This window comes from Malania oleifera, chromosome 11 (genome assembly GCF_029873635.1).
Source record: "Malania oleifera isolate guangnan ecotype guangnan chromosome 11, ASM2987363v1, whole genome shotgun sequence".
In the NCBI taxonomy this organism is placed as follows: Eukaryota; Viridiplantae; Streptophyta; class Magnoliopsida; order Santalales; family Ximeniaceae; genus Malania; species Malania oleifera.
Genome location: NC_080427.1, coordinates 42,020,203 through 42,087,846, shown reverse-complemented (window position 1 = coordinate 42,087,846; position 67,644 = coordinate 42,020,203). Strand labels below are relative to the sequence as shown.

At 36.6% G+C, this 67,644-nt stretch overlaps 3 protein-coding genes and 1 long non-coding RNA gene across 11 annotated transcripts; 3 read left to right on the top strand and 1 right to left on the bottom strand.

The window, feature by feature from the left end:
• Nucleotides 1-12,717: 12,717 nt before the first annotated feature.
• Nucleotides 12,718-13,208, top strand: LOC131168401 (uncharacterized). The gene is made up of 3 exons (XR_009140292.1): nucleotides 12,718-12,907; nucleotides 13,000-13,045; nucleotides 13,145-13,208. It is a non-coding gene; the product is annotated as an uncharacterized LOC131168401 (long non-coding RNA).
• Nucleotides 13,209-17,191: 3,983 nt separating this feature from the next.
• Nucleotides 17,192-26,447, top strand: LOC131167979 (DEAD-box ATP-dependent RNA helicase 37-like). The gene is made up of 7 exons (XM_058127093.1): nucleotides 17,192-17,674; nucleotides 18,069-18,964; nucleotides 19,059-19,142; nucleotides 21,013-21,255; nucleotides 24,504-24,671; nucleotides 24,777-24,890; nucleotides 25,700-26,447. The coding sequence occupies exons 2-7, from the start codon at nucleotides 18,221-18,223 to the stop codon at nucleotides 26,216-26,218; spliced, it is 1,872 nt and encodes a 623-aa protein (XP_057983076.1). The 5' UTR covers nucleotides 17,192-17,674; nucleotides 18,069-18,220; the 3' UTR covers nucleotides 26,219-26,447.
• Nucleotides 26,448-27,953: 1,506 nt separating this feature from the next.
• LOC131167977 (protein WHAT'S THIS FACTOR 9, mitochondrial) lies at nucleotides 27,954-32,023 on the bottom strand. 4 transcript variants are annotated; one of them, XM_058127089.1, is made up of 3 exons: nucleotides 30,532-31,985; nucleotides 28,378-28,533; nucleotides 27,954-28,215 (listed from the first exon to the last, which is right to left on the bottom strand). In XM_058127089.1, the coding sequence occupies exon 1, from the start codon at nucleotides 31,893-31,895 to the stop codon at nucleotides 30,603-30,605; it is 1,293 nt and encodes a 430-aa protein (XP_057983072.1). In that variant the 5' UTR covers nucleotides 31,896-31,985; the 3' UTR covers nucleotides 27,954-28,215; nucleotides 28,378-28,533; nucleotides 30,532-30,602. The 4 variants fall into 4 exon arrangements, with proteins under 4 accessions (XP_057983072.1, XP_057983073.1, XP_057983074.1 ...); XM_058127090.1 differs by having other exon boundaries at nucleotides 27,954-28,533; nucleotides 30,532-32,023; XM_058127091.1 differs by lacking the exon at nucleotides 28,378-28,533.
• A 19,840-nt stretch (nucleotides 32,024-51,863) lies between these two features.
• On the top strand, nucleotides 51,864-61,052 carry LOC131168342 (F-box protein At3g58530). 5 transcript variants are annotated; one of them, XM_058127685.1, is made up of 15 exons: nucleotides 51,920-52,715; nucleotides 52,823-52,876; nucleotides 53,967-54,035; nucleotides 55,762-56,076; nucleotides 56,208-56,267; nucleotides 56,413-56,496; nucleotides 57,877-58,007; nucleotides 58,118-58,193; nucleotides 58,650-58,720; nucleotides 59,027-59,113; nucleotides 59,204-59,276; nucleotides 59,365-59,432; nucleotides 59,516-59,584; nucleotides 60,175-60,280; nucleotides 60,695-61,052. In XM_058127685.1, the coding sequence occupies exons 4-15, from the start codon at nucleotides 55,822-55,824 to the stop codon at nucleotides 60,758-60,760; spliced, it is 1,146 nt and encodes a 381-aa protein (XP_057983668.1). In that variant the 5' UTR covers nucleotides 51,920-52,715; nucleotides 52,823-52,876; nucleotides 53,967-54,035; nucleotides 55,762-55,821; the 3' UTR covers nucleotides 60,761-61,052. The 5 variants fall into 5 exon arrangements, with proteins under 5 accessions (XP_057983670.1, XP_057983669.1, XP_057983667.1 ...); XM_058127687.1 differs by lacking the exon at nucleotides 52,823-52,876 and having other exon boundaries at nucleotides 51,864-52,488; nucleotides 55,863-56,076; XM_058127686.1 differs by lacking the exon at nucleotides 52,823-52,876 and having other exon boundaries at nucleotides 51,864-52,488.
• The last annotated feature ends 6,592 nt before the right edge of the window (nucleotides 61,053-67,644 follow it).

Here is a 67,644-nt window from a genome sequence, read left to right as displayed (position 1 = left end):
AGTAGCACAGAGTTGACAGAAGAGTTATGTGGATACTCCTGACCAGGGGCTAAGCGTTCGAGATCGAGGATATGGTATTCCTAAGATTCCCTGAGAACGGGGTGATGGGGGTTGATGGGGTGAAAGATAAGTTTGGGGAGGAGGGGGAAAATTGAGCCCTCGGTACATCGGGTCATTTGAGATTGTAAAGAGCTAGAGTTCGAGGACGAGGATATGGTATTCAAGATTGCCGATGAATGAAAGGGGTGATAGGTTAGGGAGGAGGGGAGGAAATTGAGCCCTCGACATGGGTCATTTGAGATCGTTAAAGAGAACGATAGGGTCACAGTTGCTTATAGAGTGGCGTTACCCCCAGACACTTATCATGAGTCATGAAGTTGTTTAACGTTATCCCGGTGCGAGGAAAGTATGTGCAAGACCCTTCGCCGTTGCTAATTTATAAACTCTGGAGAGCAGGGGAGAACAGACACATTAGCATATGAGGAGGTACCAGTTCAGATTATGGACCAGAAGGTACAGAAGTTGCGTACTAAGGAGATACCATTAGTGAAAGTGTTGTGGCAGAGTCACGCGGTAAAGGAGGCTTTTTGGAAGTTAAAGTCTGAGATACGCCATAAATATCCGCAGCTTTTTAGAAAGGTGTAGCTCTAGACAGGCGAGGTAAGTTGTATAATTATTAGTTATTTTTAGGTATCTGGTAGAGAGTGTGGTATGAGATTGTAATCTCCGAGACCTTATGTGTAACCACGATATTCCTTTACCATAAGTGAGGGTATGTAATAAACTTGGGTCAGAGCCGCTATGTGGGTGGCTGCTGACTCTTCTATAAAGCTGAGTTGTGAGTTTAGAGTATGTTCAGTAACAGTTAACAAATTTTGAGGACGAAATTCTTATAAGGAGGGGAGATTGTAGGAACTCGAATATGAAAAATAAAGGAAAATGAATATAAAAGGGAGAAATAAAAGAAAATAAAATAAAAATAAGGAATTGGGAAAGTCAAGGCCAAAACCAGCGACGGTTTTCCAGGCTGTAGGAAAATCAACCACAGTTTTGGGTTAACAAGGCTAGTCAACCACAAAACTGGCGACGGTTTTGTGGGAATAGGGGAAACTAGCGACAGTTTCCTCCTAGGCTGCCCACCTATAAATAGAAGTGAGCTCATTTTTCTTGCAAATCTTAAAAACCCCTCTTTTGAGCTCTGCTAGGGTTTCGAGATTTCTTCATCAAAAGGTTCCTACGGGCTACCACATGCTCTTGAATCACTCTTTCATTGTTTAGCACATAGGATCTTATAGTTTCATCGGTTTGAAAAGCTAGGGTTTTCAATTTACGGTCCGTTTCAGTTTCTATTTCGAATTTAGGTAAGGGGATTATGTTTATGCAGTGTTTTAATGATTTTGAATTGATGGAAATGTTTATAGAGTAAGTATATTTATTTTTTTAGTTATTCTATTTAAAATTAACCGTTCAAAAGGCTCGTTTTTAAACTTAGGATATACGATATGATATTTGAGAAGAAATGAACGGTGAAAATCTCGATATGATCCTAGAAAACTAAAGAAGTACGAGTTCTGGTTGGAACAAATTGCATTTCTGGGGCACGTAGTGTCTAAAGAAGGTATATTCGTGGACCCGTGTAAGATTGAATTAGTAGTGGATTGGGCGAGACCGAAGAATGTTCAGGAGGTCGAAAGTTTTCTAGGTCTTGCAGGTTACTACCGTCAGTTCATGGAAGGGTTCTTTAGTTTAGCAAGTCCTTTGACGAGACTCACGTGGAAGAACGTGAGGTATGATTGGACGGATGAGTGTGAGCTGAGTTTCTAGGAGCTGAAACAGCGACTGGTCACTGCTCTAGTTCTGACTCTTCCATCCAATGATGGTGGCTTCGTTATTTATAGTGATGCTTCAAAAAAGGGTCTAGGTTGTGTTCTAATGCAGCAGGGCAAGGTAGTTGCTTACGTTTCTCGTCAACTCAAATAATACGAGAAGAACTACCCGACGCATGATATGGAGTTAATAGCGATAGTGTTTGCACTAAAAATTTGGAGGCACTACTTGTACGGTGAAAGGCGTGAGATTTTACCGACCATAAAAGTCTTAAATACTTTTTCACCCAAAAGGAGCTCAACATGAGACAACGAAGGTGGCTTGAGTTGATTAAAGACTATAATTGTACTATTAGCTATCACTCAGGAAAAGCTAATGTGGTAGTTGATGCTCTGAATCGGAAGTCTGTTGATGCGTCAATCTCAGCAGTGGAGGTTCAACATCAAATCTGTATGGACCTTGAGAGGTTGAGTTTGGAGGTAGTGGAAGGAAACCATCAGACTGTTCTTGCTAGCTTGGTGGTATAGCCAACTTTGCAGGAGAGGATCTGTGTGGTGCAGAAGGAGGATCTCGAGTTGGTTGAAGTTATGGAAAGAATTCAGAAGGGGTTGAGGCCAGATTTTAGTGTCTCCGGTGATGGGATATTAAGATTTCACGGCACGATTTGTGTACCGAATGATGCCGTGATTAAATGGGTCATTCTAAAGAAGGCACATCGTTCACTTTACCCTGTACATTCTAGTAGTACGAAAATGTATCGGGATTTGAGGGAATCTTTTTGGTGGTCCAACATGAAAAGAGTGATCACCCATTTTGTAGAGCAGAGTGTTGAAATGTTACGCATATCAAAGTTAGAACATCAGAAACCGACAGGACCACTTTAAGCCATCGACTCCTAAGGAAGTGGGAACATGTCTCGATGGCTTTTTGTGACGGGGTTAACTATGGCGTGTGCAGGGCCGAATGCCATATGGGTTATAAGGATGGCTGACGAAGCAACTGCACATTTCCTTCTATTTAGAGTCAAGCTACTCTCTGAATTCGAGACTGCAGAACTTAGGGTAGGAGTGGTATGACCATGGTGTCCCTATTTCTATGTTCAGTTGGGATCCACATTTTACATCTTGTTTCCGGAAGAGTGAAAAGAGTTTTACAAAGTGCCTTGGAGCACGACTGGACTTTCAGTATGTCTTTTCACGCAGAGGATGGACAGTCGGAGAGGACTATTCAAATGTTTAGAGGATATGACGGTTGCGGGCTTGTGTACTAGATTTCGATGATAGTTGGATAAGATATCTACCGCTTGTTGAATTTGCAATATAAAACAGTTACCCAGGCAAAAAGCATAGAGATGGCCACCTTTGAGGCTGTATGGTCTTAAGTGCGTCTTCGTTGTACTGAAATCAGGTAGGTGAGCGGGAGCGGCAGATACTGGGTCCAAAATGAATTCGGCAACTCTTGAAAGGGTTGGAATTGATCAAGGAAAGAATCAAACCAGCCTCAAGTTGAAGAAGAAGAATTATGCTGAATACCATGACGAGAGTGGAATTCTAAGGTAGGAGAATGGTATTCACTGGGAATCGCTCCGATAAAGGGGGGATGAAGGTTCGGAAGAAGGGGAAAGGGAAGGGAAAAGTACTTCCTTGGTATAGCGGCTTTTGAGATCATGAAAAAGTAGGTTCGGCTGCTTATCGAGTGGTTTTAACCTACAGTTTTATCCAGATTCCATGATGTATTAACATGCGTACTGAGGAAGAATGTACCAGATACCATCTCAGTACTGAGTACGAACTCTAGAGATCAGGCGATGCCGATTATATGAGGACGAAAGTCCCAGTGCAAAGATTGGATCGGACAGGACAGCAGTTAAGACTAAAAAAAAATACCTCTCGTAAGGTTTACTAGCGTAACCATGCAGTGGACGAAGATTCATGCGGAAAGTAGAATCTGAAATATGCCAAAAAGTACCCACATTATTGATGGTATATAAGTATGTATAGTATTGTAGATGGTATAGATTAAAGGTATGATCTTTGGGAGAGTTTTCTTTATGTATGTAATCTTCCAAAGTATCTTTTTTGTAACCACAGTATTCCTCCGCCATATGTGAGGGTATGTAATGAATTTGGGCCAAAGTCACTTTGTAGGACAGTCGACTCTTTTGTAAAGCAGGATTATAAGAAAAGATTATGTTAGCAATTGTTAGTAAATTTCGAGGACGAAATTCTTATAAGGAGGAGAGATTATAGAGACCCAAACCGTAATAAGTTGGGTTCTTCGACGAAAGAGTCACGTTTGACGAAGTCCTTAAAAGCCTCGTCGACGAATTTCAGAGTCTTGTCGATGAGGAAATACCGAGCGGGTCAGTAAAAATATTCGGACTGGGCTCGGTGACGAAGGTATGGCCTTGTCGATGAGCTGTGTGGTGGATTCATCGACGAAGGCACCAACTCGTCGACGAATTTGACTCAGTCAAAAGCCCTATAAATATCCATTTTGGTTACTTAAGGGCTAAGTTTGCTCCCAAAAGCTCTCTCTCTCTATCTATCGCTATATCATCTATCTATCTCTATATCTATCTATCTCTCTCTCCTGTCTTCTATAAACTACGATTTTCCTTTCTCTACTAGGTCTTCGCCGTTCGACGTCTCTCGTTTCTAAAAATGGGATGGTCTCTTCGGGATCAGAGGAGGAAGTTCTACAACTTTAGCGGATCGGATCATTATTTTGAAGATTTTTGGATTTTTTCAAAAATCGAGGTAAGGATCTGATTTCAATTTTGATTGGATATTTGGATAGTAGTTGAAATTATAGTAAGTTATGTATGTGATTTTAGGTTTCCAGGAATCGCGGTTGTCGCGTTTTTTGATCGGTTTTCGGGTTTGTACGAAGTGTCGTTTCAAGTTAAGGTAAGGGGAATTTGATTACAAATGTTATTTTTGAAAAACTAAACCGCTAAAAAGTTAGGTTATGGCTTATAGTATGATTTTTAATGCTTATTTCTAATTTTCACCAAGTAGATAGAAATGCCGGGTTTTTTTGCGATTTTTCAATTTTTATTAAAAGTATGGATTTTGGCGTAGGACTTCAAATGTTTTAAAACTCTTTATTGGATTATTATGTATGTAGGAGATGCCATGAATCCTTTATTTTTAATACAATGCGTGTTATTATATCATATATTATATAGAGGATTTTTTACAAAAAAAATTTAGTGTGACATGTGAATGAAATTGAACTTGTGAAAACATTTGATATTATTGAATAGGGATTATTGGGACGGGATAAGTGAGTTCCAACTTGTTATAATGAAAATGTGGCGGGAAACTAGAGTCTGGTTATACACCGAGCGGTAGTATATGTTTTGGAAAAGGGAAAACCGAGAGGTATGTTGCCAATGTAAACTGATATGGATATATGAGTTTTGTGCAAATACTTGAATTGCAGGTAATCATGTTTTGTTCTAAATTGTATATATGATAAATGGAAACCACAGCTTGTTACCAAAGGAGTTGAAAGCTACCCAGCAAAAAAAAGTGTTGAAAGATATTTGAAAGATACTCCAATGTGAGAAGTTGATGAAAAAAGCTCATTAACTAGAGGTTGAAAGATACTCCCAATGGCAGGGAATTCTCAGCTGGAAGGGTAAGGGCAACCACACATGTAAATCGATGTGGGTACTAGATAGTTGGTTGCAAGAGTAATGAAACCACTTGTGGAAATATAGAGTAGATGGCGGGGCAATCGGACTATATATTGATGCTTGACAAAGGCCGACACGAACGGGCATTGTTAGAGACATCAGTGCACAACCCGTGCCACGGGGTTTAAAACAGGCGTATATGTGATACAAGTGTTGGTGTTCTATATTCATATACATGATTTAAAAGCTGATATGGAAAAACGGTATTGTTTATATTGATATATGTGTAGTGCTTTGGTATTGAAAACCTTTGTCTCATAAGTATGGATACACATTTTAAATTGAAATACTCACATATGGTCACGCACTAATTGTAATACTTTCTTCCTTACTGAGAAGTGTCTCACCCCATTATACAACCTTTGTTTTCAGGTTTATCAGGACGTCGGTCCTAGTTGCTTGAGGGACTGGGAGAATTTTTTTTGGTTGTAGCATACGTAAGTAGTTTATGTGTATAATGAACTTAGTTGGAATATCCTTTTTGGGGTTGTATTAATAGGATATTTTCTAAGTTTGTATAAATGTATTTGAGGATACAATAGTAAACTCTGGTATATGTTTATTAGAAATCCCGATGAATGTTTATGTTTTTTTACAACATCTACATTCTCATTATGTATGAATTACACTCGTATGTCCCTATTTAGGGCGGGTTGTCTATGCATCTTGAACAGGTACAGTTATTTTGTATGAGTGAGTGACACCTGGGTCCGTATTAAGGGTCAGGTCGTTACAATATATATGTATGATGGATTTAGTAGAACTCCAGTATTGTGTTTGGTGTTGGATGGTATGTATGTAATTTATGTTTTCCGCTGCTTAGGTATCAGAGATGTATAACAAGTTTATCCTCGGCACCCATGGGTCCGGGTTGAACATGATTAGTTCAGCTTTAGTAGGTTATTAGAATTATTATATGCTATGTGGAAAAAAATATATGAAAAAATAGGCAGATCGTTACACTTTATGAGAGGGTCGAGGTCCGAGGTTGTATTAAACAGCGCAAAGCCGAGGTTTATAAAATGACTGAGTTTTATTCAGTGGCTGAGAGCCGAGTTGTAACAGAAGGCCGAGGCCCGAGCTTGTATTAAATGGCGCGAGGCCGAGATTTATAAAATGACAAACTTTATGTGAAATGAGTTTAAAGTACAGTTTTAATTACTTAAATTATGTGATATGCTCTAGGAACCCTGAGGACCCAGTTGTTATAAGCACGGTACCATAGTTAGAGAGAGTTTCGCCATTTGACCGTATGCGCCCACACTATACTGCTAGAGTGGTGTAGGGTGGTCCTAGCCGACTGACCCAGGTAGAGGTATTACCTTCCCTTGATGTACGTACCAGGGAGTGGTAAGGCAATTGGACCCACAAACGAGTTTGCGGAAGCCTGCAGACGGAGTTAGTAGGGAGTGACTTGGTCTGGGTTGATCCCCCAGGTTTTAGTCCAGCCTTCGGACAGCACAACCCTTATCACGGGGGTTTATACATGGTGTATAGTTCTAAAGAGAGTCTTTTGTACATATCAGTATATTTATGTAAATGATGTAATTGTTTTCAGAACTGTCTTATACTATGAGAAATGAGAAGTGAGTATGCATATTATTTTCAATAAAAAAAGAGAATGTATGAATTTGTATATACTGAAACTCATGATGACCACACACTGTCATTAACTTAATCTTCCTTACTGAGAGGTGTCTCACCCCGTTATACAACATATCTTTTTAGGGAATCATAGAGATCGAGTTTAGTAGAACCAGGGGGTGGAGACTAGTATAGTTCTTTTTGTGAGTGTCTGCAAGAACTCAGATGTGAGATATTGATGTTGTACGCCTCAGGGCTTGTATCGTGGTTGTATGGACCGAGTTAGTTGACTTTTTAGTTTGAGATGTAAATTGAGAATGGAAAGACTTTGTTGTATGTTGATGGTTAAACTTTGGTAATAAACTATGGAGAATGTTTTACTTATTCCGTTGCATGTTTTATATAATAAGATGGTATCAGATACACAAACGTCACTACAATAGCACCCCCGGGCCCTGAGGAGTTTAGGGCATTACAAGGGGAAATTTTCAAATGGGCTTGGCTTTTAAAAAAAGTTTTGGTTTCGGGTCTAAGCTTAAGATCTAGTGGGTATCAAAGGCTCAGACCCAAACTGTAATGACCCGAAGAATATTAGTAATTAAAAAATAAATAAAATGGTAAATGGGAAACAGTAACATAAGGAGGCAGCAGATTTCGTTGATGAACGCTTTGCGTTGGTCGACAACGTTGCGTATTAGGCTCGTCGACGAAGGTGTGCCTCGTCGATGAGAAAATACCGAGAGGATGTTTTGGGCGACTCTGAATTTCGTCGACGAAGGGGAGAGTTCATCGACGAATTTCCTCTTGACCTCGTCGACGAGATGACGTGGGTCGTCGACAAAGCCCACAATTTAAATAGTGTTAAACTTATATTTTACATAGAAATTCAGCGGAACTCTCTCTCTTTTCTCTCTTTACGGTTCCTCTTCCCTCTCTCTTTGATTTCGGCCCCATCGTTCGCTGGATCGATGATCTGAGACCACCACAACACTCATGGGGAAGTTCTCTCCAAGTCTACTAGAGCGGATCGTCGGTGGGACGGAGTTGAATTTCATCTCAGATTCAGGGTAAGGTCTTTTTGTCAAAATTTGGCTTTTCAACAGCTGTAAGAAATGTAGTAGGCAAGGAAATAATGATATTTTGTTCTAAATTATATGGTTTTCAGAGTGTTGAGTGGGAAGCCCTACGGGTGTAGGACCCGTCATAGTAAGGGATTTTAGCAAAAATCAGGTAAGCGAAATATGCTATGCTAGGCAATTCTATTATGATTCAGTACAAATTATATGTTTTTGGCAAATTATTATTCATACCATATATATAGTTTTCAAAGCCTAATAATATTGATATTTAGTTGTGTGGCATGAGTTAATATTAGATCAACATAGGGTTTATATAATTTCCAGAATACCATGATTTACAGTGTAACAACCTAGAAAATATCCATATTCAAATATTAAAGAGAGAGGAAAATAGATACAGATGCAGAAGGAGGCCATAGACTTCGTCAACGATATTGCATTTTGAAGATAATATTAAATAAAAATAATCTCAGAAAAATTGCCAAGCTTCGTCGACAAATACAGGGTCTCGTCGACGAAGGCCATCAGAATTTCATCGACGAACATAGGGCTTCGTCGACGAGAAAATACAGAAAGGGGTTCTGAGGCAGCCTGAATTTCATCGACGAATATAGGGCCTCGTCGACGAAATTTGTGAAGGACTCATCGACGAATACAGGGTCTCGTCGACGAAATCCCCTATTATATATATAATCGGAATCCGAGATTCATTTCATTTTAAAAAGTCTCTCTCTCTCTCTCTCCCTACGACTTTCTCTCCCTTCTCTCTTCGTTTTCGGCCCCACCAGTCGCTGGATCGACGATCCGAGGCTACCACGACGCTCCTGGTGAAATTCCCTACAAGTTTGCTAGAGCGGATCGTTGAGAAAATGAAGTTGGATTTCATCCCAAATTCTGGGTAAGGTCTTTTATTGAGTTTTTGGCTTTATGGTAGTTATAAGAAATGACGTAGGCGAAAAAATAATAATATTTTGTTCTGAGATATTGTGTTTTCAGGAGGTTGATCTATGAATCATGCGGGTATAGAGCCAGATTTTTATAGGGGCTTTTTAAAGTTGAGGTAAGGGAAATATGCTATGTTATGAGTTTTAATAGAGTTAATAGAGATTTCATAAGCATATTTTTATGTCAGTTTATTATACTATTTGTATAGAAAATGAGCATAAATGTTTGTGTGGCCTAAGTAGACTTTTCATGTGAAGAATGAATTTATACAGTTGTTATGAAACATCATACTATACTAAATACAAAGATATAAATAGTATATATATTTGATATGGTTTTCCAGTATATGAGATTATACAGAGATAGATTTATATTCGCGGTGAAATGTACATGCATATACAGTTTCATATGAATAGTTCATGAAACGGTTATATACATATATCCAAATACATGTATACAGATACTCATATCAGTATTTTATATTGCAGTTTACTACAGAACAGTATATACATATATACAGTGTTATAACATGCCATGTTTTTCCTATTACCATAACATACAAAACACAGACAGAGTATATATACAGAATACACAGATAGATATATAGAGGTAGCATCAAGATGCTACAGATACAGTGTTTACAGTACAGAAAGACACAGTTATGGTAATTTTGGAAACACGATGAAAACAGTAAAAGAGTATATATATGTATATATGTATATAGTATCAGATCCCTGAGGAAAGTTATACAGACAGATACAGATTACAGAACACGGTACTGTTGCTAGATACAAATAGAGTGCAACCACATAGCTCAGATAGTATGTGGGTACCATCAGCCGTGCTCGGAGAGTATGCAGCTCCCTAGTACACTGGGTTGAGGGGGCCGGTTTGACGAGGTAGTAGCCAGTCCCGAGCTTAGGAGAGGATGCAGTTTGGCCGGGTTGAGGTAGTGTAGAGTATGATGACCTATCTAGAGGGCCGACCAGATAGAGTCCTACCTACGGGCCGCACAACCCTGTCATGAGGGGTCAAATTATGACGTACAGAGTCCCAGGGATAAAAGCACAGTTATATATATATTTACAGTTTTACAGTATAGTATGATATTACCAGTATGAAAAGTAGAAAAACAGATGATACAATATGTTTTAAATTGTGAAAGAAAGATATGTTTTACAAATGATTTATTACATTGCAGTTCAGTTATTATTTTAAAAGTATCCTTAACTTAGTTGTCATACACTAGTAATAGCATATTTCCACTTATTGAACATCGACTCACCCCTTTATTCTCACATTTTTCAGGTGAGCCAGATAGGCGAGCAGATCAGGCTCGCGGATAGAGAGAGTGTTTGGTCACCTTGGTTATAGGGTGAGTTTTTGGCAGAGATGTGTATGTTTTTGGAATAGATAATACTGGAGTGGCATTTTTGTGTATGGTCTGTGTATTCTAGAATCTGGTGTTGTACAGTTTATGTATAAATGGTTTCATGATATATGTTTCCGCTGCGTAGGAATGTTTACTATATACATATAAAAAAAAATGATAAGAATTTTGAGGTCGTTACATATATACGTACAAAAACTTGTATTTTATATTATTTTCAGAATACTATGATATACAAACCTTAGAACCATAACATTCAGTTACTACAGTTAATCAGATATTTCAATTATTCAGTTATGTAGATATCTTAGATATTCAGTATTTACAGTTTATTTAGATTAGTTTATATAATGTTATGGTTATTCAGTTGTTACAAAATCATAGTAAAAACAGTATTTTAGATATATCAGTTACCTCTACAGTATCAGACCCTAATGGACCAGATTCAGTCAGTAGAGCTCGGTACCGTAGCTATATTCAGTTTAGAGTGCAATCCCTATTTAAATAATAGGTGGTATTTAGAAGTCGATCGTGCCTATGTTGTGGACAGGCTCCCCATCAGATATGGGTTGAGGGGGGCCGATCTAACTGTCAGAGTTCAGTTGACTTACCCTAGTCGGCCAGCCAGGTTAGGTCCCACCTTTGGGCCGCACAACCCTATCATGAGGGGTTAATTCATGACTTCAATTATCCATCCAGGGAATTTTTCTCAGTTATTATACATATTACGATCAAATTTATATAAAACAGTTATACTTATAAATATTATCAGTATTATGAATAGAACATCCTTACAAATCAGTTTATGTTAAGCTACATTAGTATGATTTAAATTGCAACAGGTATACAGATTTGACTCAGTTTTGTTAGTTATGGTATTTTTCCTAGTCAGAATTTGTAACCATGTAACTCACTTGCCACACACTAGCGATAGCATATTTCGTCTTACTGAGCGTTGACTCACCCCATTATTTTAACATTTTTTAGGTGAGCCAGTTAGGCGAGCGGATCAGGTACGCAGGTAGAGGGGCTACTGTACTGCCCTATCTGTAGGGTGAGTATTTTGGGAGATTATTTTGTATAGCCCTAGTTTCAGTTGAGGGTATTTTTGAGAATAGTTTATATATATATTTTGGGGATATTCTGGTACTCTGGCATTGTATATACATGGTTTTAGTTGTATGAATTCACCTTCTTGCTGCTTAGGTTGATGATTTTATTTGAAATAAATGGTATCAGAGCAGTGTAAATTTCAGTATATATATGTATGTATAAAAATAATAACAGTAGGAAGCAGGTCGTTACACAAACTCATGTTCGGGTCTAGGAGATTGAGGTGTGGTTCACAAAGAATCGAACCTGAGTTCGGGTTCTGAGAGGTTCTGTTCGGGTTCAGTCTTGAACTTGAAATTAAAATGGGAGACTTGCACATAGCCTAATACACTGTAACAATTAAGGATTGAAGTAGGAAGGGGAAATTACCTGCAATCTTGTACTACTCCGGCCTTCTTTTCCTCTATCAGAGTCTATCTAAATGCTCTGCTTTGGTGTCTGGTCCGGTGACTGCTTCGATTTAATTCTAAATTGCTCCTCTTCTTCTCTGCCCTCCGCACTAAGTACTGCAGAGCCTTTCTCCACAACTCTCCTCTTCTCCTCTCCTTCCCGGCTCTGCAATTTAGTAAAGTTTAACTCGTCTAACCCTCTGAATTCTATGCTCTCTGCAATTTCTCGTAGAGTTTTCCTCACTTTTCTCAATTGCTCTTCTTTTCTTTTGATTTCTACAGGGTTCTGCTATGTTCTGAGAGGTGTTTTTCTACAGTGCAGCAACTCCCTAATTATAGGGAGTCTGAGAGTGCATTTAGTGCCAATTCCTTAACCAACTTCCCCACCAACGGCCTGTGTCAGGGAATATGTAGTAACCCGAAAAAAAAATATAATAATAATAATAATAATAAAATAATAAAATAAAATTAATTAATTAAATTAATAAATAAAATAAACAGTATGATAAGGAACAAATATATATATATATATACTTGTGTGTGTGTGTGTATATATATATATATATATATATAAAAGGTATGAAAGCTTCTTTACTTTACTTTAGGTTTATTATATATATATATTATTAAATTAGCAAGCTTCTTTAAGAAGCTTTGGAAGGAAATCCAATTTTTGGATTTGTTGGCCGTGTCTCTCTTCTCTCTCACTTTCTCTCTCTCTCTCTCTCCTACAACTCTCTCTCTCTCTTCGATTTCGGGTTAGTTTTACGCCGGATGGACAAACCGAAACCACCACGACGCTCCTGGCGAAATTCTCTACAAGTTTGCCGGAACGGATCGTCAGGAAAACGAAATTGGATTTCATCCCAAATCCAAGGTAAGGCTTTATATTCAATATTTGGATTTTTGACAGTTGAAGAAAGTGATATACGCGTAAAAATACTGAACTTTAATATTGGAAATTTTCAGTTCCAGGGTGTTGATTGGGAACGTGGGAAATCATCCCTAAGTTGAGGTAAGACTTTTTAAAGTCGAATTTGACTTAGTGGTAGTTATAGAAAATGTTGTACGTACGAAAATACTGAACTTTAATTCAGCGAGTTTTCATTTTCAGGGTGTTGAGTTGAGAACCTTGTGGGTACGGGGGAGATTTTCTTAGGGGCTTTTCAGGAATCAGGTAAGGGGATAAACTAAGCTAGTTTTGTTTAAGAAAATGCATGTATACATATATGTAGCATCTGGTTTTTAGGAAAATAAATATATTTATATATATGATTTATATTTGGAAAATACTGTTTAAATGATGATATGTTGAATACGAGGAAAATTTGTTTAGTGTGGCATGAGTATAAAAATGTTTTGTACTGTTTTTTTTTGGAATGGGGATGATATGGATTTCTATGATGGAAAACCGGCATACGGGCCGAGATATTTTTATATGTATATGTGATTTGCCGGCGTATGGGCCGTGCTATGTGGATGAGATTTGCCAGCGTATGGGCTGTGCTATGTGATTTGCCAGCATACGGGCTGTGCTATGTGATTGCCGGCGTATGGGCCGTGCTATGTGGATTGCCAGCGTACGGGCTGTGCTATGTAATTTGCCGGCGTACGGGCCGTGCTATGTTAAAATGTGTAATACCGGCGTACGGGCCAATGATTTTTATGATACACGTATATATATGAAATGATATGATTGATGCGAAAATAAATGATATGAGATATTTATGTATCACGATTTTAGTATATGTATATGATATCAGAACCTAGTTGGCTTGGTCTAGGCTAGCACTTGCACGGTACCGTTGTTATGTGTCCATGGTCTTCGTGATCATGATATCTGTGTTAACGCCGCTGTACGGAGTGGTGTGAGATTGGATGGTCGATGTGGTTATTTTCAAGAAGTGTGCTGTTATCGCCCCTGGTGTACGGACCAGTCTGGGTAGACCCATCGAACCTACAGACTACTGTTTGACTTGGCAGTGGTCGGCCAACTATTGTCAAGTCCCGCCTTCGGGCCACACAACCCAGTCATGTGGGGGTAATACATGACAACAGCCAGCTAACCTACCAGGATTGTTTTATGTTATTATTAGTGTATGAGATGAGATATGTTTATGAAAATGCAGTATATTCTGCTATGTGTTGATATGCATATGTTTTCCCAGATTTGATAAACAGTATTGAATATGTTATGTATGGTATATGTAGAACACAGAATACTCATGTTGCCACACACTGGTATTAGTTTATTTCCCTTACTGAGAGGTGTCTCACCCCTAAATCTTATACATTTTTCAGGAAGCCCCTGATAGGAGAGCGGGAAAAGCCCCGCTGATCTAGATCAGTTGGTTGCCCTCTTTGGAAGGGTAAGTTTTTGGTAGGGACAGTTAGGTTTTTGTGGGGATTGTCCCTAGATTTCATTTTTGGGATGTATATACTGTGAGATAGTAATTGTAGTGACTCTGGTATGTGTTATACACATTGTGATGAGATGTATATAATTTTGTACTTTCTGCTGCGTAGGCTTCTGCTGTATGTTTTGTTATATCCCTGGTGCCCACGGGTCCAGGTGGATTGTGACCTGCTGAGCTGGATTGTATGATATGATGATAATTTATTTATATAAAAAATAATAATATGCGAAAAAGGAGCGGGTCGTTACAGAATAATTCCCTTTAACAACCTATACGTGTGATTTATTTTATCATTTTTTTTTTTGAATTTCTGTTAAACAATTGTGTCATTTTCCTTTTTGTGCGCAGGTGAAGGTCTAGCTGGCAACCCAGGACTTGCGGGCTTTTTGGGGTGCTTCCAGGTGGCGTACCCGGAATGGAGGGCATTTATTTTTCTTCACTGTATTTTTGCATTTTTATTTTTGTAACCTGTGTATGAGTGGACTCTGTATGTACCCCCGAGTTGTTTCCCTTGCTACTATTCTTTGTACTCTCATGTATTCTTATTTCCATGTATGTATGTCATTTTATTTCTCTGTCTGTACATTTCTTTTGTATTTTGCACTTCACGCATGTACCCGACACTGCAGTTGGGCACATGTCCTCCTCCCCTTTCAATAAAATGTGACCTCATGTGCTTTTTCAAATTTTGACCTTGCCTAAGAATGCTAGGTAATAAAGTGACCTTGCGATCCCACTGAAAACCGACTTCAAGTATTGATAGACTTAATTTTTTTAGAAATTAAAAGACTCACTTTAAGGTCTAAGACTCACATTAAAAATAAAGGACCCAATTTTGAAATTTAAAGAATTTAATAAAAAATTAGGAAAACTCAAACTAGGATTGAGGACTTATTTTTTGAAATTATGGGGCTTAATCCATAATTAATTTTGGCATTGAGGGACATTGACTCTAATTTAAACTAAACAAAAAATGGACTCAACCTTTTTTGGAAAAATCATATTTCAAACAAAAGAAACTCGAAAATTAACTGAAACTCGAAATAAAATGGGACTCTATTTTTTTTCTAAAATTCATATGACTTGCAATAAAATGCTGGGACTCAAGTATGAAACTAAAGGACTCAAGGACTTGATTTCGGTTGAAAAAGGGTTTCATTCCGGACTCAAAGCTAACTTTATTACACCGGGTTTCCTTGGGACGGCCTAGTTAAATTTGGGTTGTCAACAAACTTAACGAACAATCACCTGTAAATATAAAAATAATAAAACATAAGCTTGATCATTAGATTCATGAATAACGTTCTGAAACTGAATATAGTTTGCCCCGTACTTGAATTGTTTAATTACACTCAACTTAAACTCAATAGATTCAAATAATGTCAATTACTATGCAGGTTAATCTCGAACATCTAATAGTATCTCGTGAGCTAACTTGACTCATTACCTTTTTGTATATCATATTCTACGACTTCGTATTCTATGCTTGTATATATGTTTATTTCATGTATGAGTTCCGATCTTTAGAAAATGGGCAAGATTATCTCGTAAATTTTGAATTTGTCAAATATTTCATCTAGAATTTATAAAAATTCATACAACCATTACAATGAAAACTAAAGGCAAAATTTCAAGAAAAAAAAAAATTGGAACTTGGAAGCTTGCCAAACCGTCCTCAGGTAAAACAAGAAGCTTGGGTGATTGTTGACTGTAACAAATATGATTACTCACTCATGAATGGACAATGACTCAACTAACACCCAATATATGAAACCTGATTCATTTGGATAAGAAAACTACTCAAGCTATACAATTTTAAAATCTTGTACAATCACAAGTATAATATATAAAACAAATTTGCATAGAAAGGAGATGTCAGTTATAATTATAGTGTATTAATCTCATTATACAACTTTCATATGTTTCATGCAGGTATTAGGTGAAACCTATTTGTAACCATGTTTTATGTAAATAGAACATGCATTCAAAATGCAAGTGAGTTCCACTTGTGCAAAATATGCTTATATATATATATATATATATATATATATATATATATATATATTTATACATTTTCTTTGCATTAGTTATCACATTAGGGCTATGATAGTAAGGAAATCAAATTTATTGTTATGGTTTCAAGAGAGAGAATTTGGGGATGGGTGGGTGAAGAATGGCCAAAGGGGTGTTTCGATTTTCTTTCTTTATTTTTTTGAAAGAAAAATCAATAAAATTTGTTAATAATTTGGGTTTTGATACTTAGTTTTCTTTAATTTCTTAATTTTATCTTTTTCGGTGAAGTTTTATATTGAAAAATAAGTGTGCACAAGTAACTGCATATTAAAAAAAAAAAAAAAGAATTTATGTAAAGTAAAAATGATGACTTAATAAAATAAAATATATTGGCTTGACAACTTAAAATTTAACTTGAAAAACTTTTTATCACAACAATATAAAAGTAAGGAATTTCTTTTTATTTGAAAATTTTTTAGGGTTTAGGGCTATTTTTAAAAACTTTGAAGATCATAATTATATTTTAATCATAGCTATATTTTTAGCATGAGATAATTTTTGTTGGGATGCATCTAAAGTTTAGGAATTTTTTATTTTTCAAACTTTGAAAAGATTTAAATGCTGCTAAAATTTCGAAGGAGATTAAAAAAAGAAGAAATAAAAAGAAGAAAAACCCGCAAAATGCTTAACACAAATCACAATTAAATTAGCTTAATTTAAATCCCAAAAAGGGGAAACTCTCATATAATCACGCTCCGCCCACCGTTAGTTCTTCACAAAAATATCAAACGACCAAAATAAAACAACCGTTGACCGTCAATCCTTCCTCCGCCGGCCTTCTCAGAATATCAAATCCTTCTCACCCCACTTTGTACGGATTCACAAATCACAACAATCCCTCTCTCTCTCTCTCACACATAACTTCCATTTGACGGCATAGGAAGAAGCGAAGAGTAGAAGGAAGGTAGGAAGAAGAAGAAGAAGAATCGAAAAGGAAGAAGATTGGGCAATACCCAGTTGAAAAAACGTGAGAAATTTCTGCATTTGTACTACTAGAAGCAATAAATATTCATTTTTGTTGATACCCAGAACAGAAAAAGGGCAAAAGCGATATTTTCGGGGCTTGTCCGATCCACTCTTCAAAAGCTTTTAGGGTTTCTCAATCATTGCTTCCGACAAAATCTCTTGAGTTTCGTTCTTCAATATCTTCCGAGGTTCGTCTCTCCATCTCCCTCTCTGTCTCTCCAACTCGTCTCGTATTGTTCGTGAGCTAGATGGGTTTTGAACCCTTCAAGCTGTTTGGATTTTGCTATCTCTTGCTCTCTCTAAATGCTTGTTTATGTATGTTTATGTGTATGCGAATGTGCAGCTACATTGTTTTGTCTGTTATCGGATTTACTTTATTTTTTATTTTTTGGTTTTGAAATTTGTACTGTTAGCATTTGCTTGATCGCGCGCCGGCAATTCGGTGTTCTTTGTTGTTTTTTGTTTCTTAAGCTCTATTATTTTAGTAAATATGGCGTTTTTTTCACCTTCCCAGATTTATTTAATCTGGGTTTGATTGTTTTTGTGTTAGTTTTAAGTGTTTGTATTGTTTTCTTTGATCAGGGTTTTGATCTGGTAATTATAGAGGGCTGTGTTCAAAGTTGGAACAAGTATTGGTTTTGGGATCATTAGGGTTGGAGTGAAGCTGGGATCGTGATTTAATTAAGTAATTTTAAGCATATTGAAAGTAGAAAAAAGAGGAACAATTTGCAATTATGAGAAATTCTTGGGCAGACATGGCTAGTTCTGCATCTGAGAATGCAGTTTCTGGTTCTTCTAACAATAATGGGCCTACGCGTCCTGCCCGACCTTCTTATATTCCACCACATCTTAGGAACAGGCCACCTTCAGCAGAACTGCCTGCTTCATCATTCGCCGCTCCCTCATCCAGCAATGATCGGCCTGGTTATGGTGGACCTGCAGCTGGATCTCGTGGGGGCAGTTATAGGCCTGATTATCAGCGATCAGGATATGGTGGTGGTGGTGCTCATCTTGGTGGTGGCTGGAACAGCAGAGGTGGTGGGTGGGATCGTGGGAGAGAGCGTGAGGTAAACCCATTTAGTGATGATGACGAAGCAGAGCCTGCATTTAATGAGCAGGAAAGTACCGGCATTAACTTTGACGCATATGAGGATATCCCGGTGGAAACAAGCGGGAGCAACGTACCGCCGCCTGTGAATACATTTGCAGAGATAGACTTGGGAGAGGCTCTCAATCAAAATATTCGTAGATGCAAATATGTTAAGCCAACTCCAGTTCAACGTCATACAATCCCAATCTCTGCAGCAGGGCGGGATTTGATGGCTTGTGCACAGACTGGATCTGGCAAGACTGCTGCTTTCTGCTTCCCAATTATTAGTGGAATTATGAAGGGACAGTTTGCACAGAGACCACGGAGGGCACGTACTGTGTATCCACTTGCTCTTATTCTTGCTCCCACAAGGGAGCTCTCATCTCAGGTGGGATTGATCTATTTTAGATGATATACATATCTTAGTCTTGATTGGTTTTTGGATTTGATTAACTCATGTCTTAATTGCATTTGATATATAGATACATGATGAAGCTAGAAAGTTTTCATATCAAACCGGTGTCAAGGTGGTGGTTGCATATGGGGGAGCACCAATCAATCAACAGGTGAATAAATTATTATTATTTTTAAAATAAGGATATTCATTCAGATGGAACATACATTTTAATATGGCATTGTCATTTTTTGGATTGTGGTTGTGCTGTTTGCTGATTGTTCAGTCTTGAGGATCCCTGCAATGGGGGATATCTGACTTCATGTGGTGCTTTTAGTCATTTTTATTGTTATTTTTGTTTGATTGATTCTTTTTCCTTAAAAAAATAAATTATACTTCTCAGTTTTAGTCATATTTGTATGTTCAATTGTAACAAAAATGCAAAATTTTGCTGTTTCTTTGATTCATCTACTATGATTTTTTGGAGAAAAAAAAATGATTCATTGTATGTTATATGACTTTATGGAGGGATTCTTTTTTCTTTTTTAGTAGTAGTTTTGTGGGAATATATCCAAAAAGTGAAAGCTTTCGAAATGCGAATGTTAAAGTGGATGAGTGGTATAACATTAAAGAATAAATTGAGGAACGAACATATTCGCAAGCAGTTAGGCATAACACCAATAGAAGATAAGATAAGGGCAGGGCAGCTCAGATGGTTTGAACATCTGAAATGTAGCCCAAATAGTGTACTGTTGAGGAGTGAGTTAGTCACTAAAACTGATAGTAGAAAGGGGTAGGGGTATACCTGAAATAACATGGAATGATATAATGAGGAAGGATTTAATAACTCTTAAGTTGTTGAGGAAAATGCCCTTGATCGTGTGAATTGGTGGAAAATGATTCATGTAGCCAATCCCATCTTGTGGGACTTCAGGCTTATTTTTGTTGTTTTTTATGTTGTTTTATTTTTGTGGAAATTTCAGAAGTATTATTTCTTAAATGGAAATACCCCCCAATCTGATAGCATGATCCCCACTATCCTTATTCTTAAATATAGTGGGATATGACATCTGATCTTCATCATTCCAATGTTCTTCCGCCAAGCCTTTGAAAAGAATGAAAATAAACTCAAATATTTAATTAGTACTTAGAAACTTATTTAAATTTGTTGAATTCCATATTCTTGATTGATGTACTGTTTTGGAATAGTGAATGCTGTAATGCAATAATATTTCCAGAAAAGACTTAAGAGTCAGAGACAGCTAGGGTGGTTTGCATAAGTTTCTGAATTTTTCATTTGGGGTATGATATCTGATCTTTGTGTGTGTTTGTTTTGATAACAATAATAACCATAGGCATCACCCAAGGGTTCTTTAACTTTTCTAATATGCTTCCTTTCTTCACATTAAAAAAAAGCAACAAGCATCTCAGAAATAAGCTGGGAATCAAAGTGCAAGGACTATGCCATTTTGAGTGTATAAATATGTCTTGCGAAATTTTATTCAATGGGCATGGATGAATTGAGCCAAATACTTGATTTGATTCATTTGCTAGTGCAGAACTTATTTTGAGCTTCAGCAAAGCCCTTCTAGACTTGTATGGGCAATTATCTAATGTTCCAGTTGGATTGAATACGGCCCAGCTCTGTTTGCTGGAACTGGCCCCGTTTCTGATTTATGCCCTTGTTGAGATCTAACCCAGTGTCCTTACCCACCTTACTACCTGAACTAAGGCCTAGATTTTGTTTATGTAGTTGTTATATTGTCCCTTTTTTTGAAATTGAAATTTTATTGTTACATTCTTAATATCTTGGCACCCTAAAAATTTATTTTTCTACACTCATGCATGCTTTTGTGTAATCATTGTTCATGCATTTTACATGTAAAATTATTAGTTTAGTTGCCTATATTTTTAATTTGCAGTTTGTGTCCCGTCTGTAGTCTAATGACTGTAGCCTAATGACTAATGAGCCAAATCCATCATGTCTGCAGTATGTATGACTTGGTGTTTTTGTGGTTTAATGGTGTTCTGTATGATTTCAGCTGCGGGAGCTGGAGAGAGGAGTTGATATTCTTGTGGCAACTCCTGGAAGATTGGTCGACCTGCTTGAAAGGACTAGAGTGTCATTGCAGATGATAAAATATTTGGCTTTAGATGAGGCAGATCGAATGCTGGATATGGGTTTTGAGCCTCAAATAAGGAAGATAGTGGAACAAATGGACATGCCTCCACGAGGTTTAAGGCAGACTATGCTATTTAGTGCCACTTTTCCAAAAGAGATACAGGTTTGTTTTAATCAGTAGGTTTCCTTAATTTGCCCCCAACAACTTGATGCTTGTTCTGCCCCCTGTTTAAGCAGCACCATTTGAATTCACTTAGGTGGTTAAAAAAACGAAAACAATGAAAAGAATCTAAGGTAGTGTTTGGAAGTATGGATTTCAGGGTTTGGAATTTAATACAATTTTATTCAATATATATGTGTGTGTATATATATTTTCAATCCACACAAATCCAAATCCTAACTTGAAAATACATTCTCCAAACACTCAATACATTCGTTTTTTTTTTTTTTTTTTCTGGTACAATAAAGAAGCATATTGTGACAACTTGCTATTTTTTGGTTTCAGTTGGTTTCAATTATTTTAGAATAAATTGAAGATCAGATTTTATAATTTTCAGTTGTTTGACAACATGTCTCCACAATGCTTTAATATCCAGAATTAACTTTTGTGGATTAAATCATTCATTTATCCATAATATAATTAAAATATAAATGAAATGATCATGTGAATGTAAAATATAATTAAAATAAAAATATTCGCACAATTTTTTAGAAAAAAATTTGAAAAAAACACACGTTTCATTATTATTATTATTACTATTTTGCAATTGTCGTGTATAATGATATTGTTCTTTGAAATGTGATAAGTAAAATAATTATAATAATTTCTATTTTTATTAAAATACTTTGTAATTTGTGTTCTTTGCTTTTTTATTATTTTAATCATACATTTTAATTGTTATTTGATTCAAGGGCAAATATGAGCCTTTGTTCAATCAAGTTTTTTTATTTGTTTTAGCGTTCTAAAATATTAACTTGCTGGTTTTTGGTTTTTAGCTTTAGTTTCGGTATTGGTATTGGTATTTGTTTTCATAATTTTCGATACTAAATGACGCCAAAACTTACAATTTGTTCACCGTTTTGAAAACCTGGAGGAAGACATATTGTGTAAAAATGCATCCATATTATGTTTTCCACATTTGTTTTTGGTAGACAAGGAAAATATTTTCAATTTTTCATTCATTAAGAACAGGAACACATCTAAGAAAAATACAAACAGACATCATTCACAATCAGCCTACTGGCTAGAGAAAGCAGCACTATACCAGAGCCTGCAACCCAATAAGGAAATGACGTAAATTTTCTAAAGCATCCAAAACCATATTTGCCTACCAAAAAAATGTGGGAAACCTTAGCAAACTGAAGTTTCCATAGCAAATTGTTAATGTCTCAGGGACCAAAGGTGTAGAATAACTTGGAGTGAGATAATGAGGGATTTAACAGCTCTTCATTTGTTTGGAGGATATTGCCCATCCTGCAAATTGGCAAAAAGAGATTCATGTAGTTGACCCCACCTCGTGGGGCTTAAGGCTTGGTGGTGGTTGTTGTTGGAATGTCATTGCGCCTAGGCTACATAATAGTGTGGTAGCGCATCCCCCATCCCTATAGGCTGAAAACCCTCCCCATATCAACAAACTCCAACATGCTTTTCCTACATGTACAAAAGTTACTTCACCCCCCCCCCCCCCCCCCAAAAAAAAAAAAACCCCTGAAACCAAACTATTTAACTTTTTGGTTTGGTTGTTCAGTTTTGGTTTTTAATACTATAAAAACAAATAGTTTTGGTTTAAGGTTCAACTTTACAAAAAAAAAAAAAACGGACACTGACTGCTGCTGGCAGCTGCTTTTGGCAGTTGGGAACAAGTTGTCGACCCACATTGGCCAAGGGGAAGAAGGTTCTTCCTGCCTCTTATAAGCATGGAAAAACCCACCAGCTTCTCTATGCACATGGGCTATATCTGCTACTCACTGGATTTTATGGAACCCATGCTTGCTTGGGTTCAATTCCATTGTCGAGCCCATTAGCTAGGGTCTGGCTAGGTGCTGGTTTAGACCAGTTGGTCCCAGACTGATAGGTAATTAAACTTGCCGAACAAAAATGGGAAAAAAGAACCTACCGGTAAGATCAGGTCTTGGTTTTACTTAAATTGTCGGTTTTTGGTTAGGTTATCATTGACAAAACCAAACAGAAATGAACCAGTTAACCTCATCTTCATTCTATAGATGGGTGATCTGGTTGTGACATAGGAAGCAACTGTTGTATGGGAAATGGGACCCCCAATCAAGTTCAATTTCAATTTTGATTTTAGAAATTGATGGAAATTAGTAGTATGCATGGAATTCTTTTATGAACTCTAAAAACTATATTAGATTAAAGGCAGTCTAAAATATTATAATAAAATGCATCTTGGACATGTATGAGGTGCGATAACTACTCTAAAATGATCTTTTTAAACATATTCAATTAATATATATGAAATTCATAAATTAATTAATATTGTTTATTTATGCAGACAAATAATTTAGGCATAAATGTTCAAGAAAATGTTGTAGCTAATATTTAAGTTCAATTTTTCCCATTAAATATTGAATTCTATAATTCATATCCTTCTTGTAGTATTTTTTAAAAGAATAAAATAAATTTTTGGGGTTTCAATATCAAATTTGAATTTGGAGTAAATTTCATTATATAGTTAAAATTTTGACAAATTGCTCTGGAATTTTGAGATTTCAACAAGTTTTAGATGATTTGTGTAAATTTGGATGGAAATATTGTAAAATGGGAATTGACTACCACTTTGATTTTGAGGATGGTGAAATACAAAAAGTTCTGCGATTTCGTGGAAATTTAATACCATGACCCCAATGAGTATGGTCACTGAGTAGTTGACCCTGAAGGTTCGAACAAGATATTTCCATTCAAAGTGAAATGGCCGTGTTTGCATTGTAGGACCTTATTTTTCTTTTTCATTTTTGTTTCCTTTGTTTAATCAGAAGCACTATGCCAAAATGAATAAAAAACCTTTTTAGAAAAAAGGTCAAAACTTAGCCAAGTCTGGTTAAGTGTGCTGGAGTGACTTGTATGCAATGAACAGTATTTGCATGTGTATATTTGGAGTTTGTTGGTTATATGTAATTAATGGAGAGAAGTGGAGAAGGAGGAAAGAGCATTATGGCTAGTCCTGCCTTTGCAGTTGCTTTTATTAAAACTTGAAGCTACTAAATCTGTCAGCACAGTTGACAACTTATTTTTGTGGTACTATATTAGTTTTTTTTTGTCTCACTTATGATGCCTTAACAGGATGTAACTTTTCTGGGGTTTAAATTTTACTTTTTAGTTGCCTTGGTTTAGGATGCACATCCATCTGACAATCTCTCTCCCTTCGGTTGGAATTTGTTGGTGTTATGCAGAGACTGGCATCTGATTTTCTTTCAGATTACATATTCTTGGCTGTTGGAAGGGTTGGTTCAAGTACCGATTTGATTGTTCAAAGAGTTGAATTTGTTCTTGAGTCTGACAAGAGAAGCCATCTTATGGACCTTCTTCATGCTCAGAGAGCAAATGGAGTTCAGGGCAAGGTAACGAGGCACACTGAATGAATCTTCAAAATTAATCTTACCCATTTCATTCCAACTGGTTGTTTAACACATCACATTGTTATTGCTTGCCCTTGAATTTTGCAGCAAGCTTTGACTTTAGTATTTGTGGAAACAAAGAAGGGAGCTGACTCATTAGAACATTGGTTGTGCATGAATGGGTTTCCTGCAACTACTATTCACGGTGATAGATCACAGCAGGTGAGTTTATCTGCATTGCTTGTAGGTATTTTATTTACTTAAATGCTTTATTTCAGCTCTTAACTTGTTTGTGGAAGTGATACTGTCTTATTACTAAAGAGATAGCACTGAAGTTCAGTCAGGCTCACAATGGGTTTATGCAAGGCATTATGTATGGGGTTTTTGATGAACTTGTTGGCTGCTTCTAATGATTTCTGGGTACTTGCATTTGAAGAGGCATCGACTGATTGGCATATTAGATCTTGAATAATTAAAGCATTTTCTGATTCTGCTCGTGTCCAGCTTTTCTCTTCCTTTCTCTTCAAACTTATGCAACTTGCTTCCTATGATTGTTTTTTTTTTTTTTTCCAAACATGGAAATGTCTTGATTTTCATTGACATCTTCTTGTTTTGTCTACCTTATAATTTCTATATACATTTTGATTTCCCCTATTAGGTCACAATTGGTTTGCAAAATGGTTAGAATGGAATGGCTATTGTCTAGAAGTATTAACAGTTTACAAAGTAAATTCAATTAAGATAGGATAATTGTATTTTTATTTTTGCTATTGTTCGTTTGTTTTTTTTTTTTCCTCCTCCTCAGTAGAGAAGAGAAATTTGTAGGGGTATTTCAGAAATTCAAAAAACTAACTCAAGAATAATTGAAGAATAGATAATCTTATTTCTATTTGTAATAGATGAATAGTCAACTTCTGAAAAATAATCCAATGAATAGGCGTGGTTTGATTGTTTATTGTTTCTTTCACGTCATTTTTGGTCTTTTGAAATATTTATTATTCACTTCTATGTTTGTTTCTGGATACGTGCAGGAAAGAGAAATGGCTTTGAGATCATTCAAAAGTGGGAAGACACCAATTCTAGTGGCAACGGATGTAGCAGCACGTGGCTTGGACATACCTCACGTCGCACACGTGGTCAACTTTGACCTCCCTAACGACATTGATGATTACGTGCACAGGATAGGACGAACTGGACGAGCAGGCAACACGGGATTGGCCACGGCGTTCTTCAATGAGAGTAACGCCTCAATGGCAAGGCCATTGTCTGAGTTGATGCAAGAAGCAAATCAGGAAGTGCCCCCATGGCTCACCCGTTATGCTACACGACCCTATGGTGGGGGCAAGAATCGGCGGTATGGAGGTGGGGGCGGGGGTCGTTTTGGCGGCCGAGATTTTAGGAGGGAGGCATCTTTTAACAGGGGTGGCGGCAGTGGTGGTGCAGATTTCTATGGAGCGAACAGTAGTGGTGGATATGGGGCTCCTGGAAGTTATGCTGGCGGATATGGTTCAGGGGGATCTGGTCCAGGCGTGACCAGTGCTTGGGATTAGCGTGTCTACTATTTACACTCTTTATTTGTTTTCTTGTAGTATAAATTTTCTTCTGAATCAATGGATCATTGTTATTATTGTTTTTGGGTAACCCTTTTGCTTTGCCCCTAAAAAGAAAATGTTGAAGCATTTCCTTAGCAAATGCATGCATGTATATGATCCAAAGAGGTTGGTTAATAAGCAATGTGGGCAACACACCTTTTGAATCTGCCCTTGATTGTTGGACAAAGATAAGGAATTTCTTTCACCTTCTTTATTTTTTATTTTGGCAAAGTGCAAGGTTCATGACACAACAGGGCACACAGGAAACTGAACAAGGATAGAAAGGAAAAGAAATCAAAATGTACAGCAAAAGGAGAAGGCTCCAAAGAGGCCCTCGCATAATCCACACAATGTTTATATTACAGATTTCGTTCATTCTGCTTCAATGACTGCAGTGTTTTTCTGAAAGTGAATGAATTTCCAGAATTTTGCTGGTGTCCACGAGAACAGGTTCACGTCTCTTGGTGCAATTTCCCCAAAGTTGTGCTACAAAGGTGTTGCTATAGCAAGCAGATGAACTCAAGGTATCATGAACCAAAAATGTCAACGCTGTTTTTCCACATTCAAACCTTCCATACTAACAGTGGCTGCAGCTCTACCTTTGGATGCCTTAAGCTAACCGTCGCTCCAATTCGGCCCCTCCTTTCATCTTGTTTTGCAGTATCCTGTGCATGTATCAGCCAGGAACTGGAGAAGACTTTAGTCCAACAGAGAAAACTGGTATATGCTGAATAATCCCGTCAACCATATCCTTTGCTCTACATATAACTGAACTGGGGAGAGTGATACTGAAGCAACAATATTGGGTGGGGGGCGTTGGTTTTGGTGGGGGCGTGGGTACAACGGAGGGGCGGAAGGGTTGCTATGCTGTCTAAATATGTTGTAATTAGGCACAAAAATAAAAAAGTTTCTCCTTGTAAAACAAGTAGCAACCGCTTCATTTTACTCAAACATTCGACCATGCCAGGTTCAAGTTATCGAGGATTGCCAGGTAAAATATGTTTCTGGAGGAAGAGATTCTCTTAGAATATATTCCTCTTTTACAAATGGTCCAGAAAAAAGAAAATGGAAAATTTGTCTTTCAAAAAAGAAAAGTTCTCAACCAAATGGAGCCGAAGTGTGATGAGAAATTTGTTCAAAACAAAATCCACATCTGAAATATACAGAAATAAGACCTCGGATCACACTTAGTCATCAATATGCGAAACAATGGGACAAAGAAAAGTGGGGGAGAGACCCATAAGATAAATGACTCGAGAGTGATTTATAAGATAAATGACTCGAGTGATTTATAAGACTTTCAAGTTCTTGGCATAGGATTGTTCCGTATGCCTCGTCAAAATTTCCTAGTTTCCCTCCTATATCGTAAGCATATTAGGATTTCTGTATAGGATTTCTAGTACGTGGGGTTTCTTTCCCTTTCATTTTCTTATCTTATTTTCTATTTTGGATACATTTGTACCTAAGGAGGAATTGGGATTAAATTGGTACCTAAGGAATGGGGAATGCACGCTATGTAACAGAAAAAAATTGCTTCATTATCTTTGAAACCACAGTAATTTTTTTCTGGTAAAAGCAAGATAGAAAGAATGTTGTCAATGTAATAAAAATTTGTGTGTGTGTGTGTGTGTGTGTGTGTGTGAGAGAGAGAGAGAGAGAGAGAGAGAAAGAGAGAAAGGGAGAGAGAGAGAGAGAGAGAAAATCAGCGTGTCTAGAGCCAACTACATTACATTAGAGGGATCTATTTATTTTTCCAGCTCAGCCAAAGTGAACTAGCTCAAGTACACAGCAATCAAACATTACACAGCACAGGATTCTTAAAAGTTCCTGAATCTAGCGCCAACAAAGTTATAAGAAACCACGAAATTCAGCCATTCATTAGACGATCCTCCTTACTTGGCGATGCCCCCACTTTGTAACCTTGCTATGGTTCTTCTTCCTACTCTCCCTGCTTCCTGCAGACACACCCACTTCTGCTTGATAAAATTATCATTCTTACACATAATAAGTCTCTACTCCAATTTCCTTACCTCAGTCAAAAAAAAAAAAAAAAAATCAATGACAGGGCACCTTTTTTTCTAAATGAAATACAGGCTCAGGATCTAAATGAAAAAGACCTCATTTCATTTGCCATAGGGAGTGATCCATGACTTGGTTTACAAAAGTGGGAGGCCAAAATTTGCTCATAGTTGTTAACATGGCAGGGATTCAGGATTTTGTGAAGGATTTTCTCTTACTATCCTTTCACACTTCAAATCTTCTAGCATCCTCTACTGCAAAAGCAAAAAGGGCTGGAATTGATTTACCCATAAAAAAAAAAAAAACCAAACCATTTTGCATTTCCTGCTATTGCTATTAGTAACATTCAAAATTTTGAAATTTTTACCCTTCTTGCAATTGCAAAGATTAACATATAGAATGATATTAAAAAGAATTTTCAACAAAAAAACAACCACTTTCTAGTTTCATTTTTCAAGATTATACTTTTACATTCACTCATATTCATTCAAGGACAATATACAGATCCAGTAAATTATATTTTCTTTAGCTCAATAGTCAACATATCTTTCTCTTTTCAGTTCATTGAATTTAAAATGAATTAAAATATGATTGGATCATAACCATCTGTAAAGAGAGTGAGGTTCTTTGCTATTGGTTTGTACTACACTCTTAAAAACAACCACCCACTAGACTTTGCCCCTCAATCTGGAATATGCCCAGATAAATTACCAAGGAATGCAAACAAAAAGGGTTTCCAAGGAATAATTTTGATGGTAGTGCAATACTGAATTTCAAAGATATTAAGACAATTAGTTTGAACAAAAATTCAGGATTGAAAGCTGAAGCTTGAAGGAATAAAAAGTCGGCTCCCACTTTTATCTCCATTTAGGGTTGCAAACTAATCAAGTTGTTCACGAGCAGCTTGGGAGCTCAATTGGTCATTCAAGCTCGTTCGTTAACATAAATGAGTGATTCCTAGCCTAAGTTTAAGGCTCATTTAATAAGCAAGCCGAACTAGAAGATACGGGCTTGACTTGTTTCAATTTGTGAGCTCTGTTACAAATTCAGTGGGTACCCCTTTTAAGAGAATCTGATGAGGCAAACTTGTTTAATAGGATTAAATTAGGTTGAATACTGCAACAGGCTTACTTAGCCTAAAAGTAGGCTCTGTTTGGGTGTGGGCTTGTTCAACCCAAACTTCATACCCTGAATTCCCTGCTAAATCCAAGTTCCAAATCCTATAGGTTAGCTTGGTGGGGCAAAGAAACCCTAAGGCAGTATAAGTAAGACCCCTTTATCACCATTTGTCAATAAAACCCTAAGAGCCTTTCGCTACTCACGTGAGGTAGCAAAAGAATCAAGCTATTTGTGAGCAACTTGATAATTTGTTCATTTATATAAATGAACAAACTTGAGCAAATATATTCAAGCTCAGTTTGAGCATGACTCGAGCACTTGAGAATGGCAAAGCTCGGGTTTGCTCGTTTGCATCTCTATCTCCAATACGAAAAACAGGAACACTAGACCATATGCCAAATGGAAACAAAATATAAGGGGCAAAGAAAAAGGTTTTAGCGTAGCAAAAGATAAATAGCTCAAAAGTGGGTGGAGGACCTCAACCAAAATTTGGAAAAGCATGAGTTCCTAGTTGCTACCCAAAAATTATACAATAAAATCTTGTAAGATATCTGATGTAGTTCCTTTTTTTCCGGGAACCCTGCTAGGGTTTCTAGTACCAGAGGTCCCACATGTTTTCAATTCTAAAAGAAAGAATTGTATTAGAATACACTTGATCAATGTGATAAAAATAAAAAAAAATAAAAAAACAACAGCCAAACTCACTACACTACATTAAAAAATAACAAATAATACATTCCTCATCAGTCATCGCAGAAGTTTCACACAGTTGCTGAATCTAGTGTCAACAAACAACTTAAGAAACCAGTAAGTTCAGCTTATACAAGTTTGCACAGCCCAATTTCTTACCCCTTTCGAAAGAATGGTCCATGCCAAAGACACTTCATTTTCTAAAATTAACACAAGACAGGCAGTCAAAAGTATGACAATTTCATTTAACTAACAGTATCAGTGATCCTGTAACTTTATTTCCAACAATAGGTGATCCAGATTTCCAACATGTCATAGATTCAGAGTAAAGGGGAGAACTACCTTAATGCATTTTTTCAAAAATTAATCTTTACACTCACCCTCACACTCAAATTGAAGAAGAGTTTCTAAATTCAATTGGTTTTTCTTAAAAAATTCCTTACCTCAAGAGCTGACATTTCTTTCTTTTTTTCTTCAGGTATGCTGCAAGATTGCTGTTCTTGTCTTACAATCACTATTCATCACTAGAGCCAACCTCCTGCTCCGAGGTTTCCTCTTCATAACATTCATCCTCCGTTCCAAACTCCTCTTCCATGTTTCCTTGTTCCATTCCATCCTCGTTGTTAAATGAGCTATCTTGAGGAGGATTCACGTTATTAGCTTTTCCACGATAAAGAATGCCAGTCCTCATTACATAATAGTACTTCTCCCTAATGCGAGCAAGGGGATGCTGGTCTACCAATTTGCCCCGTTGGTACCCTTCCCTTAGCGCCACTGTTGTCGTCTTGCACTTCAATGACAGGTAGAATATCCCTGGATACCTAGTGAAAATCCGTGTAAACTTGTGGGGAAGATCTAACTCATCTCGCAAGCTCCTCAAGTAGTTCCTCTTGGTTTTCTTGTGAATAGTCAAGCTCAAGAGCTCGTGCAAAACCCCAACAACCCGTTTTTCCATAAGATCACTTTTTGGATCAATCTGCCTGGATTCCTCATAGGGGGAAATGTATGGTAACTTCTGAAAATCATCCATCCATACCTTCACCTTCTTCTGCGCCCCGTACCCCCTTGGAAAACTCATCGGAAACATCAATGCCGTTTCCCCCCTCTTAAATTCTCGGTACTCACTCCCCAATTCACCATTCTTGTTGCTTCTTTGCAATGCTGAGACCGCAAATTCTTCCCGCCACTGTGCCAACCGCAAGCAAGCGAGCCCATTTGAGCCCTTAACGACCCGAAAATGATCTGGGTATTTCCCAATCAACCTTCTATCGAAGTCATCGGGCAAACCCAGGTCCCATTTCAATGGATGAAGCGCTTGGAACGGAATCATCCTACTTTTGGTCATCATAAGAACCCTACATAGCCTTTCTACGGTATCTAGCTCATGGGTTTCGTGTATGCTCTGTTCTTGCGAGTCTAACATTACTGCAGTGTCGGTAAGGCGAAAACAGGGCAAATTGGCATATCGGGTGTGAGGGAATTCGTGAAATAGAGTGGGATACCTGCGCATGAAGCGAAGAACCGGCACGGTGAGGCCGAGGAGCTTCTGCCACTCGGCGATGGACTTGGAGGTGAGGAAGCCAACGGAAGAACGTTTGATGGCGTCTTTGAGGAGGCATGCGGCTTTTAGATCGGTCTCGGTGTCGATTATGTGATCGAGGCTTCGGTTCTTCACCCATTTGAGGCGGACCTTCACCAGCCCTCGCCGCTGCTGCTGGTGGCGGTGGTGATTAGGAAGAAGCCAGTGGGTCTCATTTGGGATGTAAAGTTTTTGAATTGGAAACAGAGATTTAGCTCTGGAGAACATTTATGCGAGGAATTAGAGTAGGAACAGAGTGATTTCAGAGCTTCTTCTACAGCAGAAAGAAAACCCTCATGAATGCATTTGGGAGTTCAATGCTCCAAACTTTTTGAAATGTTGTATTTAGTCACTATAATTTTTTTAATCATAATTGTGTTTATTATTACATTTATAAAAATTATTACAATTTTTTTTAAAAAAATTATATTAAAGAGAAATTTTAAAAGATCTAGTGACCAATGGTAGCATGAATTTAAAGGTTAAATATAAATTTATATTAATTTAAATAAAATTTAATATAATTTTATATTATATTTGATTTTATTCAAATTCGAGCAAATTCGAAAGTAAGACAAAATCAGTATTTGGTAGTTTGGATTTCGAATCTTAAATTTAAAAAAAATTATGTAAACTTGTGTATAACAAAATTGTATTAAATTTTATTTTTTAGACCAATAAATACAAATTAAATCTAAAATTTGTATATCATATTTTCAAGCACAATCAATTTTATATTATAGTGAATTGACATTACATTGTTAGAGAATCTTATTGGCGCATCCATAGAACACTGAAATAATATTATACGTTGTATCACTATTAGTTCATAGGCGCCAAATGCACATAGGGGTATATTTAAGTCGAGTTGAATCAAAATAGTAAAATACTCGAACTCAAACTCAAACTTGACTAAAAAATGTTAAGTTCAAAACTTAACTCAAACTCAGTCAATTTCACAATTGTTAAACTTGAACTCGACTTAATTATAAATTAATATTAAATATGTATGTAAATATATAAAATGTACATATAATATTGCATATATAATATTAAAATAATAAAATTAAAAAAAACTTGATTAGGTTTGAAATTCAATTCGAATACTATTACTAAGTTCAAACTCGACTCGTTAAAATAGTCGAGTAGTTCGAACTCAAGTAAAATCTAGTTGAGTTGAGTTAAGGAATGAGTCAAATTTGAGTAACTCGTAAGTAAATTTGATTCACTTATACCCCTAAATGCACATACAAATTTTAGTCATGAAATGGCTATAACTTCTTTTTCATGACCTTAGAAAAACCTTGATTGAGAAGTCTTTTCATTATTTTTACCATCTAATTTACAAATACTATTAATTTATTTTAGATAAATTTAGCCTGATAAAATTGATAAGAATAAATTATTAATTGTACTAGTTAAAATCATAGAGATACTATTTTACTTTATAAATTAAAAGGTGAAATTAGAAAAGGAGAAGACAAGTTATAATTTTATTTTACAAAAAAAAAATTAAGGAGAAATTAAATACTAATTGCATTTGAAAAATTAAATACTTGTTTTTCATATATTTTATTCTCATTTATATAACAATATTTGATAGATGCGTGTTGTAGCAAATGAGAAATTTTTGTTAGTGGAGGCAGCATGTATATGCTTGCACAAAAGCAAAGAAAAATATAAAAATATGCAAAATGGAAATTTTTAAGGTTAACTTTTTTAAAATTCTAAACTTAAGATCTCTAATGTATAGAAGGTATATAAAAATCAAACCAATGGAATACCTTTAGGAACATTTTGAATATTTTTTATACTCGCTAATTTGACAAATAATATTTTTATATAATTTGAATTAATATTTAGCATAATCCTATTATTTTATAACTTTTATGGGGACATACTCATATTTTTAATCTAGAATTTCTTAAGATATTACATCTTAAGTTTTTGTTAAAGTTTATTTTGATTTTGGCAATGTTTTTATTTTCTATTTGATACCGCCTCCTACTCCAACTCCAACTCCAAAGTTTAAGAGATCTTCTCGACTACATGTACCAAATAAAAGGTATATGAATTATTTATTTCTTACAGATGGAGTAGAACCCAAATGCTACGATGAAGTATGTCAGACGAGAGATTAGAGCAAGTGGGAGCTTGCGATGAAGTCCCTCACCTCCAACAAAATATAGGAACAAGCTAAGTTACCCAAAGGTAAGAAGACTCTTCACAACAAGTGAGTGTATATGATTAAAGATGAGCATGATGGATCCAGGAGGTACAAAGCTCAATTGGTAGTTAAAGGCTTCGAACAGAAAGAAGGGATTGACTGCACTGACATCTTTGCACCAGTTGTGAAGCTAACAACCATTAAATCAATCTTAAGCATTGTTGCCTCGGAGGGCCTACATCTCGAGCAGTTGGATATAAAAATGGCATTTCTTCACGGTGATCTTGATGAGGAGATGTACATGAAATAGTCAGAAGGATTCTCAATAAAAGGTAAAAAGAATCTTGTGTGCAGATTGAAGAAGAGCTTGTATGGTCTCAAACAAGCTCCCAGACAATGGTACCGAAAATTCGACAACTTTATGTGTAGAAAAGATTTTCAGAAGTGTAATGCCGACCACTGTTGCTACTTTAAAAGGTGTCAATCTAACTATATCATTCTATTGCTATATGTCGATGACATGCTAATCGCAGGGCTCGATATAAAAGAAATCAGAAAATTGAAATAGCAAATGTCAGAGGAGTTTGACATGAAAGACTTGGATTCAGCAAAGCAAACACTTGGAATGCGGACCTCGAGAGATAAGCAATAGGGAACGTTGTGGTTATCTTAATCAGAGTATACTAGTCGTGTTTTACAGAGATTCAATATGAGCAGCGCTAAAGCAGTAAATACACCATTGGCCGATCACTTCCGCCTCTCCAAGGATCAGGCTCCCTAGACAGATGAAGAGAAGGAATTCATGGCTAAAGTATCTTACACCTTAGCCATTGGAAGTCTCATGTATGTCATGGTTTGTACCAGACCAGACATTGGTCAAGCAGTGGGAGCTGTTAGCAAGTTCATGTCAAATCCAGGGAAGACTCATTAGGAAGCAGTGGATCTTGAGGTACCTACATGGCACTATTGATAATGTTTCGGCAAAGGAGACTTGAAAATTCAATGGTATGTTGATACCAATTTTGCTGGTGAAGTTGATCATCGTAGAAGTACTACTGAATATGTGTTCACTGTTGGCACAACAGCTGTTAGTGTGATATCATAGATACAAAAGATTGTTGTTTTATGCACAACAGAATCAGAGTATGTAGCAGTGACAGAAGCTAGTAAAGAGATGATTTGGCTTCAAGGTTTATTGACAGAGCTTGGAATAAAGCAGGAGAAAAATGTTTTGCACAGCGACAATCGAAGTGCGAAACATTTGGAAAAGAACTCTACATTACATTCCAGAACCAAACACATTGGACTACGTTATCACTTCGCCAGATCTCTGTTAGAGTACAGAGTGCTAACACTTGAAAAAATTTAAGGTAGCAAGAATCCAACAGATATGTTGACTAAGGTGGTGACTATAGAGAAGCTAAAGTTGTGCTCAACTTCAATTGGTCTTCATATTTGAAGACAAATTTTAGCACATCATTTACCTAGCTATATACTAGTTGAGATGGTGTCTCTATCTCCAAGTGGGATATTGTTGAGTTGAAATGGAAACAGAGTCTTGATGAGCCTTTGATGAGCGGTAAAGATAAACCCTTGATGAGCTGTGGGGAGCCAGCTTTGATGCACTGGAGTGTTGGTGCTCATCCCATTGAATCCCATTAACACCTTCCTTTACTATCCATCCCCATCCAACTATATAATGAAGATGTGTGTGCGTAAATATATGTGATGTGTATGTGAGTGTGAGAGTAATTGTATTGAAGGTGAGAGAGAGAGAAAGGTGTGAGAAAGGGTGAGTTGAGTTGAGTGGTGCCTCCTCCTCCTCCTCTTGTATTTTCTCCTAAGTTATGGTGAAATTCGATGTGCTCCGTGGACGTAGGTCACATTGGACCGAACCACGTTAAATCTGGTGTTCCTATTTTGCTTTTTATTTTAATTGTCATGTGATGTTCCTAGATCCCTAACACATGTGGCAAGATCTTTTATCATTCTTAAATCCCAAAATGCTATATTAAGGTTACGTTTGGTTTGTAGAATACCTATTCCTATGAATTAGATTAATTTTGGTAGGTTAGTTGCAATTAATTATACAAAAAATTATGTTATAATTATGAAGCAAATAAATGTGAAACATTTTATGGCTCCATAATGAGTATTAGACAAGGAATAACTATTTCCAAATTTCATTGTCGGGATATCTATTCTTTTCTTATTATATATGTTAGCCCTAGGGGCTAAGGTTTCTCATTTTAGTTGGTTTTGATGATAACAACCCATTAGCGACCCGTAAGTTACCTATTCTATTTTCTTGAGTCCAATTCAGCTATATAGGTCAACACAAAAGCAAGCACAAGGATCAGACTTTTATTAAAGAGGCAATGAGCAAAGGCCTTAACCAAAGCACATACATGGAACACCCGAAACACAACCAACTAGAGCATATATGAAGACTTATGTTGTTTACATAATTGTTGGGTTGTGTGAAATGTAGGAACTGCTTTGTAACTCTTATGCGTGTGATGTGTATAAGAATATCTTGCAAAGGCTAAGCAAATGCATATGTATATAGTTCATATTAGTTTAGAACATTAAAACTGAGTTAATGCATGCATACTGAGTCATACCATTACATGAGATGTCAAAACGAGTTTCAAACATGTTTTATTAACTAAGACATCTTATATACTTGGTCAAAACAACACTTGGACAAGGTTGGATCATAAGTAGAACAAACTTACTTCATTTGGAATTGTCCTAGCATGATTTAGTACTTTTAGAGGCTTACTTGTCAATTAAACAGAGTTGACTCGTCGATGAGAACAGGGGACTCATTGACTAGTGTATGCAGGTGACTCGTTTATTAGTGTAGGGCACTCGTCGACTAGGAGATCCTGAGACCAACCTGAGATTGCAGAGGTGACTCGTCAACAAGGGACTCGTCGACTAGGAGATCCAGAGGCCTACCTGAGACTTGCAAAGGAGACTCGTCAACGAGAACAGGGCACTCATCGACTAGCATGTGTAACACCCTGACCCGCCACGTGGGCCTAGAGTGCTAGTAAAACATCTAAATACTCTCTGATATGACCTATAACAACCTGAATAATTAACATGCTATAAATATAGAAATTAAAACCATACAGCGAAAGGCTTCTAAAACATCCACACTTTACCAAAGTTCTATATGTTCCCATATACAAACATATATAACATTATCTGTCCATATATTATAATCCCAAAATAACAAAATAAAATATCTGGTATCTCACCAGTCTTGATAACTACTCCCAAAAAGGCTAATTCCAGCCCTGAGGTAAGTTAGGCATGATTCCCTAAAGGTCCTGAAAATGATTTGTATAATGGCGTGAGACACTTCTCTGTAAGACGAATTATATTATTATCAGTGTGTGGCTAACATGAGTTGTAAGAACCTGACCCGAGGTATGTAGATTGAATAAATGAGAAAGGGTAAAAAGGTAAATTTTTCAGGCTTCATAGATAAAGCTATTGTTCTTGTTGACGAAGGCCCTCATACTCTTCGTTGTTGAAATTCAGAGCCTCGTCGACGAAGAGATATCGAACGTGTTGTAAAATATCAGAACAAGATTCGTCGCCTAAGGAGCCGGTTCGTCAATGAAATGTGTGTATGATTCATCGATGAAGGCGTTGTTTTGTCGACAAGGTTGGCCGGGTCAAAGGGGCTATAAATATCCTCCTTCATTGCTTAGTTGCTAAGAAAGCTAAAACTCTCCCTCTTTCTCTCCTTCTCTCTCTAGAACCAGCGGGATCTCTCTCTCTCTCTCTCTCTCTCTTTATCTCTTTGATTCTTCATTGTTTGTAGCCTGATTCGATGATCCAATGTTACTGCATGGGTCAGAAGAGGAATCTCTACATTTTTAGGGGATCGAAAAGTCGTTTCGAGGATTTTTGGGTTTTGACCCAAAACCGAGGTAAGGGTCCGATTTCAGTTTCGTTTTGGAATATATGTAGTAGTAAGAATTATAGTGAAGTATAATTCTTAAATGATTAGGTTTTGGGAACTCGGTTCATAGTTTTGGAGTCGTAGAGTTCGTATTTTGGTATTTGAAAAAGGTAAGGGGATTCTGTTTATATCAGTTATTTTTGAAATCGGGATCAGTAAACCTATAGTTTACGATCGTATATATGTTTTGGTTACTTATTTGCAAAAATATATCAGGTGAACATGCGGGATTTTCGGGTTAAAGTTTTCGGAAAAATTTGGGATTTCGAGTATCATCTCTATTTTGTTGGAGAAATCGTATGTTGTATTAAAACTATAGTATTGAGATGACCATACCCATATTTGTATTAAATTGTATTCTTGAACTGAAAATGATAGGATTTGTTGTATACCAAATAAGTGTGGAATGAATTGTTGTATGCAAAATGTTCCAGGTTTTGTAAAAACAGTTAGGGGCAGCTAATTACCATACGCTGATGAGTATAGGGATATGAATTCCAAAATTGTTCTAGGTTTTGTAAATCAGTTAGGTGCAGCTAATTACTGTATACTGATGTCATGTCTCGGCTAACTAGCGTGGGTGAGAGTGTCCGGCTCTATATCCAAGGGTGTGAAATATCACTTGATCTTTCTGGCTGGTCACTGATGGGTGTGAGTTGACACCATAGTGGCAACAATATCACTGTGAGGCTTCGATTATCACAGGTTATCGGGTGCTCGTATTGGCAACGTTATCGTTGTGAGGCTTCAGTTATTGCAAGGTAATTGGGTGCTTAGTGTGACGACACTGATCGTATGTTTGGGTATCGTATGTACTGGAACTGAATTGTGAAGAATACTAGAACTGTATTATACTGTATTGTATTGTGTTATGTTTTACGCTAAAATAACACTTGTATGTCACACACTAATATAACTTGTTTTCTTCCTTACTAAGAGGTGTCTCACCCTGAATATACCAATATTTTTCAGGTCCTTCGGGTAGCCTAAACTATCATCCTAGCGTCTGGAAGTGTGGGTGTCAGTTAGCTGCGTTGAGTACTTGTGTAAGTACGGGTTTTGTAACTGAGTTGCCATTGTTGGGTTTTGTAGACACTCGGAGTATGTATTGTATTTTGGGAACGTATATTCTAGTTATGTATAGACTCTGCTATGGTATGATGTATGCATAAAAAGAACATTCCAGCTGTATATTTGATGAGTATGGATATGTATGTGAATGTGTATAGAGTGTACGTTTACCCCACGGAATCGAACCCTTATTCAGTGTAGTATCATGTATGTTTTAATTGATACAGACACAGGTTAGGTTATCATATTCACACCTGGGACCCATCTGCGAGTTCGGGGTGTGACAACTTGGTATCAGAGTAAAATCAAGTTGTTAGGTCTTAGAGACTTGATTAGGCGTAGTTATGTGTACATGCCAAAGTATAGGATGTAGGAAATGGGTAGAGTAGATCGAGGGTTGTTTTGTTACTAGACAGGGACTCATTTTTTGTTGTTCTATGTTTTTCCTAGAATGATGATTTCAGTAAAATCACGGTAAATCATTGATGGTTTGGTGTCGGTGTGGTATGACAGACCTAGACCCGTGAGAGTTGTAGTTAACATGATTAGTTTTCAATGATTGTGTTAATTGTGTACTATATAAAAATTCTAATTGATTCCTATCCTATTTTCATAATGGAGCCCAAAGATAACAACTTGGATAGTGGTTCTGAGGGGATTGCAAGTGACGAGTCTCCTTCCGTGTCTCGGGGTTTGACGAGGCAGGTTTTACGAGAGATCGGGCGAAGTGTTAGGAGACGTGAGCATTCTCCTACCTCCGCGAGTTGTACCATAGAGAGGTTCATCGGCATGCACCATCCGACGTTTATGGGAGGACCTGATTCGATAGTAGCAAAGAATTGGGTACAGAAGACCAAGAAGATATTAAAAGTTATGTATTGCACTAATCCGCAGAAAAGTTCTCTATTCTTATTTTCAGCTAGCAAGAGAGGCTGAAAGATGGTGGATGGTGGTGAGTCTGCTTGAGAAGTAGAGGGCTGGTTCATCTCATATGACTTGGAGCCGTTTCAAGGAGGTATTTTTCGAGAGATACTTCCCGGCTTCTACTCGTGATGCGAAGGTTGATGAGTTCTCGAACCTGACTTAGGGAACCTTGATGGTGCAGAGATATACTACCAAATATATCAAGCTATCTCATTTCACGCCGTACTTGATCTCGAACGAGTATGAGAAGGCTCAGAGGTTCGATAAGGGTCTGAGGAAGGATATCAGCAGGCTGGTGGGGATGCTACAAATCGAAGAGTTTTCTATTCTGGTGGATAAAGCCGCCATAGTCGAGGCTAACGTCCAAGGAGATGAGGTGGTACAGGAACAGAGGAAGAGACCAGTATCTTTTGGTTCTCAAACTAGTCCTTAATAAGGACAATGGAAGAAGAAGAAGAAGAACTATAGTTTGAGTTATCGCCAGAATACCAAATGGCAGAGTTCTTAGGGGGATCCGTCCTTCGCCCCATGCACCAAGTGCCGTAAATGGCACAACGATGAATGTCAGCCGTTCTGGGGTAACTGCTATAACTGTGGCAAATTGGGCCACATATCTCGAAATTGTCAGGCACAAAGGAGTGATATGTCTACACAGAGCCAGAACCGTGGAAGTAATCAGATGCCTCGAGAAAACTATGAGGCAAACACGGCTCCAATGAGGGTGTACTCCCTTACTCCAGCAGATGCGGAACATGCTGGGAACGTGGTGATAGGTACCATGTTATTGCTTTTGAATAGAGTTGTTATTTTATTTGATTCGGGAGTAACTCATTCGTTTATATCTGCTAGTTTTGTGAAATTGTGTGGGGTTGAAACCCAAGTGATGGATGAATGGTTGTCTATGGCTACACCGACTGGGAGGGTAACGATCTGTAGTAAGATGTTAGGAAGTGGCCCAGTGGTTATTCAGGGAATACTGCTACCAGGGAACCTACTAATGTACAACATGTGTGGATTTGACGTCATACTGGGGATGAATTGGCTATTCTCTAATTATGCGGTGATTGATTGTCATAGGAATGTAGTAGTGTTCAGGCCTCTTAGGGAGCAGGAGTATGAGTTCATGGGATCGTGTGTGCATTTGACGCCACAAATTCTATCGACTATACAGGCGAAAAGGTTACTCTTAGAGGGTTATCAGGGGTACCTAGTTTGCATGAAGGAACCACCTCGGGATAATATGAGACTTGAAGATATTCGAGTAGTTAACAAATTTTCGGATGTATTCTCAAAAGACCTACCCAGTTTACCTCCTGATCGAGAGGTGGAGTTTGCTATTGATTTGCTGCCAGGCAAGACACCTATTTTTAAAGCTCCATACCGGATGGCTCCAGCTGAACTTAGAGAGTTGAAGGAGCAGTTGCAGGAGCTACTGGACAAGGGCTTTATTAGACCTAGTGTTTCGCCCTAGGAAGCTTCAGTATTGTTTGTGAAGAAGAAGGATGGCTTGATGCGAATGTGCATTGATTACCATGAGATTAAGAAGGTAATAGTGAAGAACTGATACTTGTTGCCTCGTATAGATGATCTATTTGACCAACTGCAAGGAATGTAAGTATTTTTGAAGATTGATCTACGGTCTGGATTTCATCAGGTGAAATTTAGGATTGAGGATGTTACAAAGACTATTTTTCGAACCAGATATGGTCACTACGAGTTTCTGGTCATGCCTTTTGGGTTAACTAATGCCCCAACAGTATTTATGGACCTAATGAATAGGGTTTTCCATGAATACATGGATCAGTTAGTGGTGGTGTTTATCGACGACATTCAGGTATATTCTAAAATTTCGGAAGAGCACGAAAACCATCTGAGGTTGGTACTTCAGGTTTTACAGGAAAAGAAGTTATATGCTAAGCTGAAGTAATGTGAGTTCTGGATGAATCAGGTCGCGTTTCTAGGCCATGTTGTGTTGAAGGGTGGTATCTCAGTTGATCTTGGTAAGATTAAGGCATTGGTCAATTGAGTGACACTGAAGAGCGTGCAAGATGTTTGGAGTTTCCTAAGACTGGCTGGGTATTACCGAAGGTTTGTGGAGGGATTCTCTAGGTTTTCAGGCCCTCTGACACGATTGACGAGGAAGGGTGTGAGATTTGATTGGACGGATGAGTGCGGGCAGAGTTTTCAGGAGTTGAAACACCGACTGGTCATTGCTCCGATTTTAACCATCCCATCTAGGGATGGTGGTTTTGTGATTTACAGAGACACATCGCTGAAGGGTTTGGGATGTGTGCTGATGCAACATGGAAAAGTAATTACTTATACTTCTTGGCAACTCTAGGAGTACGAGAAGAATTACCCTATGCATGATTTGGAGTTGGCAGCAATAGTATATACATTGAAGATCTGGAGACACTACTTGTACGGTGAACAGTGTGAGATCTTCATGGACCACAAGAGTCTCAGATACTTTTTCACGCAGAAGGAGTTGAACATGAGGCAGAGAAGGTGGTTGGAACTGATTAAAGACTATGATTGCACCATTAGCTATCATCTGGGGAAAGCTAATGTGGTAGTTGATGCGTTTAGTCGGAAGTTAGAGCACGTGTCAGTATGTGCAGTAGTAGGTCATCAGCATATCAGACGGGATCTGGAGAATCTTGGTGTGGAGTTGGTGGATGGTAATCATTAGGCTTTCATTGCTAGCTTGGTGATCCAGCCGACATTGTTTGAGAGGATTAAAGTAGCGCAAGCGAATGATGTGGGGCTAGTTGAGATTGTGGAAAAAGTGCAGCAAGGGTTGACTATTGATTTTAACATCTCTGAGGGAGGTGAATTGAGGTTTGGGACCAGGTTGTGCGTTCCAAATGACGATGGTATAAAGAGGACAATCTTGGAGGAGGTGTATCTGGATTTGCGCGAGTCCTTCTGGTGGAGTGGCATGAAACGGGAGATTGCTTAATTTGTAGAACAATGTCTAATGTGTTAGCAGGTAAAAACTGAACATCAGAGGCCGGTAGGGTCATTGCAGCCATTGAGCATCCCTAAGTGGAAATGGGAACACATCTTCATGGAATTTTTCACTGGGTTACCAACAGCACTACATGGGCAGAATGTCATATGGGTAATCGTGGATAGGTTAACTAAATCTACTCACTTTATACCAATGAAGGTTAGCTACTCTTTAAGTAGGCTAGCAGGTTTGTACGTACATGAGATAGTCAGAATGCACGGGGTACCGGTGTCCATTGTTTCAGATTGAGACTGGAGGTTCACTTGTCGATTCTAGAAGAGCTTACAGGAAGCACTGGGGATGAAACTTACTTTCAGTATAACGTTCCACCCTTAGACTAATGGACAGTCAGAGAGGACGATACAGATCTTGGAGGATATGTTACAAGCTTGTGTATTAGACTTCGGTGGTAGTTGGATTCAGTTTCTACCATTGGTGGAGTTTGCCTATAACAACAGCTTCCAAGCTAGTATCGGGATGGCACCGTTCAAGGCATTATATGATAGGAGGTGTCGGTCTCCTTTGTATTGGGATGAGGTCTGTGAACAGAAGGTATTGGGGCCCAAACTCGTACAGTAGGCTTCTTATAAGGTTAGATTGATCAGGGATAGGATTAGATCAACTCAGAGTCGGCAGAAGAGTTATGCGGATGTGCACCGCCGAGAGTTAAATTCGAGGTGGGGGGTAAGGTATTTATGAGGATCGCTCCAATGAAAGGAGTGATGAGATTCAGAAAGATGGGCAAGCTGAGCTTGAGGTATATCAGGCCATTTGAGGTACTGGAACGAGTGGGTCCGGTGGCCTACAGGATTGCACTACCCCCAGCGCTCTTGAGAATCCACGATGTGTTTCATGTATCCATGTTGAGGAGGTACATGCAAGATTCATCGCATGTGATTAGTTATGAATGCTTAGAGATTGAGGATGCTTTGGCATATGAGGAGGTACCAGTTCAGATTTTGGACCGTAAAGTTCAGAAGTTGCGTACTAAGGAGATAATGTTAGTGAAAGTATTGTGGCGGAATCACGTGACTGAGGAAGCTTCTTAGGAGTTAGAGACGGAAAATGCTGAAAGTGTCCACAGTTGTTCTGAGTAGTAACTTGGTGGCAGGATCAGTATGGGTATGTATGTATGTAATATCCTGCTATTGTAGTAATGTTGTGTGGTTAGTCCCTAGGAGAGTTTGTAATATTGTGAGCTCTTGAGACAGTGTTTGTATGTAACCACGGTATTCCTCCGCCATAAGTGAGGGTATGTATGTATTTGGGACGGTGCTGCTATGTGGGTGGCTACCGGCTCTTTCTGGAGTCGGGTATACATTTGGGTATGTAGTTGAGTTGGTAAAAGAGAGATTACAAATTTCGAGGCCAAAATTTTTGTAAGGAGGGGAGGTTGTAAGAACCCGACCCGAGGTATGTAGATTGAAAAAATGAGAAAGGGTGAAAAGGTAAATTTTGCAGGCTTCATCGACGAAGCCATTGTTCTCGTGGACGAAGGCCCTCATACTTTTCATCATCGAAATTCAGAGCCTCTTCAACAAAGAGATACCGAACGTGTTGTAAAATATCGGAATAAGGTTCGTCGCTAAAGGATCCGATTCGTCGACGAAATGTGTGGATGATTCATTGACGAAGGCGCTATTTCGTCGACGAGGTTGGCCGGGTCAAAGGAGCTATAAATATCCTCCTTCATTGCTTAGTTGCTAAGAAATCTAAAACTCTCTCCCTCTCTCTCTAGAACCAGCGGGATCTCTCTCTTTGATTCTTCACTGTTTGTCGCTTGATTCGACGATCCAACGTTATTACGTGGATCAAGAGAGGAATCTCTACGTTTTTAGCGGATCGAAAAATCGTTTTAAGGATTTTTGGGTTTTGATTCAAAACCAAGGTAAGGGTTCGATTTCAGTTTTGTTTTGGAATATATGTAGTAGTAAGAATTATAGAGAAGTATAGTTCTTGGATGTTTAGGTTTTGGGAACTTAGTTCGTAGTTTTGGAGCCATAGAGTTCGTGTTGGAAGTCCCAACCCGGAGTATATAGTCTAAAGGGGAGGGGGGTGAATAGAATCTTTTTGCGAAACACGCATTTTTCTACAAAATAAAAACTCTTGGCAAGATACAAGAAATTATATCGCAATATAAATATAAATCATGCACAAGATATAAAATAAAGAGTGTAAGGGAGAGAAAGAACAACACCGGTATTTTTACGTGGTTCGGCACCAAGCCTACGTCCACGCCTTAGCACCAAGCCAAGGATTCCACAATCTACTAAAGATACTCCTTCACCGGCAGAGAAGCCTTACAACTCAAGAACAAATCCCTAGACTTGGGAACAAACCCCTACCGCGCTCACCAAAAGCCTTCGCTTCGGTTCACAAAGAACCTTACAACAATGGTTCACAAAGAACCTTACAAGAGATTGGAAATACAATTTAATGCTCCTTAAATGAGCCAATATGAAACACAACCAAATCCTCACTCTATTCTCTCAAGGAATGAATCTTACAAGATAAGTGAGTAAGAGAGGATTGAGCACTTGTGAAGAATAACTAAAATGCAAAGTGCAAAGTGCTTAGGTTTTGGATAAAATGATATTTTTCACAAATATGATCAATAATGCTCAAAACCATGTTAATACAAGTCTAAAAGCTTTTATTTATAGCCCAAAAACATTAGGAGCCGTTAATTAGCCGTTGGGGGGAAGAAAAAATATTTAATTTGGCAAACTAGCCGTTTTCCGTGCGCTTTTGCCCGTTGAATTTGTCAACGAAATTAAGAGAATTTCATCGATGAGGTCCCTGAATCAGAAAAAGTCACCAAAATGAAAGTTGTGGAATTTTGTCTTAACTTTCCAAGGACACTAAGATTGTCCCATTTGGACTTTTTTAGAAAAATTTATGCCCAAAATACCATAAGGTGTTCAGGACTCAAGACTGCACTACGGCAGTGACGATTACTTTGTTTTTCCTTGTCAAAAAGTATTTTAATGACTCAAAACATTCTTGGAAAAAATTATATGAAATATATTAACTCTAATGAATATTAAAACTTGTCCAAATGAGTTTTCTTTTGAATATAAGATATTTTAATTAATAAAACACGTTCGAAAACCCATTTTGATATCTTATATGCTTAGTATGTCCTTTTGTAAATATACTTGACTTTCTTTGAACCTTTAGGACATTAAACTTATTTTAACACAATCAGGACTAAGTATAAAAATGTTCTTAAAACTAGGATGTTAAAAACTTGTCCCTTTGAAAACATATTTGAGTTTTAGGATTCATTTGACAAACTCTTATTTTAACTTAGAAAGCCATGAAAGGTGAGTTTTTTTTTATGTCTTTAGTACAATCCTATAAACTCATGTGTCCTAGTATGCTTATGCAATGGCTTAAATCTTACTCAGAAATCATGCAAGATACACATCGTAAGAGTTATAATACGCATTCACTCACACAACCCTTATTACAATTAATTTATACAAAATAAAAACTCCAGGATGTGCTTTGGTGCTTTTGAGTCAGTGTCCTTCCGATATTTTCTATTTGATGTCTATTAGGTCCGATCTTTGCTTTTGATTTGGTACCTCTGTGTATCTGACACTTTGAACCTATACTAGATAAGATCTGCAAGGATGGAAAATATTAAAAACAACAAATAGGTTAATATCATCAAAACATATAAACCAAGATAGTGTAGCTGACAGGGCTAACAGTTCATATTTTGGTATTCGGGAGAAGGTAAGGGGATTCTGTTTATATCAAATATTTTTGAAATCGGGATCAGTAAACCTGTAGTTTACGATCGTATGTATGTTTTGGTTACTTATTTGGGAAAATCTATCGAGTGAAAATGCGAGATTTTTGGGTTACAGTTTTAGGAAAAATTTGGGGTTTCGGATATCATCTCTATTTTGTTAGAGAAATCGTATGTTGTATTAAAACTGTAGTATTGAGATGATCGTACCCATATTTGTACTAAACTGTATTCTTGAACTGAAAATGATAGGATTTGTTGTATACCAAATAAGTGTGGAATGAACTGTTGTATATAAAATGTTTCAGGTTTTGTAAAAACAATTATGGGCGGCTAATTACCATACGTTGATGAGTATAGGGACATGAGTTCCAAAATTGTTCCAGATTTTGTAAATCAGCTAGGGGCGGCTAATTACCGTATGCTGACGCCATGTCTCGGCTAATTACCATGGGCAAGAGTATCCGACTCTATATCCAAGGGTGTGAAATATTATCTGATCTTTCCGACTAGTCACTAATGGGTGTGAGTTGACACCGTAGTGGCAACGGTATTTATGTGAGGCTTCGGTTATCGTAGGTTATCGGGTGCTCATATTGGCAACATTATCACTATAAGGTTTCGGTTATTGCATGGTAATTGGGTGCTTAGTGTGACGACACTGACCGTATGTTTGGGTATCGTATATACTGGAACTAAATTGTGAAAAATACTGGAACTGTATTGTACTGTATTGTATTGTGTTATGTTTTACACTAAAATAACACTTATATGCCACACACTGATATAATATTTTTTCTTCCTTACTGAGAGGTGTCTCACCCCGAATATACAAATATTTTTTAGGTCCTTCAGGTAGCCGAAACTAGTATCCTAGCATCTGGAAGCGTGGGTGTCAGTTAGCTACGTTGAGTACTTGTGTAAGTACGGGTTTTGTAACCTAGTTGTCATTGTTGGGTTTTGTAGACACTCTATTGACCTTATAGGTCACGCCTGGTTTTGATAATGACAAATACTCATGTATTTAATGAATATCTAGTTCATGTGCAGGTCTATATTAGCAGATATATTAATGGCACGTGAAAGCTTAAAGATTGGAAGAACCAATTCAAATTGTACTCTATTTTATGTTGTAATTTAATTCATATGCAAAGGGTCTGTAATAGTAAATAGGGATTGGTTTGTAATAAACTCACACACATCACATGCACGATCTAATGGGTAAGTTCAAACAAACCATAAACTAAAAGTGACCATAGAAAGACCTTAGGGTTTACCCTTCGGTCGATCGACACCGGACTTTTTCGGTGTCTTTAATTGGACATAAATGACCCTAGGACACTCACCTTTGCACCTATGTATGTTAGGCACTTGATTAGGGTTTGTGTGATTCAAAACATGACCGAAATGCACACATTGTGCACTTTCGGTCGACCGACCTTAGTAGTTCATTCTACCCCGGTCGACCGAAACAGGTCTGGGTCAACAGTTAACCAAGATCCTGGTTGACCGAACCAGTGTAGTTCAAATCCCCCGATCGACCGAAACCTCCTCAAGTCAACAATTTGATCATCTGGTAGACCAAGCCAAATTTGTATTGCAACTACCTAGTCGACCGAGGGTCTTCGGGTGAAATCCCAACTGTCTGGTTGACCGAACCATTCAGTTCAAAAAGTCTTGGCCGACCAAACCTCGATAAAATGGAAAATCGCCCTTTGGACAGACACTTTTGGTCGACCGAGTCTTCAGTTCAAAAGTGTCCTGGTCAATCGAACCATATGAACTCTGGTTAACCGAAATGGTTCTGATCGATCACGCCTCTCGGGTTGCCTTGATTTTTACCGTAGTTAAACATTTTTTAAATAGAGTTAAAATATTTGAAATGTCATTAAACTTTCCTAATAATTCCTAATAGGTCCCCAACGGTCATAATTCATATGGTGTTTTTATATACCCCTTCATTTGGGAAAATTAGGAAGAAGATTAGCAAACTAAAATCCAAAATTTTCTCTCAAGAAAAATATATCCTACTGCTCATACTCTCTCTAAAACCACTCAAAGTTACCTTCTTCACTTCTCTATATCATCTGTAAGTGTATTGAGTGTTGGTATTTAGAGGTTTGCTCTCTCATTTGTTGAGTGTTTGAATCAATTTTTTACAAGAGCATAACCTAAGTATTCTTAGGAGGCTTTGCTATTAAGCCCACCCTAAGAAGACTTGTGTTGAACTTCTGAGTGTTGCATTCTCATCGCAATAACTTAGGAAGTTTGTATTTATTTTTGGCTTGCAAAAATATTTTCAAACTTACTCAAATATCTTATGGAATCTGTATTGACATATTTGTGAAAAGATATTTGTATTTGTTACATTAATCTTTGTGGCAATATTTATTCAAGTATATATCATTTGCTAAATACAAAGATTGCATAGCTTTTGCAAACTAAGCATATACACTATATTCGTGATTGAGACATCCTAATGATTGACATACTTGAAACTCGCTTGATATTCTATGTGAACACGCTTGATTGAATATTTTGAGATACACAGATTGTTATTGACACTCTCACGCACTCACTACACTGATAGAAAACATATTTGAGAGTTGAACTATTTAGACCACACTGATCTTACATATTAAATCATTGTGGTGTATGTGATTGAATGCGTTTGGGTACATATCTACTTTACTTGAAAGCACTTTTATCTGTACCATTTGATTGTAATATCTAAGTGATTCCAGGCGTGGCCTGAGGGGGCGGTAATCCAGCCCGATAAGGATTGTTGTAAAGGTTGAGGTCAACGCTGTGCTGATTGACCTGGTTTGTATAGGTGTTACTCCACCCGATTAAGTGAGCAAGTTATAGTGGTAATCCTTATGCTTGTTAGACAAGATGGGGATGTAGGCAATTAGCTGAACCTCGACAACATATCTGCGTGTCACCCTCTCTTTATTACTCTCTAGTGCTTGTGTAATTGATTAAATTGCTTTATTTAATTTCTGGTATACATTTACTTTACTTGCACTAGATTGACCATAGGGTTGTGAATATACTGGTGTTAGGAGATTGACCTAGAGATTAAATTTAAAAAATACCAATTCACCCCCCCCCCTCTTGGGATCACGGTAAAGTTAACACACTTGAAGTATGTATTGTATTTTGGGAACATATATTCTAGTTATGTATAGACTCTGGTATGGTATGATGTATGTATAGAAGAACATTTCCACTGCGTATTTGATGAGTATGGATATGTATGTGAATGTGTATAGGGTGTACGTGTATCCCACGGGGTCGGACCCTTATTTAGTGAGTCTCATGCATGTTTTAATTGATACAAAGACAGGTTAGGTTACTATATTCACACCTGGGACCCATCCGTGGGTTCGGGGCTTGACATGAGTTCTCGTGTGAATATGAAATTCCATTATTTAACTATATAAGAAAAATTGGCATTGAAACTGTACTAATCAGTATATTTAAAAAATACATAATTTCTAAATAATAAACTGTCGGTTCAATATAGCTCATTTATAGTAAATTTGTCCATATATGCATAAAAGACACAACCTGAACTACTAAAGTAGCATCGTCACGCTATCACATACTCATACGACATGCTTCCCCCCATGACGGGTTGTGCGGTTCGAAGGCTGGACTCAACTCGCAGTCAGTGGTTCTGCAGTTGAGTCAAAACTAACGTCATAAGAACGATTGTGCCTACCTATGGTCACTCGGTATACCACATATGGCCCCCCTGAAAAAAACCTCGAAGTAGTACTGTGGCTCAAGTCTCCAATCGATTTATCACACTTCCATGCCCGTGTGATTGCACTCACACCCCACATATAGCTACGGTACTGTGCTCACAATATCACATACCACAAATCCACAGGGTTGTAGAATCGTATATGGTAATTTACACAATAAAAACTGTATTATAATTCATTTCATATAAAATCTGATATTCAGTAAACCTGGCCCCCGACCATCATATGAAAACTCGGCCCCCGACCGTTATATCAAAACTCAGCCCCCGACCGTTATATCAAATATTGTATAAAAATCAGTTTGAGTATTTTGTTCACATATGCCATTTAAAAGTTGTTCCCATGCCATACAATTTTCATTTGTTAACCATAAATAAAATAACATGACTGGGAAAGATGTAAATTGCTGAAAACAGGGTCTGAACATCTCCAAGGTTTTATTTAACTTAAACTACTTATTTTATAGAAAATAGGAGATGATCAAACCACCCACATTAATTTCCCCAAAAACATATATTGCATTTTAATTTGTCCATATTTCACAAAATAGCTGACATAATATAATCCCCTTGCTTATATACTGGCAAGGTTCCTACGACGCTCCTAAAGCTCACCGTACGACGATACGGAGCTCAAAATCCTGAAAGCACATTTTCTTAGTTTAATCAACTCAAATCCCATTTTAGCAACCATTAAACATCCTAAGGCCCATACACCCCATTTAACTAATTACATGCTAAACAGATAGCCCATTTCTACCCTTACCTCAATTTTGGAGTGATGCCTAGAAAGACTCTGTTCAAAAATTCACTCCTCTAGACTTATAGAGAATTTCTCCTAGATCTTCGTGGTAGCTTCCGATTGTTGAATTAGGTGACGAACGATGAGAAATCGTAAAGATAAGGTGAGGGGCGGGTTTAGAGAGAGAGAGAGAGAGAGAGAGAGAGAGAGAGAGAGAGAGAGAGAGAGAGAGTGATATTTATGTTTCTTAATGAAGAAGAAATTTTAAAACCTATTTATAGTCCTTTGACCCGGCTCAATTCGTCGATGAAATGTAGCCTTCGTCGATGAATTGCAGAAGGACATTCATTGACGAAAAAGGAGTTTGTCGACGAACCTTAAGTCTGATATTTTCCTGTCGTTTGAAATCTCTTCGTCGATGACGCCTGAATTTTATCGATGAGACATAGAAGGGAACTCGTCGACGAAAACAGAAGATTCGTCAACGAGTCTTGCCGTTTGCCATTTTTAAATTTTCTTTTCTTATTTTCTTATTTATTTCCTTATTTTTCGAGTTCAGGTTTCTACAGTGTATGTGTGTGTGTGTGTGTGCGACTTGTCGACTAGTCCATGGACTCCTTGACTAGTGATTGCGGCAGGTTGTAATAAATGCACGATAAATAGCTAGTTTTTGCCTTGTCTTGTCTACATTAATGCCCACTGGTTAGCCAGGGACTTGCTCGTCTCCATGGCCATAAATATGACCCATTAGCATTCATTAAATACATTAATTAAATATTGGTTGTTGAGAATATTACTTGAAGCATTCATTGTTAGGGTTCATATTGCTCAAAGCTCTCTTGCACTATATTATTATTTATACATCATTTGCAAAAGAGAGTAGTGTGAGGATTTCATTGTGTAATATCAACTCAAGAAGGAGCATCTCGTGTTGTATCTATTGGCTATTTGATTCATTGTATTTGGAGGTTCTTTGTGAGCCATTGTATGGTGATTCTTGGTGAACACCTTGGTTGAGCTCTTGGTAAGCAGCTGGGATTGGTTCCCTTATTGTAAAGGCTTCTCCATCTTGAAAGGAGATCATTAGTGGATTTTGGAATCCTTGAGTTGGTCTTAAGGTGTGGACGTAGTGTAGAGACCCAGTGAATTATAGCAATTAAACAATAAAAGAAAGGAGAGGAAAAGGAAATTTTTAAGGGAGTCATAGTAGGATCTCGCGTTCATCGACGAAGCGGCTTATTGGGATCGTTGACGAGGACACGTGTCTCGTCGACGAGGAATTACTGAGAGGGCTATTCCAATACCTGAAATTCGTCGACAATAAATAAGTGTTCGTTGACAAACTCTCCACTTGGTTTCGTCGACGAAGTGACGTGTCTCATCGATGAAGGTAGATGTATAAATAGCACAAACTCGGGTCTTTAGCGAGAAAACCTGCATGCAATTCTTTTTTCTCTCTCTACATTTTGTCCCCCACCCCTTCTCTCTAAGTTTTTGGGCCAGTTCTTCGCCGGTTCAATGATTTGAAGCTGCCACGCTACTCGTGGGAAGATTCTCTCCATATTTGCTGGAGTGGATCGTTGATTAGGCCTACTTGGGAACCATCTCAAAATTTGGGTAAGTTAGTTAATTTCACTTTTATTAGGTTTTTGGTGTTTCTGGACTGAGGATAATATGTTAGGGAAGATAATACTGAAGTTTTGTTGGGAAAATATCAATTTCAGGGTATTGAACTGGGGACCACACGAAAGTAATTTGTAGGCTTTTCCATAGGCCATGTAAGGGGATAAACTAACAGCTTTCTTATGAAAATATATTTATTATTTTACAGCATTTAATTTCAGGTAAATATGTATATTGTACAATTATGTTGGGAATAGTGCTATTAATTAGAAATATGATTTTCATTTATAATATCATAAATATGATTTTAGAACAAATTTTATATTTTGAATGTTACCCTTTTTCTGTGTGGCATGAGTAACATTTACCATGGAAATTATGAAAAATAAAATATTACGTTTTCCTATAATATTCATGTATTACCAGTTTTTAGGAAAAACTCTATAAAAGTACAGAGATTTCATGATTCAATATGTTATGATATGTCGGTATAAGGGTCGAGGTTTTATATGATATACCGACATAAGGGTCGAGGGTTTTATATGATATGCTATGCTAGCGTAAGGGCCGTGAATTTTATATGATATGTTATGCAAGGTTTTATGAAAATATTAACATGACATATATTATTATGAAATAGCCATGTATCATTATTTGGAAATATACTATATGTTATCAGAACTCAGATGAACTGGTTTAGGCTTTCACAAAACACGGTACTATAGTTATATGATCACGATCATGTATGTGTTAGTGCTACCACTTGTTGTAAGGGGTAGTGGGAGATTGGCAGTCAATGTGGTTTTATGGTAGTGCAAGCATCCCTCTGGTGTCTGGAGCAGGAGGGGCAGACCCATCGTACTTACAGACTTATGTTGATCTAGCGTGGTTGGCCAACCATTGCTAGGTCTCGCCTTCGGGCCGCACAACCTAGTCATGTGAAGGTAAGACATGACACCAGCCAACTATCCATCCAGGGTGTTATTTCATGTACAATATATGAGATGATTTTATATATATATATATATATATATATATATATATATATATATATATAGAAATTCAGTATGTTACACCATATTATGATAAATCATGTTTTTCCCAGATATGGTACAAATAGTTTTATCAAATATGATTTATGTACTATTATATGTATAACACGAAAATACTCATGTTGTCACACATTGATATTAGTTTATTTCCTTTACCGAGAGGTGTCTCACCCTAACTATATAAACATTTCAGGAGCCCCAGATAGAAGAGCGGATAGAGCTCTGCAACGTTAGAATTCAACTGTTCTACCCTGTCTAAAGGGTAAGTCATTTTTTTTGGGTCTGACGGATTTTTAGGTTGTGACCCTAGGGCACTTCTTGGATATTCTGAGATGTGTGTATGTATATGACAATTGTAGTAAAACTCTGGTATTTTGTTGGTTGGGTGATTGGATATGTATATGTTTTTATGTTTCCCGCTGCTTAGGTATTAGTGTTGTATTTTAGGTATATCCTTAGTATCCATGGGTCCAGCTTGACTATGATTTGTCAGGATTATTATATTATTATTATGGAAAAAAAAAATTGGTCAATTAGGCAGGTTGTTACACGTAGGTTCGATGCCGAACCACGTTAACATCGTCGTGTTAACTCTTCTCTCCTTATCTCAACTACTTTACTTGCTTGTATTTATTTGTTTTGAAATTTATCGTGGTATAATACTATTGCTTGTTGTCAAATAATTTTTGTGATTGTAGAAAATTTCAATATCCGCGAAGAACGTCTATTCACCCCCCTCTAGACGCACACCCAAGCGAACAATATATTTGAATGAAATAATTAGCGATATATAAGGAATAATTATTCCCTTGATTCTCAAAATTTAAACTACATTTCATTTTATTTCAATGAATAACTACTCCGCCAAACCAAACGAGCCATTAAATTTAGTGGTTCAAATGAAAGTTTACAAGTGCAACTCAACTTCTTAACTCTTTCTTTGTCAACTTAACTCTCACCCATGACGTAGTATATTATTATTATCATTATACTTTCTTTCGAGTTACCTAATAATAATTCATTTTTCCTCTCAGCAATCTCTACTATGTTACTTTTACTTGTATGTAATGTTATCTCTAGCTTACATTTATGAAACTACATCTATAGTAGTTCTTCTTCTTCTTCTTCTTACTTGTCTTTCTAAGAATAAGGTTAGAAGATGATATTAGTTCAAAGGAATACAATAATATAAACAATCAAACGATCCCTTTAACATCTTTTCAATAAGTTATAAGTGTTTAAATAAGAAATTTTAAAAGTGAAATATACAGGAAATACAATCACGCAAATTATATGAAAGTAATAAAATAATGGCACGAAGAATTGCGTGGTTCGGCAATGTTTACATCCACAGGAGCAAACGACAATGATTTTTCACTATCTTATGATATAAGACATATGAATTACAATATACAACATGTATATATAACACTCCCTGAGGTTTTTCCCCCAAAACCCAACTTATACAACTTCCTAATTCAAAATTTGAAAACTCGCGCTAAGTAACCAAGTAAAACTGTAGATGGTTTGAAGTCGAGACCAAATATTCGATGTAACAGTACAAAAATAGTCTACTATTTCTTCTGCACTTAGAAAAACTGTTGATGGTTTCCTCTACATAGTCAACAACTATATTTTCAACTATATTTTCTCTTTGTACATACATTTCACTCAATATATGAGTCACATATTACAACATCTATTATGTTGCTTTTACTTGTATATAATATTATCTTTAACTTGCATTTATGAAACTACATCTATGGTTATTCTTCTTCTTCTTTCTAAGAATAAGGTTAGAAGATCATATTAGTTCAAAGGAATACAATAATATAAACAATCAAACAAACCCTTTAACGTCTTTTCAATAAGTGTTTAAATAAGAAATTTTAAAACTGAGTAAATTTTTTGTAAGAGCGAGTTACTTGTAAAATTTTAATAAACAAAGTTAGGACGATTTATCTTCTTCCTTCCTTTATTATTAGTAGGTTAGAAATGAAGTAACCAAAAATGATGTAAAGCTCATAGAGTAAAACGACGTTGTTTTGATGCGCCAAATTGAACCTCTTTACCTATTCAAACTTGGGAGGCTGAAAGCACTCTGTTCACCGTCACAAATGGAAGAAAGAGCAGCAGCAGAAGCAGGAGTAGAAAAGGAAGGGGAGCTCAAATGGAGCAGAGATACAGTGCCTAGGGTTTTCAAGATCGCGAGCACGAGGCTGCCCCAGAGAGATCTTATCTCTCTCTTGCTTGTCAGCCCATGGCTTCACCGCACTCTCGTCTCCTGTCCCTCTCTCTGGCTGGTAAAGCTTTTAGCTTTCGAATCACCACGACCCTTCGTTTGATCCGAACATTTCTCCAAGTACACTCATATTAATCCAAGTCACGGTCTGATTTCTGTTTATTTATTGACTTGTTGGTGCCAATTTATCAGGCTTTGGATTTGCGGGAGATGAACAATGCTGGAGATCGACTCGTAGCAGCTTTATCGCTGGTAAGAATTTCTTGTAGAATTGATGGTTATTTTGGCTTGTGATTAAGGAGAGATGTGTTGGGTTCATGGGCATTAGTGTTGCTCGCATTAGATTTATTTGGTGCATTTTGATTTGATGCTGGTTTAATTTTTTTGTATCACCCAGTCAAGGTATTGCCATGTCAAGCAGATAAGCCTCGAGTTCGCACAAGATTTTGAGGATAAACATCTTGATCTCATTAAAACCAGGGTAACATCAAATTATTAATTTTGAAGTTTTTTTATGTTTCTCTCACTGAACAAGTTGAATATATTGAAACTTCACTTCGAAAGGAAAAATTGATTATATTTTCTATCTTCGTGAGTGTAGAGTATAGTTATTGCATAGTGAATCTTCCGGGTGTGTTCAAAATGAAACCCAAATTGGCATCTTCCTGGCTTTTGAACAGTGCACAGAAGATGTAAAGTTAATATCTACAGTTGTCATTCTTGAGGTTGCCATGGTTTTTATATTGAGTTTGCTCTATCACTGACAAATACTTGTATAAGTTTCCCTTTTCCTCAGACTTTAGGCTGAGCGTAAGGCTTTTCTGATTTCCAAAACATGAGGAAGTATAACTAACTTAATGGGAAAGAAGATAACAGCAGCAAAGCAGGATAAGAAAAAGAAACAATGCAACATTAAAAAGGAAAAAAAACAAAAAGAACAAACGTCAACCTTTTTAGAGATATCCCACTTGCTTCTAATTTTCAACCTTATTAAGAATGTTGTGAAATTGCACTCTAAGGTTATGCGCACACACACAAAAAATACGAAAAATTGAGCAAATCAAAAGAAAGAAAAAGAAAAACGAATTTACGTGGTTTGATAATGTACCTACATCAATGGAGTCCCTGCGCAATTTCCAATACCATCAAATAAAAACTGCTTTAGAGTTTCAACTCTCAGTTACAATATGTATATATAGCCTCATCTGAAAATCCCAAAATACTTTCATATGATAATACAATTATATTTGGATCTTAACTCAAACGTACTGTACCATACTGCAAGGAGGGGGTGAATCACCCCCTAATCGTAACCCTGTTGGGCTTGGTTTAAGTAGACAAGGAGGTTTCGTGCATAGAGGCTCTCCTATTTGTAACAGACTTCAAGTGGATAACTCCTCTAAATATGGGCCATACCTCAACAAAGAACTTTTAAGGTCAGACCACGTGCACCATGTAGATGTCCACAAAATTCAAGTCTATTCAACTCAACAATATCTTTGTCCAACTGTTCCATCCATGAATTGCATGCACTAATCTGTTCTCTCTTAAATCATTTTCCAGCTTCTCCTTCCTTATTATTTCAACTGTTCTTGTTGGCTTTCTCTTCTCATTTGCAAGTACTTTAACCGAAATCATGTTGTGCTTATGACTGGTGTAAATATTTTTCTTGTTTGATGACAGCCAAGATTGTAGTGAAAATGGATAAATAGTTTGGTGTAGTTTTCCTTATTTACATTAATGAGTTGTATGAAAATTGTGACATTTTCTTTATGAAGCATTCAATGTTTTTGACTAAGATGCTTTTGTCATTGTCATTTCTTAATTGCTGTTATTAAAATTTTAGCGTGTAATGTTACAGTGTTTAGATTCACTTCAGAACCTTCAGTTTTTAAATCTGAATGGCTGCCAAAAGATTTCTGACATGGGAATTGGAGTTATAACCTCTGCTTGTCCTAAACTTAGAGTCTTCTCTATATATTGGAATGTGAGGTATTTCAAGGTTCTCCTCAGTTGCGTGTCAAATTTTGTGCTTTGCACTTAGTTTGTAGAACCATTTTTCATTATTAAAAATGAGTTTTCTTTCATGTCATGTGCTTCAGGGTTACAGATCTTGGAATAGAGCATGTGGTGAAGAATTGTAAGCATATAACTGATTTAAACTTGAGTGGCTGTAAGGTAATGGTTTAACCAGAACAGATGGTTTGTGCTTGTATGCTGATATCTCTATTGTCATCTCTCTTTGTATGCGTTTTGGTTTCTCTATAGTTTGAGCATATACTTCTGCCAGCCAATTGAATTTTCTAAGATACTTCAACCAGATGAAATGTTTTGAGTCAAGTGTTATCATTTGTGTGATGCATAATAATCACCTTGGTAGTTCAAAAATTAGAAGATGGTAAAGTAGGAATTAGCATGCTATTTTGTGATGAAATCTCGACTATGGGACGATTAGTTGGTTTGAAACATTATTTTCCTAGCAAGTGTAAAAATGCAAAACTGCTCACAATATGCTTCATTCGCTATCTTTAGGTTTGTAATATCTAGTAATCATTCGTTAGCTCTGGAATTTCAATATTCATCATCTAGAAGCATTATCTTTAAATATTTTTTTCTTTGCTGTGACAATTGCAGAATATTTCAGACAGAAGTTTGCAGTTAGTTGCTGATAGTTATCCGGAACTAGAATCATTGAATGTGACCCGGTATGTAGATTTTGAGTGCATTGCTAACTAGAGGATCTCATGGCTGAGCAGGGTTGAACCTTCTAAATGATGATTGCTTAGAAAATATCATGTCACATGTTGCACACAGTTCACTTCTCTATTAGTATGAAGTTTGGCCATGACCCTATGACCCAAATTACTTGTTATATCCATTTTGTACCAAGACTTTATTCCAAAACTTGTGCATTTTAAATAATGACTGAGCAGATATTGAAAGTGATAGACATTGTAAAAGGACTGAACCTGACTAATGGACTCTACACTTCTCTATATGGGTGTTTCTAGGTGCATCAAGCTGACAGATGGCGGCTTGAAACAGATATTGCACAAGTGTTCATCTCTTCAGAGTCTGAATCTCTATGCCTTGTCCGGGTAATGCAAGGAAGATTTATATTGTAAGTTTATGATGAACTCGAGTGGGGTTTCCTAATTTATGGCACCAGTTGAATTCCTTAAATTCAGATTTGCAGATGAAGCTTACAAGAAAATATCACTTCTAGCCCATCTTAGATCCTTAGATCTTTGTGGTGCTCAGGCAAGATCTTTGTTTTACTGAACTAACTCTTTAGTCTTAATTTCTTTTGATGAAGAATGGTTTTTTAAGCTGGCTTTTTGTGTGTCAGAATCTATCTGATCATGCACTTTCATGCATAGCAACATGCAAACATTTGACTTCTCTCAATCTGACATGGTAGGTGAAGTTCTCAATCTTTCAATCTGTTGATACAAAATTCGAACAAAATGAGATAAAATGCTTATCTGTTATCTTGATAGGTGTGTACTTGTCACTGATGAGGGAGTCATAGCCATTGCACAAGGTTGCACCTCTCTTGAATTTCTCAGGTAAATCCCGATGAGAAAAAAATCATTGAATTTGAAAATATTGACCCATGATTATGATGGATGGTCATATTCAAGTTCATAATTATAAATGCTCTTATATGTCTTATGTGCAACAAGTGGCATTTTTTCATATTTTACACCTGCAGTATAAAACTGCAATGTGTTTTCTATTTATTGAGAGTTTGATACCTTGGCTAGTGTTGAATTCCGTGTGTAATAAAATAATAATAATTTCCTGTACCACCCCCCCCCCCCGCGGGGGGGTCCCCAAACCCCCACCAAAAAAAAAATAAAAAGAAAAAAATTTAATGATTTAACATTAAGTTGAACAAAATCATTGAAATTTCGCAATGGTCATGTCTAGAAGATTGATGTGATGAGTCCTTTCTTTGAATTTTTACCATGACCCTGCTGAACTAATCTCAGGCAGCATGCATGTGAACTATGTGTTGTTATAGAGAAATCCTCTGGGCATGCAGCAACATTCTCACCTGGGTGATTAAATGGAAGGAAATAATGCAACTTGCACTGTACAGTTGCATTATTTTGTTAATGTTGTTTTATTTACTGATATAATTGTGATACTGCAGTTTGTTTGGAATTGTTGGAGTGACTGATAAGAGCTTGGAGGCTCTTTCAAGGTCATGCTCAAAAACTATTACAACCCTTGACGTGAATGGATGTATTGGCATTAAGGTATGTGATTGTTTCTTAAATAAAGGGAAAAAAAAGGTGTCTAACAAAAGTTTATCTATAATAGGACGAAGTTCTTTCAAAGACATATGCCTCCTGAATCAAGTAGGAAACATTCTGACTAGACTATTTATATACTCGCTCAAATCAATCTGATGAATAGCATAACCAAGATTACATTTAGTTGTTATGTGCGATTCAAATTGACCGATGGTTTATCTTACCAGTGTTAGATTATTACAGCATGTTTGATTTGTGGAATAGAATGAGATAGGAAATGAATGGAATGAAATTTAAATGGAGGACATGATGAAATTAAGTGAAATAATTCAGTTCCATTCCTTCCGCGGTTCAATTTCTAGATACCAAACATGCAGCTAGTGTTTGTTCCTAAATGTGTATATATTGCCCTTGTAGAGACGGAGCCGTGGCGAACTACTTGAATTGTTCCCCCATGTCAGTTGTTTCAAAGTGCACAGCTAGTATCAAGGCCTTCAATTGATTTTCACCTTCTATATATCAAGGTGTGTATTGGGAGCTGCTGCTATACAAAGAACATTTTTAGGTTTTGCAAGAGACAATACAGTCTTGGATCAGTTTCTGCTGCTCCTTTATCAATGGCTTGTGCACAGAAGAGGCAAAGCATACATGAATAGGCTAATGAGATTTGCTGGACATTAAGCAACTCTCTAGTTAATTATTTATATTGTGTACTTTTAAGCAGAAATTGTGATGATTAAAAAAAAAAAAAAGACAATGGCTGAAATTGCAACAATTCTAGAATATACAATATATGATCACGTTAGAATGATAGAAAATGTTATAAATTCAATGAAAAGGAACTGCATTTAACTTCACAAGTATGCATTTGTTTATGTATGTCTAGGGGTGAAAGTGAGCAATGTTGGCGCTGAAACATGAATTTTGGATTTTAGATTTAAACTTGGATAAATTTCAATACAATTTTATATTATATTTTATCTAAATCTAATACAAATTTAAATTTAAGGTCTCTCCGAACATTGGGCAAGCTTATTTGCAAGCAATGGGGGATTGACTTGTCTCGTAACTTGACTACATTTCGCTCGAGTTTGAGCTATTCAAATAGTTTAATGAGTCAATTGAGTTTTGTAACATTACATGTGGGCCTAATTGAGTTTTTTAATTTTATTTTTTTATGTAATAGAAGTCATATAATATATCTTATATATAATTTAATATTTATTTTATACATATATCTAATATTTATTTACAATTGGATCGAGTTTAATAGAGTCAACTTTGAGTTTTAAGAACTTACAACTAAGTCAAGTTCAAATTCTACAATTTTGAGATTGATTGATTGATTTGAATTAAATTTTGAGTTGAGTTAGGTTTGAGTATTATATTGTGTCGACTCAATTCAATTTTGTTCCAACACGCTCCTATGGATGTCTATACTTGCATATGAGTATGGCTGGACTGAGGTTACTGTCAAGTCGAATTTTGACATGTTCAACCTTGGCTTGTTTTATAAACAAGTTTTACTGAGTTCGAGATTAACTTGTTAACTAAACTAGTTGAGCCCAGATGTATTCATGTTTTAATCAAATTAAAAGGAGCCTAGACAAGTCATATTTGATCATGTTATTTTTTTTAAAAAAAAAATTTGTTAATGAGCTTTAAAATTAAACCTAAAATTGCTAAATAATATAAATAAATAAAAATCATTCAGTTCATTTACAACTATATGTATAATACTTTTATTTATATTTTTTAATGTTATGAAAAATTTGAAAGGATGATTAAGAATATGTGATTAATGATTAATAGAAAGAGACGAAAATTAAAAAATTATAATGTGATTTGTATTTAATATGAGAGGATTTAGCCCAAATTTGAAAGGATTTAGTTAATTTTCAACTATACATGTAACATTTTTCGTTTATATTTTAGTATTTTATGTTATGAAAATTTGGAAGGATGATAAAGAATATATATGATTGATAAATAGAGAGAAGGATAATGTAATGTGTATTTAAAAAGAGCTCTAAACCAAAAATAAATCAGAGCCTCTTAACAAGCAAAAACACAAATCAATTTTTTGAGCTCAAATACAAAAAATTCAAAAACTTATATTTATTTAACTCATGAACCTAGGAAGCAACCTATCGTTTGATTTTTTAAGCCAGCTAGCTTACGAGCTAACACAAATTTTACAAATCGAGCATCAACCAGTTCAAATTTGGTATGTTTGTCTATATATATTATTGAATTTCAAATTTGAGTTCGAGTTTAACTCATTTATCTTAAGAAACAATTTGATCCAAATATTATTGTACTAAGCATAGAGAAACTCATGAATCTTGAGTTTCATCCAAATTTGTACAAATCCAAATTTAAGACTCAAAATCAATGCTCACAAATACTACCTTAAGATCACTTGAGCATAAATTCTATTGGATTTGGAATGCCTTAATGATCCAATGTATGAGTTTGATGAAGAAAAAGTTAGAAGTAAGAAAAAGAAGAACAACTCCCAGTGGAAACCAAATGTGAGGTCTCGAACAAAGCACTCCTGGAAGATCAGAGATCTACATAGAGTTCACAGAGAATTAGAATTATAAATTTAATGTTAGCTTGGGATTTCTTCCTAAACACCAACAAAAAAAAGAGAGATAACAAAGTAAAATGACAAGCAGCCAAAAATTAAAACATTATTAGTCCATTAATTATGCGTTTGGTATATAAGAATGCAATGAAATCAAACGGAATGAATCGAATTAACGCCTTGGTTTCATCATGTTTTTTACTTAAATTTTTATTTCATTACATTTATATTATTAGCACCGGGAGAGTCCATGTGTAGGGGTGAGCACCAACAAGACCCAAAAACTTAAACTTATTGGGTCTTAGGTCCAACCATGTATATAAATACTCATTATCTACTTAATTTGTTTCAATGTGGGACAAACTCACATGTGGAATCCGTTTCCCTCATGAGAGTAAGCCCAATTCTCCAACAGTTGGTCAAGTGGGTCTTACCATCCCGCCATACGTGACTCGAATTGCATTTCACATGCCTCCAAACCAATTCTACACTTTTTTTACGATGTCGCTTACTCAGAGTTATTAATCGTCAGTTCTGATATCACTTGTTAGCATCGGGAGAGTCCATGAATAGGTTTGATACACATGAGTGAACACCAATTTGACTCAAAAGTTTAAGTTTATTGGGTCTTGGGTCTAACCATATATATAAGTACCTATTATCTACTCTTTTTTTTTTCTTTTTTGCTTTTTATAATATGGGACAAACTCATAAGTGAGATTCTCAAAAGATTAGTCATCATATATAGTGGTGCGTACATTAGTAATATGAACAACGAACCAAGAAAATAAGTGAAACTTTATTAATTTATTCTGCGTAGGGGTGTGTTTGAGTTAACAAGAGTTGACAAAGTAGAATATTCAACAAGAGTCGAAGTCTTGGTTTTGTACTTCCAAAGAGGATTAAATGATTAATGTAAATGTTGAAGCACAAGTAAAATAAACATGGAAAAAAAATATTAACCCGTGTTTGAAATTTAAATTCTTATGAATTTAAATAAAACACAATAGAAAATTATTAAACTTCATCACAAATCATACAAATTCAAATTCAAATCACTCGAAACACAACCTTATATATAATTTATATATATTTATGGATTCCCTTATATATGGGTTTTCCTTCTAGATTCTAATTATTAATATTTCCAAAATGTCCTTGTAAGTACCCATACATATTCCAAAAATAGCCCATAATCACATATAACTATCATAAAATAATATTTTTCTTCAAATATATTTATTTTATTATTTTTTGAAAAAATTATTTATGTAGTAATTTATTTTATTACAATTATCATTCAAAAACCACAATGCACCCACTGTGGTAACTCGAATTTTTATACAGCGGAAAACCTCAAATATATTTACCAGAGTACTAAAAACCTTTATTACAACAATATCTTCGATATCAAATTTAATGCATCCTTAGGAATTCTAAAATACACAAAAATAACAAATTTAATATTTAAACTCAATTGCTCCTAATCCCACCCACGCTTCTGCTACGCTACTCTAAATTTCGACTATGCTCCTCAAGGTATCTAAAATGTAAATAATGGGGTGAGACACCTCTCAGTAAAGACTAGATTATTATCAATGTGTGGCTCAAATGAGGTTTAGTGTAAAAATAATTCAATAAATAATTTAACTGTTAAAAAGTACCTTTGCATAATTGCATATCATTTTTATCCAAAAGACGTATGCATATAAATATATATAATTCAGTTTATACCTTTCTTTCACATCACATTTTAGCCTTGCTATACGTACTCTATTCACATATACTCATATACTTTCCTTACTAAAAATCATCTGTTAGGCGCTTCAAATATGACCATTTATAAATATATAAATATATGCATACTTCTTTCCCAAAACAACATTCAAGCCTACCACATAATCCGAACCACATAAATATACAAATATTCATAATTGAACTCCTTTTGACTTATGCATGTCATGTTTAACCCTCATGACCGAGTTGGTCTGAAAACTAATCTTAGTCTTGGTTGGCTGACAAAAGTTAAATCAAAGGTAGCCCGTCTGTAAGTGCGATTTGCCTCCCCATCCTGGTTCGAAAATAGGTGGGTATTCCATGTCATGCCCCGAACCCACGGATGGGTCCCAAGTATGATTTTAGTAACCTAACCTATCTCTGTATCATTTAAACATACATGATAGTATACTGAATGAGGATCCGACCACGTGGGGTACACGTAAACCCTATACACAACTACATACATGTCCATACACATCAAATACATACTCATACTTATCAAATACGCAGCAGAAATGTTCTTTCTATACATACATCATACCATATCAGAGTCTATACATAACTGGAATATACGTTCCCAAAATACTATACATATTCCGGTTGTCTACGAAACCCAACACTAACAACTTGGTTACAAAATCCATACCTACACAGGTACTAAATGTAGCTAACTGACACCCACACTTCCGGACGCTAGGATGCTAGTTTCGGCTACCCGAAGGACCTAAATAACATATGTATATTCGGGGTGAGACACCTTTCAGTAAGGAAGAAAGTAGGTTATATCAGTGTGTGACATACAAGTGTTATTTCAACATAAAACATAACACAATACAGTTCTAGTATTTTTACAATCTAGTTCCAGTACATACGATACCAAATATACGATCAATGTCGTCACACTTAAGCACACGATATCCTACAATAACCGAAGCCTCACAGCAATACCGTTGCCAGTACGGTGTCAACTCACACCCATCGGTGACCAGCAGGAATAAACTGATGATATTTCACACCCTCAGATATAGAGTCGGACACTCTCACCCACGGTAATTATCTAAGACATGGAGTCAGTATACGATAATTAGTTGCCCCTAACTAATTCAGTGTACGATAATTAGCATATGATATTTATTGACCTTGAGAAAGCATATAATAAGATACCTAGGGAAGTTCTATGGTGGGTTTTAGAAAAAAAGGGTGTATGTTGTAGGTATATCGATGTCATTAAGGATATGTATGATGGAGTAATAACTAGTGTAAAGACTATAGATGGAGAAACTAGAGAATTTCCAATTACCATAGGTGTACATCAAGGATCTACTTTGAGTCCTTATCTTTTTTCTTTAATGATGGACCAATTGACTAAGAGTATTCAAAAGGAGGTTCCATGGTATACGTTGTTTGCAGATGATATTGTATTAATTGACGAAACTAAGGACGGAGTAGAGGCTTAGCTAGAATTATGGAGAGAAGTTTTAGAATCTAGAGACTTTAGGATAAGTAGAAATAAAACAGAATATATGAAATACAATTTTAGTAATGATAGGAGGAATATTGGAGACAAAGTTAAACTTGATGATGAAGAAATAAATAGCACCTGTAGATTTCGATACCTTGGATATTATGCAAGCTGAAGGAGAAATTGAAGATGATGTAATGTATAGAGTTAAAGCATGTTGGGTAAAATGGAGAAGTGCTTTAAGTGTGTTATGTGATCGTAGAATACCCTTAAAATTGAAAGGAAAGTTTTATAGGACAGCTATAAGACCAGCTACGCTATATGGATCGGAATGTTGGGCGACGAAGAAACATAATATTCAAAAAGTAAAAGTTGTCGAGATGAAGATGTTTAGATGGATGAGTGATATAACATTGAAAGATAAATTAAGGAATGAACATATTCGTGATAAATTAGGTGTAGCTCCTATAGAAGATAAGATAAAGGAGGGACGACTTAGATGGTATGGACACTTGCAACGTAGGCCTTATAGTGCACTTGTGAGGAAGAGTGACTTAGTTACCGTGGGGGGCAATAGAAGGGGTAGGGGTAGACCTAAAATAACTTGAGAGGAGATAGTGAGTAAGGATTTAATATCCTTGAATCTATCAAAAGAAATGGTCCATGATCGCATAAATTGGCGGAAAAGGATTCATATTACCGACCCCACTAGTGGGACTAAGGTTTGGTTTTGTTGTTGTTGTTGTATATCCCTATACTTATCAATGTATGGTAATTAGTCGCCCCAAATTGTTTTACAAAACCCTGAAACATTTTACATACAATATTTCATTCCACGCTTATTTGAGTATACAACAAATCATATCATTTCCAATTCGAAAAATACAATTTAATACAAATATAGGTACGGTCATCTCAATACTACAGTTTTATACAACATACAATTTTTCCAACAAAAATAGAGATGATACCCGAAATCCTCAATTTTTTCAAAAACTGTAACCCGAAAATCCAGCATTTTTACTCGACAAATTTTTCCAAATAATTAACCAAAACATACATATAATCGTAAACTACATGTTTACCAATTCTGATTTCCAAAAATAACTAATATGAACAGAATCCCTTTACCTTTTTTTGAATACCAAAATACGAACTCTATAACTCCAAAACTACGAACCGAGTCCCCAAAACCTAAACATCCAAGAACTATACTTCACTACAATTTTTACTACTACATATATACCGAAATGAAACTGAAATCGGACCCTTACCTCGGTTTTGGATCAAAACCTGAAAATCCTTGAAACGACTTTCCAATCCGCTAAAAACGTAAAGATTCCTCCTCTGACCATGCAGTAACGTCAGATTGTTGAATCAAGCGACAAACAGCGAAAAATTGAAGAGAGAATAAGAGATTTCGCTGGTTCTAGAGAGAGAGAGAGAGAGAGAGAGAGTTTTAGCTTTCTTAGCAACTAAGCAATGAAAGAGTTTAATGTTTAGTTTATATTTTTAAATACTGGGATGTAATATAAA

Excerpts from the sequence above, each read along its gene's own strand:
- LOC131167979 (XM_058127093.1), top strand. The coding sequence starts at position 18,221 with ATGAGAAATTCTTGGGCAGACATGGCTAGTTCTGCATCTGAGAATGCA. Across the intron at positions 18,965-19,058 it reads CAAGGGAGCTCTCATCTCAG|ATACATGATGAAGCTAGAAA; the intron begins GTGGGATTGATC and ends TTTGATATATAG. Across the intron at positions 19,143-21,012 it reads GAGCACCAATCAATCAACAG|CTGCGGGAGCTGGAGAGAGG; the intron begins GTGAATAAATTA and ends GTATGATTTCAG.
- LOC131168342 (XM_058127686.1), top strand. The coding sequence starts at position 55,822 with ATGCGCCAAATTGAACCTCTTTACCTATTCAAACTTGGGAGGCTGAAA. Across the intron at positions 56,077-56,207 it reads CCTGTCCCTCTCTCTGGCTG|GCTTTGGATTTGCGGGAGAT; the intron begins GTAAAGCTTTTA and ends CCAATTTATCAG. Across the intron at positions 59,433-59,515 it reads ACTTCTCTCAATCTGACATG|GTGTGTACTTGTCACTGATG; the intron begins GTAGGTGAAGTT and ends TTATCTTGATAG.
- LOC131167977 (XM_058127090.1), bottom strand. The coding sequence starts at position 31,895 with ATGTTCTCCAGAGCTAAATCTCTGTTTCCAATTCAAAAACTTTACATC.